The 72,089-nt window shown below is 34.0% G+C and overlaps 3 protein-coding genes, 1 long non-coding RNA gene, 1 other non-coding gene and 1 pseudogene across 9 annotated transcripts; 3 read left to right on the top strand and 3 right to left on the bottom strand.

Annotated features, from left to right (window-relative positions):
* The first annotated feature begins 2,507 nt into the window (after positions 1 to 2,507).
* LOC136230200 (sm-like protein LSM5) lies at positions 2,508 to 7,278 on the top strand. The gene is made up of 5 exons (XM_066019181.1): positions 2,508 to 2,712; positions 4,452 to 4,529; positions 4,639 to 4,762; positions 6,455 to 6,527; positions 6,926 to 7,278. The coding sequence occupies exons 2-5, from the start codon at positions 4,496 to 4,498 to the stop codon at positions 6,956 to 6,958; spliced, it is 264 nt and encodes an 87-aa protein (XP_065875253.1). The 5' UTR covers positions 2,508 to 2,712; positions 4,452 to 4,495; the 3' UTR covers positions 6,959 to 7,278.
* A 6,836-nt stretch (positions 7,279 to 14,114) lies between these two features.
* Positions 14,115 to 17,940, top strand: LOC136231248 (uncharacterized). Of its 4 annotated transcripts, none has more exons than XM_066020567.1 (5): positions 14,115 to 14,270; positions 15,416 to 15,586; positions 15,672 to 15,829; positions 15,944 to 16,010; positions 17,511 to 17,940. In XM_066020567.1, exons 2-5 carry the CDS (start codon positions 15,455 to 15,457, stop codon positions 17,607 to 17,609), a joined length of 456 nt encoding a protein of 151 aa, XP_065876639.1. In that variant the 5' UTR covers positions 14,115 to 14,270; positions 15,416 to 15,454; the 3' UTR covers positions 17,610 to 17,940. The 4 variants fall into 4 exon arrangements, with proteins under 4 accessions (XP_065876639.1, XP_065876642.1, XP_065876640.1 ...); XM_066020570.1 differs by lacking the exon at positions 17,511 to 17,940 and adding an exon at positions 16,520 to 17,464; XM_066020568.1 differs by having other exon boundaries at positions 14,127 to 14,266.
* Positions 14,563 to 14,623, top strand: LOC136231692 (small nucleolar RNA snoR101). Its single transcript, XR_010690061.1, has one exon. It is a non-coding gene; the product is annotated as a small nucleolar RNA snoR101 (small nucleolar RNA).
* On the bottom strand, positions 17,736 to 22,101 carry LOC136231247 (3-ketoacyl CoA thiolase 1, peroxisomal-like; annotated as a pseudogene).
* An 8,356-nt stretch (positions 22,102 to 30,457) lies between these two features.
* Positions 30,458 to 40,261, bottom strand: LOC136231197 (uncharacterized). Of its 2 annotated transcripts, XM_066020508.1 has the most exons (10): positions 39,972 to 40,259; positions 36,883 to 39,856; positions 36,291 to 36,793; positions 36,108 to 36,197; positions 34,455 to 34,607; positions 33,458 to 33,621; positions 33,237 to 33,384; positions 32,898 to 33,020; positions 32,736 to 32,823; positions 30,458 to 30,936 (listed from the first exon to the last, which is right to left on the bottom strand). In XM_066020508.1, the coding sequence occupies exons 2-10, from the start codon at positions 39,326 to 39,328 to the stop codon at positions 30,725 to 30,727; spliced, it is 3,927 nt and encodes a 1,308-aa protein (XP_065876580.1). In that variant the 5' UTR covers positions 39,329 to 39,856; positions 39,972 to 40,259; the 3' UTR covers positions 30,458 to 30,724. The 2 variants fall into 2 exon arrangements, 1 of the variants encoding a protein (XP_065876580.1); XR_010689724.1 differs by lacking the exons at positions 30,458 to 30,936; positions 32,736 to 32,823 and having other exon boundaries at positions 33,237 to 33,398; positions 39,972 to 40,261.
* Positions 40,262 to 45,300: 5,039 nt separating this feature from the next.
* On the bottom strand, positions 45,301 to 47,966 carry LOC136230829 (uncharacterized). The gene is made up of 4 exons (XR_010689544.1): positions 47,645 to 47,966; positions 47,485 to 47,538; positions 47,254 to 47,336; positions 45,301 to 45,781 (listed from the first exon to the last, which is right to left on the bottom strand). It is a non-coding gene; the product is annotated as an uncharacterized lncRNA (long non-coding RNA).
* Between the last annotated feature and the right edge of the window lie 24,123 nt (positions 47,967 to 72,089).

Raw genomic sequence — 72,089 nt, 5'->3', positions numbered from 1 at the left:
ATAGGTCAGCATTCAGAATCACAGGCCAATCATGTCGTCTGAATTTAGCAGGCGTCAAGCTTGCCAGTTTCGTCTTCTTGCGCCAGTTTGGTCTTCTAGCGCCAGTTTTGTCTTCTTACCAAATGCCAGGTGGTCCATGCGTCTCGAAAAGGTCTCTTGGTGTAATTCTGAGGCTTCTGAATTGGTGCAGACCTTTGTCGGATTTTGTCTTCTAGTCAACGGATCAGTGGTGCTGTCCTGACGAATACTCAGCTTGACTTTGGTTGACGTTGCCTTTGATCTTTATCTTTATCAGAGACTGAGTAACATTATACTCAGCGTCTTCGGTCAGATTCGTCTTTAAGCGTTTATTCGGAAGAAGACTTTTCTTTTATGATGCTGAGTTGTGTTCTACTCAGCTCCTGTGGCTTATGCTGACTTCGTTCTGTCTTACTTTTATGAACACTTAGTTCATGTTCTCATTAATTAATTGATAACATTGGGATATTATCCAAAGGATCAAAGGAGATATTCTCCTAGAACGGCCGCGTATTGATCACCTGATACCGAGATGTAATGGCGTATCAAGCAAGGAGATCCGACAGGCGGATCACCAAGACTTCGCCACAAGAGATCCGCAGTCATGTCTATGTGGCGATCCGCCATAACCTCTCAATCCGCCAGCGGAACAGCCATAACCTCTCAATCCGCCATAACCTCTCGATCCTCCATATACTCAACATTGAACAGACACATTAGTATAATTAAATCAAAACACTTAAATTTAATTGTCTTAATCATGGCATTAACTTAAGTAATTTTGTCAAATCAAAATCATGTGGAAAGGTGTTTCAACAATAACTTCCTTCCCTAGTTGGTGAGAAGTTGTCGAGGCTAGGACCTCCTTCAGGATGTTTACCAGAGTCTTATATAGAACCCTGGACTATTTCTCCCATCATAAGGGGCGAGGACTTTTCGCGAGGAAGGCTGCTCAATTGGTCAAGTTGAGAAAATAGGTTGAAGGTTGTCTAAGTAGTTTTCTACGCTCACTACACCAAATGTTAGGTTTGGTCTAAGAGCTCGATCGTTGACTTTGTCTTCAGAGATTGACTTGTGTTGGGGTGGGCCTCTTGGGTACACTCTTATGCCAAGATCAGTAAAATTGTTAGGAAAAATACTAAAAATGGAAAGTGAAATATGTCTTAAAGAGAGAAAATTACATTTTTATAGAGGATCCCTAGAGGTGAAATTACTTTGATACTCCTGGATAAAGCGGTGGGTGTAGGTCGGCATAAGGAGAGAAAATTTTCGGAACCATAAAAGGGTAAGCTCTCTTAAAGGTCTCAAACTCATTTGGTTTTGATTCTTTAATTTAGAGGATTTGTAACATAATATAAAAATGAATAAACTGATAATTCTTAAACATCATGTGAAAAAAGACTTAAAATTTCTCTAACTTATATTTTAAAAGTTAATTAATTCTCTAATCTGTTAAAATCATCAATTAGATCATCGATCTACATTTGAAATTCAACTAGATCTGTAGCCTTCTAAAATCTCTTATTAGATTCCTTAACATACAACAATGAATCTAAAAGGGGGTTAGGAGGCTTTAGTATCCACCGGTCACAGAAAAGTCAATGGTAGCTCTAGTATCCACTGGTCACTGAAAAGTCAATGGTAGCTGTATATAGAGCTTTAATTATTTCTACAAAAAGTCCAAAAAGTATCAATTGAACATTCATAGATCACCAAAAAAAATCCCAAACATCCTTTGTCAACGGATCATGAATCTGTCAGTGTTAACGTACATTGAAATTGTCAATTGTATCCCTCCCTCCCATGATTGAAATAAATTTTGTTTGGTTATTTTATATTTATAGTACGATTTTAATCAAATATAACATGATACTTTGGTTTTCAATAATCTATCTAATTTAAGTACAAAAATCTATTAAACCAAACTAAAATTAACATATTATACCAAATATATATATATATATATATATATATATATATATATATATATATATATATATATATATATATATATATAAAATATTTATTTCGGTAACCGATTTCTTTTACTAAAACTGGCTAATAACTCAAACTAAAAAAATATCACAGTATACTAATTAAAATCGAACCAAAAATATAAAATAACTGAACCGGTAATTAAAATGAAAATAACATAAAACATCGATCAAAATCAAATAAAAAACATATAAAAAAATTTAATCAAATTTTTATTTCAATGGAGAGGGAATCCAATAAGTTTCAATGTACATTGAGGATGTAAGCAAAAAATATATACATTGAGCATTTAATTTAAAATTTTAGAAAGTTACGGACCTAAGTAAGTTTCAAGTTATAGGGCGGAAACAGGGGGGGTTGGGGGTGGGCTCGAGCCCCGGCAACCGGCCGGTTTTTTTTTTTAATATCAAAACGACGTCGTTTTTCTCATGATCAAAACGACGTCGTTTTGTTTTTAATGAAAATAAACTGCAAAATAAAACACAGCACCTTAAATCCTTGAATTAGGTCGAGACTCGAGCATCACGCTTAAGCCTCTCGCACACAGCCGGCGCAACGCAAACGCAAGGGAATCCGCACAAGAGGGAGGTTCCGCCACTGTCTCCACCGTCGGCCGGCGACTGATATCAGTCGCTACTTGCTAGTCTCCATCGCCGGACGCCGTTCAGTCGCCGCTGCTAGTTTAACGCGAAACGCAAGGTGAGAGTTTTCGTTTTCTTTTTTTGCTGCTTGATTTTTCATTTTCGTTTTGCTGCTTGATTTTTCTTTGCTTTTGCTTTTGCTGCCTGCTGAATTGGGGATTATGAATGGTAGATTGAATTGGAGTTGATTGAATTGGGATTTTTCTTTTGCTTTTGCTTTTGCTGCCTGCTGAATTTTAGATTGAATTGGGGATTATGAATGTTAGATTGAATTGGAGTTGATTGGATTGGGATTTTTCTTTTGCTTTTGCTTTTGATGCCTGATGAATTTTAGATTGAGTTGGGGATTATGAATTTTAGATTGATTGAATTGGGATTTTTCCTTTGCTGCTTGATGAGTTGTTGCTGATGCTGCAATTACCATTTGTTTTTCAGAATGGACCAAATGAGGGTCTCTAAACAAAATGGACCTTCAAGTTTTGTATTAGGACATAGGCTTTTTCCTTCTTATATTTAGTGAATTTCGTTTTTATATTAGCATTACTTTCATATTAGCATATTGGTCTTTTCAGAATGGACAAATTCGTATTCTGCAACGTTATCAAACATTGTACAAACGTAGGATTCAGCATAGTTATTAAAGGCGCATGGCGCACTAAGGCGCAAGGGGTCCTGGAGCCATGGCGCATGGCGCATGGCGATGGCGCGCGCCAAAGTGAGACAAGGCGCACTTAAAAAAATAAAAATTATAAAAATATAAAACTAACATAAAACTAAATCATGAAAATATCTTAAGCATAAATAAATTTTAAAATGCAAAATAAACCCCATATTAGAAAACTTTAAAGTTGAATACTAATTCCTAAGTTCTACTCCTAATCAAAACTCTACAAATCCATCACTCCTCATCATCACTATCACACTCCTCATCTAAGGCATCATCAAACTATTGATCATCAAAGTTGAATTCCCTTTGGCTTCTTTGTTTCTGTTGTTTGAATCCGTTTAATGTGTTTTCTTTCTAGTAAACTTCTTCCTCTTTTAATGACTCTGTCTCTTACTCTTCAAATGACTCTGTCTCTTCCTCTTCAAAGAGTCTCTTCGTCTTCTACTTAGTTTAAAACCTATAATCTCTCTCCTTTTTAATACTTTTTGTTAATATAACATGTGTTCCATTCCAGATATATAAAGTAACTACCAAAAAACTGCCCATAACTGCCTCTAACTGCCAAGGCGCGCCTTGGTGCGCCTTTGGCAACTGCATTTGGCGCAAAATGGCGCACCAGGCGCGCGCCATGGCGATTGCGCCTCGCCATGGGGCTGCCATGGCGCCAAGGCCTGCGCCTGGTGCGCCATGCGCCATAGGCGCACCTTAGGCGCGCCTTTAATAACTATGGGATTCAGTTATCAAAAATAGACATGTAATAATAGTGACTGATGTTTTGAATTTTTTGTTGACGTTTTGAATTTTTTTTGCTGATATATTTGAGCCCCGGGTCATCCGGGGTCCTGGTTCCGCCATCAATTAAACCTAATTGATGATTTTATAAGTTTAGAGACTTAATTGAGTTTTTTTTAAGTATAAGCTAGGGATCTGCTGAGAAATAATGATGTGAGTATTATGGTATTATAGCAATTTACAGTAAATTAGTTGTGTTTACCTAAATTACCATAATAAATTTGATAAATTTATTTATCATTATTACCCTTACCTAAACTTTTTCCCAACAAAAATAAATAAATATAATCTTTATTAAAATCCGGAGATTAAAACAATCTAAGGTTTCATATTGCCAGTAAACCAGTTTCCAATAGCACTTATTGAAGAAGTTTGAATTGCCATGGCCAACAATCCCTCTCAGCTTCTTCCATCAGGTCTCTATTTTCCTTTTCCTTTATCACTCTCCCATGTTTTCATATTCTTCCCGACTTTCTCGAGAGAATGTGATTCCGTATTTACTTTCTTTGAATTTTTATCATGCAGAACTAATTGACAGGTGCATAGGGTCCAAAATATGGGTGATAATGAAAGGAGATAAGGAGCTTGTTGGTACTCTTAGGGGCTTCGATGTCTATGTCAATATGGTCCTTGAAGATGTCACCGAATAGTATGCCATACTTCCTCTCTGTTTTCTCTCTTTCAAATTAGGGTTTAAGGGAAGGCATTAGCCACTAAGAGTTTTAATTGATTTTCAATTTAAGTATGTGTTTGAACTGGAGTCTCTACTGTAAGCTTTTCGGTTATGCTAGTTGTGTTGAATTGGAGCGAAGTTCTTATAAGATTGCCGATTAGTTTGATGCATAGAGATTCAAGTATTTGCTGATTCACTTGTTGAATAATATGGTGCTGCTTTTAAAAAATTGGAGTAGAACAGTCAGTAGTTTGGAATTTTATTTCAAAAGGTCTACAAATAGAAGTGAATGGTATAGCAAACAATGTTTCGTTTTTACTTTCAAATAAATTTGTCAAGAAAATCGTTTTAAATTTGATTTCAAGTCTTCTATTTTTTATACTGATTAGGCTTTACAATGATCATGTAAATTTAAAATGATTTTCTTGACAAATTTATTGAAAGTAAAAACGAAACATTATTTGCTATACCATTCACTTTTATTTTTGATACTGATTAGGCTTTACAATGATCATGTTACTATTTGCTGGTTGCTAATGGTACGTTCCCCTCTTTTGAAAGGAAAACTTTGAAGTTCTACCTGGACGATAGGCTTGTGGCACTGAAGCAATAATAAATTTTAAAGCTATAAAATCAAGTGATTGGGACACATTTGTTTCATAAGAGTTTTAGGAACTCTACTCTCAGCCTTGGAGCTAGATAACTATACCAATTTATTTAATATATAGAATTTCTGTCTTATACTGTCCATGCATGACTAAGAAGTAGGAGTAGACATCACTAAATTGAAGCTGAGAATTAAACATCTCTATGCTTTTGAAACTTGTATTGTATGGTTCTTCCCTGTTAGACTCCGAATAATAATTGCTGAAATTCAGCAGATATTGACAAGTATATTGATTGATAAGGAGACGAGACTGGATAATTTGAGTGTAGTGGGCAACTCTAATAAATAACTCATAAGTATTGGTTAAATCTCATTTTTGGCCAATGCTACTTTTTTAAACGAGTTTTTACCTCCAGATAGTGAGAGTGTAACAGAAGATGGGGAATGCAGAATAGGCCTGGAATAAGATTTTTTTTTCCCTCAAATTCTAGGTAGCTCAAAAGACTATCAACTTGGTTTTTGAGCTTTATCTGTACCACGGGGTGATAGTTCAAAAGTGATTTTCCTAATTTACCAGACTGACTTTGGGACAATGTGTCAAGAGTCTATTGTACATAGCTAGGTAGATAGGGCCGCAATGCTATATACTAACAAAAGCTATGATAGATGTGCGAGAATTTGTTAAGATAGTGAAATGAACCTTTTTGACCAGGAATTCTTGTGGCTGGAAAAATCTTGAGGAATGAGATATTAATTTGGGTGTTGCTGTTGAGGAAATGCAAGTTATTATTTACTTGGCTGCCATATGATGAACAAGAACATAGTATAAGAAGGCATTTGCTCGTCTATGTAATAAAATACCAAAAGATTTATGAGAACTATGAACATTGAACAGGATATATATATACATACAACTTAAGAATTAACTTCAATTACTACATGGTGTTATTTTTTGTCTGATTTCATTCTCTATCTTTGCGCTCCTTGTACATGCTTTTACACATTTTCTTTTGCAGTGTTATGATAAGGTTGTGTTTTGAATTTCCTTATTGGTATTACAGTGAAATCACAGCTGAAGGACGTCGAATTACAAAGCTTGATCAGATATTATTGAATGGAAACAACATTGCCATTGTAAGTAATTCATACATTTTTCATGTTATTATAAGCCCATCTTATGATAAAGTCATGCTCATTGTTCCTATGGAAGAAATCATATTATGAACTTTTGGTTTTGGCTATAAGCTATTTAGAAAAAACTATTAAGAATATGATCTTTCGAAAGTTGTCATGAAGCTTTTATGTCTGTTCCTTGTATGCCATGATCATAATAATGAATGGGGGTTGGTAGGGAGGACAAGGGAGGGGTGGACTGTGGAAGGGACCTTAAGAAAGGATTGATTATGATAATTTCATAGATTTCAATTTTATATTATGCATTATTAAAGCCAGGCTTTGGATAACCTTTTACCATGAAGAAAAATACAGGAATACACGAGTGGAAGTAGACTGATATTAAGTTTTTAATGCAGCTGGTTCCCGGCGGATCCCCTGATCCAGAATGAAAGAGAACTGTTCTGATCCTAGTTTCCTTTTCGCATAATTAGCGATGGCCTACATTCTCAGTTTTATCGAGAAGATTGCGGATCATGAATGCGCTCTCTAACTGTATCCTCCTCTGTATTGATATTTTGAAGTATTTAAGATAATCGTGTTTGTTTTTGATGATTTGAGAGAATAGTTTATTTGCTATAGGAAATTATAGATTGCAATATCTTATTTATCATTACTTTATGTTAAACCTGATTGGTAATCCTCATCCCATCAAATATTCAATTTAAATAGTAGGATAGGCAATGCCTATATGATAACTTTAGTTTCTGTATTTAGTGTCTTTTATTAACTGAGTTTAAGCATTTTTATTTAGTGTTTTTAGTGACAAAGCTCAACCAGCAAGCGGTCTGCGTATGACATTTAGCTCGTGTACTTTGATTATTGTCGACATCATTGTGCAATCAGGTGCATTTTGAATTTCAATTACTGTCAAAATACATGGGGCTAAATGTTACTACTATCAAAGTTTAAGGATTAAATATTACAATTTTGATAAGTACAATAATAAAAAAATTTACCACCATGGTACATGGGTTAAATTATAAATGCATAGACTCAGATGGTCACTCAATGTGGTTGGTTTATGCTACAAAATGTTGAAATCATCCAACTTAACTCAATCAAATACTACGTGTCCAACATCTTTTTTTTTTCTTTTGTGGAATTAAAAGTTGAGTGAATTTCATGTGGTATAATAATTTTTGATATGTTATTTAATGTTTGAACCATGTTATTTTTTTTCCTGAGTACAAAGTGTAGTACAAGGGCTACAAAACTCAAAACCAAAACCTAGGATATCCTGCTCTAGGAGGCAATATGCATAGGGCTGTAAATATGCATAGGGCTATAATCGAGCTGAGCCGAGCCGAACTTTGACCTGCTTAGGTTCGGCTCGTTAGAAAATTGACGAGCTCAAGTTTGAGCTCAACATTTTCTTCATGAGCTGTTCACGAGTTGTTCATGAGCTTTACTCGTGAGTAGCTTGTTAATTCAGTTCATGAACTTCGTTTGCGAACAACTCATTAATTATATTGATTTGAAATTTCTTTAACACAAAACTATATAGTTTTGAAACTTACAAAACTAGATTTTACACAAAACTACGCCGTTTTATATTTCCTATTTATATAAATGTTATTATTAACATAATAATAGTTTGTTCATGGGTGTATTTATGAATATTATAATCGAGTTTACTCACGAGCTTATTCATGAACTCGTAATCGAGCCTGAACGCGAGCTTTCGAGTCCAACTTTGTTGTGCTCAAGCTCGGCTCGTTTATAAATCGAGCCGAATATGGTCAAGTTTTTATTGAGCCAAACATCAAGCCGTTCATGAACGGCTCAACTCTTCAAGTTCCTTTGGGGTTGAGCAAAGTTTCCTTGCCAAAGAGAGAGTATAGCATAATTATCACGCTAAGTGATAAGGTGTAAAAATATTTCTAAGCTCACTCCTAAAATATTATTGGTAGTTAAAAGCAATTTTATTGAATTTTTCGACAAATAATTTATCAAACTGCTTTTTCAGTCATGAACTTTGTCATTTGCGAGGGGAGAGTATCAGCGTAATTATTACGCTAAGTGATAAGGTGTAAAAATATTTCTAAGTTTACTCCTAAAATATTATTGGCAGTTAAGAGCAATGAGAAATAATTTATCAAACTGTTTTTTCAACCATGAACTTTGTCATTTCCACTGAACATGTGCGTCATTTTATCACTCATCAGTAACAAATCACAAACATATGTATACACATGGAAAGAATTTAAAGAAAATTTAAAAATTATAATTTGTTATGTATGAGTTGGATAAAAAAAAATGTCATTAAATTTAAAAATATGTTAATCTCTAATTTATTATGAAAATATATAAAAAAAAAAACAACAAATTCTTTTTTTTAGAACCAACTGATATATAACTAATGCAGAATACGGGAACAGAATATGTGTTTTTTTAATAATATCTAAAATTGACTGAACTTGTTAATGATAGAGGTAAAATTTACACACTTGAACAGTTTCTCAAAAAAAAAAAACTGCTCCCATCTTCATTTCCAATTTTCTCTTTTTCCACCATTCTTTTCTCCTTTTCTCATTTTCTATCTAAATTTCATCTTTGTTGAGTTTCAAATTGTCCTCTTTAGAAGATCTACTTTGAGTAGGAAGGAGGAAGGAAGTTTGTCTTCTTTCTTCCTACCACACCAGGTTAGATTTTATGCGTTTTACTTTATTGTTTTTTCTTTTTAGTCAGTTTCCATATATTTTATCGGATCTCTTCATCCATTTGAATTGTATCTGCTCTCTGTTATTCTTTTATTTATATCATTTTTGAATTTAGCAAGTGCGGAAACGGTTTATCTTATACGTGGATCAATATATCTGCGTGGTTGCATCAAAAGAAATGACTCAGATCCGAATGTTCGGAATGGCCTAAATGCTGAAGACTGGATTGCATCTACTTTTCTGCAGATTTCGATTTACGATAAATATATGTTTTATTGTTGTTTTGTGTTTTTTTATGCCTTTATGGTCTTTTTTGCTCTCTGTAGCCGTTTTAGTCTCTTTGTAGATCCTGTAAGAATTGATTTCTTACTGTTGTTTTCTTGTTGTACTTGTTGTGTTTTAATTTAATGAAGTTATAAGCATTTTAATTAAAAAAAAATTGATTTTGACTGTCAATGTTATGGGTAAATTGCACTATTTTAAATGATAGGGGAAACATTGCTCCTAGCTGTCAACATTATGAGTATTTTTACACCCTATCACATTAGCTAACTAATATGCACTTCTATCCCCTTCCCTATAGACATGGCTAATGAACACCTTCCATTTTAGGATAAGATAAGGAATTAGACATGAGATCTGCATAGCTTTAAAACATAATTTTCCTCAAACCCAAACTCCATATTGATTACATGGTTAAGTAGTTAAAGGGTATTATTATAAATGCTTAATACTTACTCAATATAAATACTGATATTCTTATAAGCTTCGATAGATTCAAATGAAAGGCCAACATCAAGCACCCTCACAAGTGAATCTACACATGCACTACCCATATGGAGGGTTTTTTTATGGGTCTGTCTTTATGTAATTTTTCGTTTGGTTATTACTCGTACTCTCCCTTTCATCCTTACATAGGATTTGGGTATAGACTAGAATGGGGTTTGGACCCAACATAAGACATAAGCTCAAAATAGAAATAAGACCCAAGGGAAAGTAGGGATCCGACTCATAATTAAGGCGCACTTGAGAGCGCAAAAAGGAGTAGTCAAAAGGTTTGGTTGAGAGGCGTGAATCTGGCTCAAGAATTGAGCATGGATTGGAACTTGGCCGCGAAGTAAAAAATGGAAGAAGACATCTTATTGAAAGGCGTGAGACATAATAAGTAGGGAAAAGTACAAAATTTGTGGTTTCGACTATTTTCAAACATAGTTTTGTGTTTCAAAACGTAAGAAACTGGAACTTGATCGCGAAGTAGAAAATGGAAGCAGACATATTGTCGAAAGGCATGAGACATAATAAGTAGGGAAAAGATAAAATAAATCACGTGGTTTCGGCCATTTTCAAATATATGTTGAAACATAATTTCCAAGAGCTTTTTATTCTGACAAAAATAAATTAATTAAGGAAAATTAGATCCCAAAAATATTCAAGTCAAAGAAATTAAATTAAATTTGATTAAGCTAATCATGTTTGTTCATTGTGTTAATTCATAAGCTTTAGATCAATTAAAAATGAAAAAGACATTGCAATAAACAAAGGCCCATAGACTGATCTTCTGGATCCAAAAGAAGGAAGCCGAGAAGCAATAGAAACGGACAACTGGCGTTGACTCTATCACAATCACGTTGATTCCCCAGAACTGGCAAAAAGGACAAGCTATAGCAGCCTTGTCCCCTCAACGTCTCTATAGACACACCCAAGTTGGAAATTTTGCAGACTGCATGTCTGTTGAGTTAGAAGTGCGGCTCAAGATAAAAGAGCCCATCTTTCTGTAATGGAAAACTTTTCACCAAAAGGACAGAAGTCAGAAGCTGATATTGACAGATATCGTTTCCCTCCAAACGACTAGTTTTGAATTTCAAATGGAAGCTCTGTCCAGCCTCTACTATAAATACCCAGACACATGCTTCTTGAAGAGTTGACGAAATCCTAAGCTGCTATAAGCGATCAAAACTTTCAAAGTGTTCATCGAGCAATATTTGCAATACACAATCATTGTAATATTTGTGTTCGTCCAAAAGTGATTTAGATCTTCATTTTGAGAACTGGACATAGGCTAGAGGCCGAACCAGTATAAATCTGCTGAGTAACTATTTTCTAACTCTGTCTTTATTACTTCTGATTATTTATGCTCTAACACTTACTCTCTACATATATATTGTCTCTGCTTGATTGTCATTGAAATGCTAAATCTATAACATCATTAAAAGCTCTGTCCAAACAAAAGATTATTGCAGCGCATCATTTGAGATCAGAACCACGTCTAGTAGACAATACTTGTCACTAAACTAAACCTGCTTCTGATATTAAATATTGCATTGTACTTTGCAAACAGAAACATGCCAAGTGAGTAAAATAGAAAAACGCTAAAATTAATCAATAGTTCCATTCACCCCCTTTGGAACTAATACTACATTACAAGGGATAACAACATACTCTCATGTTTCAAACGTGACAAACGGGGAGTCACAGTTCGATACTCCCGTATATCATTTGGATGTCTCATTCATGGGTTCGATCCTTTTGTTACGAAGGAGAATGAGACATTATAGTTCACAATTTTCAAATAGATGATAAAATATAAAATAAATAAAATGATACATATGATTTTCATTATCATATCGTTTATTTAACATTGTTACTTTTATCGGATAAGTACGAAGCCTGTGAGCGTGCATAGATCTGACTATAGACGCGCAGCTCTGGACATGATTTTTATCCTTATATTTCTATTTAAAATGCTTGGAATAATTTTATTCATAGATAAGGTGCAAAAGTACACATAACATCTAAAATGGTGCAATTATATCTCAAATGTTGGCAGTCAAAAGCAATTTTATTCCTAACATTGGCAAGTTGAGTCCATTTCAGACATTATTATAAAACACATATATTTTGTTCATTATTCTGCACCAATTACATATAAGTAGGTTCTAAAAAAATATTCATATTTTTTGTCATTTAATAATAGAATTGGAGATTAATATTTATAATTCGGTGAACTATTTGAATTAATTTTGTCCAACCCGTACAAAAGACAATATATTTTTTAAATTTTTTTCATGTCTAATCATTTTGTGATATATTATTAATGAATGATAAAATGACACACTTGTGAAGTGTAAATGACATGATTCATGATCAAGAAGACAGTTTGGTTTGATGAATTATTTCTTAAATTGATCCAATTTGTCAATGTTAAGAGCAAAATTACTCTTGGTTGCCAACATGAAGGGTAAAATTGTACCATTTTAGATGTAAAGGTAAAATTGCCACTGGCTATAAATATTAGAGGTATTTTTACAACTTATCTCTTTTATTTAACAAATTTCAGTAACTTTATTGAAATTATAAGGGATAAAGACCAAATTTAACCATAACGTTTTAAGAGAAATGCAGATTATAATCCAAATTTAACCTTAACATTTCCAAACAAGGTCAATTTTAGTCATACGTTATCGAAAATTAGAAAAAAAAACTGATTTGATTGATATTTAACTGTTATTAGAAAATATTATTGTTTTTTAGATGTAAGATGTGAGATTCAAAACCTACATATTTTGTTGTTCAACTATTGAGTGATACTACTAAACTATTTTATTGTTCTGTTCAATTTTTAGATGGTGGTTTATGGAATTTATACTTTCTTAAATTTATAATATTTTTTTATGTATTGATTCTTAATAGGTAAAGGTACCACGAATACCCGCGAATTAAATGAGACTGATATGAGATGCAAAAGATATACATGTTAAGGTAACGAGACATATACGGGTAATTAAAAAAACAAGTAAGGGATTGACACTATCTTTGAGTACCATACCCATTATCATTCCTAAATTCTGCATTTTGCTTGAAATGTTAGGTTAAATTTGTCCTTATTCCAAATTATAATATTAAAATTATTAATTACGATAATTATGATTTACCCATCTTTTCACATCCTTCCTTAAGAGCATCTCCAACGGATTATTAATTTGAGTCTTAAGTTAAAATTTGAAGAGAAAGAGTTAAAAATTAGTTTCATCAGCCTCTTAATGACTCTTCAAATCACTAAAGCTTCTTCATCATCTCTATTAATACAGAGTCTTTCTTCATCTCTTATTGCTTATTTAATTCATGTTTTATTAATAATTTATTATTGATGAGTCTCTTTTCTAATAATAATTAATAATTTTAATGATACGATAATAAATAAGGAGTGAGTATAAGAGTATTATTGAAGATGGTATGTCTTAGTCACTCTTAAATAACTAATAGTCAATTATTTATATTATTTTTGGAGAGTTACAAGTAGAGATGACAACGGGTAGGGTACCGCGAGTAGTGTCAATCTCAAACCTTTACCCGTTTAACTTTTAATAACCTGTACCCATACCCGTCCCATTACTTAACCGATATGGGTTAGAGATGACAACGGGTAGGGTACCGCGAGTAGTGTCAATCTCAAACCTTTACCCGTTTAACTTTTAATAACATGTACCCATACCCGTCCCATTACTTAACAGATATACCTTTTGTATCTCATTCTCATCCCATTTAATTTACGGGTACCCACGGATATCCTTATCCACTAAGAATCAATAAATAAAACAAAAAATATTACAAATTTAATAAAGTATAAATATAATAAATCATCCATCTAAAAATTGAATAAATTGAATTTTAATCAATAAGAATAAAGTAGTTTACTGGTACCACTCGTTTGAAGAACAAAAAAGTTAGGGTTCAAATATTATATCTTACATTTAAAATATAATAATATTTTTAATATATAAAAGAGTTATAACGGCTAACGGATATCGAGTATCATAGAAATATTCTCATACCTGTCTCATTATCCTAATGGATAATGGTTTTGATCCGATATTTATTTCACATCCTTTTATACATTCCATTAGAATTGGATAGCACCGGCTACTGTGAATATACAACCTTTGCCAACCCTAGCTAGAAGAGAGGCTCTAATAAGTTCCCATTCATTCCTTGGCGTCCGCTGCTACCGCTCCTTTCGTATGCGATCGCCTCTTCTAGGCAGGTAATTCCTTTTACATATCTTGTTCCCTTTTATGTTTATCTATTTCTAATTTAGTGTCTTGAATTTCTTCTACGGGCATGAACTGCGATTAGGATTTTATTTTTTATATTTAATTCCCCAGTTAGGGTTTCTCAATAGAGCATTAATCATGAAACCGAGAGCCAACTTAACTATTGATTTTGGCATCGAGGTCATTAAGATTATTTTGGGTCCTCAGAAATGCTTAGAAGGTTAGAATGTAGGTAGTAGTGTCTTTTTTGCGTATATTGGGGCAAAAGTCTGTGCATGTGATGACTTACACTTGATCTCTGAACTTCAGGTAAGTTCCTTGTTGACATTATTGTTCTGATGCACCTGCCTTTGCGCCTTCTTTTTCATTTGATTCATTTTCCTTATTATATTTGTTATTTCTATGGATAATTAGATGTGAACGGGTCAGAATGTTCTTCATTCTTAGTAGTTAGTAGCTTATTCACATAGCATCTTCGCCTTCCAAACATACTCTCCTGGTCTCTCTTGCTATTATCCGTCCTCTCTCTCCCTTCTGAACAGCTATTTCTGGAGCTGTAATATCTTACATTCATCATTTATAGAAAGTTTGTTTTCTATTCTTTCTCTCACATCCAGTCTTCAAATTATTTATCTTGCTTGTTCCGTTGCTATGTTTTTATCATCGTCTGATTTGGTAATGTACGGGAAAATGGTTTGCTGAATCGGAGTTGTGTTGTTCTGTTTAACATATTTTGGGAGATTGGGTTAGGAAAATTCTTGAAGGAGAGAGGCAACAGAGGCGTAGAAGAAGAAATCGTGATGGAAAAGAAAAAGGAAGGGGATTTACTCAATTTTATCTTTTAATTGGTTTTGTACTCTTTTATGTAATTAAATCTTACAACATGCTATTGTAAAAAAATTCTAGTATGCTGTTAACTATAAATATATAGAGTCCTATATGAGTAACTATTTTCCACAACTTGACACTCGAGGTAATTTGTTCAACTATTTATGTGTTTTGGACAAATGTTAAAGAGATTTGTATTTTTTTTAATGCTAAATTATTTTGTATTTCTAATTATGGTGGTTTAAGAATATAATGTAACATTCCTAAATAGATTGGAATTGAAAATTCAAGATTTGTTGAAAAGCAGATTTGCAATTCAAAGAGATTATAGGAAGTGAGAAAGAGGATGAGCTATTTATTAACAACACTGACAAAGAAGAAGGAAATAGATTCCATAATCAGAGATACGATCGATAAGGTCCTCGTTCTCCGCTTTGGCCGCGCCTCTGACACTGTCTGTCTTCAGCTCGACGATTTGGTATGCTGCCTCTACTTTACTGTGCCTTTTGTTTTTGTTCTCTTTTGGTTCTCTGTTAATATATCGAAATTGCTCTCAATTTCAGCTGTCGAAATCAGTTCGTGAGGTTTCTGGATTTGCAACTGTAGCCTTGGTAGATATAGACTCTCAAGATGTTCAAGTTTACGTCAATTACTTTGATATTACTTTAACACCTTCTACTGTGTTTTTCTTCAATGCCCATCATATGAAAATGGATTCTGGGTACTTTTTCTTTCATTTCTTATCCCTTCTTTGAATTGATTTTAGTTATTCTTTTTGGAGAAATATCGCATTCTGCTGTTTTATCAAATTAGGGTTCTCTAATTTTGGATTCAGGACTGCTGATCACACTAAATGGGTTGGTGCCTTTCATACAAAACAAGACTTTATTGATGTGGTGGAGGTTTGTTTCTTCACCTCTGAATTGAATGTTAATTTCCCTTTCTTTTTGCTGATTAATATCGATTGTGCCCTTGAGAAAACACGCACTTGAAGGAATAATTTGCAGTATTGATGACCAATCTTCAGAATCGAGAATGATTAGCAAACAGTAAGAAATAAGAACTGAAAGATAAAGGCACTGAGAATCTCTTGGTCCCCTTCTCTACTCAAAGAGCAGAGCCTAATATCTCTAGAAAGAGACCCAAACTAAAAATGATACAAAAAAGAGCTAGCTCTTCTTGTCCATACCCTCCCAATATATAACTACTACCCAAAAACTCACACCACGCCCCTGTTCTAACAGACTCCAACTATAAGGGCCAAATGATGTGTCCTGTGAGTACGCAGATGATTGCCAGTTTTTAGCATCTTGTTTCTAGCAATATCATCAAGCACATGGAAAATGTATACCTGAGATACTGAACTATGAATCTATGATTGATTGTCTCAATTTTTCTTTGTGAACATAAGGAGCAAGAAGAAAAACTGTTTGATACTTGATTTCTTTCAAGCAATCAGTTCCTGTGCATTAGCAATTCGAGTATCAGGCATTTTAAGAAGTTCACAGATGATTCATCTCCTAAGCTAAGACTAAATACCTGGCTTGTGACTCACTAACTTAAATGGACTGCATGAAACAGTTAAGGACAGGAAACTGATTCAAGAAGTTAGGAAGTTCTCAGCAATTTGCATTCGCATGGTTGTATCTTCAAATGTGAAGGACTATGCCTGGAGTGTTCTGAAATCTACAGTGTATTCCTCAAAGTTCTCCCACACATACTCTAGACTAGACTCATTTGCGTAAAAGTGTAGTTCAAAAGTGTTTTTTCTTTAGATGATAAAGAAAGCTATGTGTAAATAGATGTTCATGATGAAGAGAATGGAACAGCACTTCTTACCCTACAAGTTTCTTCAAATATATGATTTAGATTCGTCTTTTCTTACCCTAATTATTTGATTTTTGGATAAGATAAAAACTTTCTGGCACATGAATTCGAAATACTTTAAAAACTTTAAAATCACATATGCGTTCTACATGTGGAATAGGTCTTTCCTTTCCTAATATTTGATCAATGCATAGGATGAAACTTTCTGGCAGATGAATTCAAAATACTTAAAAAGGCTTATGAATCTCAAATGTGTTCTACGAGTTGTGCTAGAAATTGTCATCTTCTGTGTTTACTGTTTGGATCTTCAGTGATTTCAACTTGCCATCCAAATGCAACTTTTTTTTTTATTAAAAGTTGGGACAAAGCCGAGGCGCCCAGACATCCCAACTAGGTTGGCACCCCCGGGATAACCCCAGCAAACCCGAATATATAAATAAAAGAAAAGTATTATGTTTATAATTACTGCAACTTTCAGGGTGATTTCAATTTATTTTTTTGGTTGCCTAATTCTGTAGTGTTCACTGTGTTTAGGATAATAAATATGCTGAAACATTTGTTTCACATTTTTGCAGGCAATATTTAGAGGGGCCATGAAAGGTAAACTTATTGTGCATTGTCCTCTGCCCCAAGACCGGATACCAAAATATCAGTTGTTATACAAGGGCTTGTAACTTGTAAGGGCCGTTGTTGATCTTTCAGTTCCTTTTTAAATCTGGTGTAAATAGGAGTTGCATTCTTTTTTCTTATTTCAGATATAAAATGTTTCTTGTATTTGTCCTACTGATTGACCATTCATGTTTAGTCGCGAAAAGGATATGTATATTTGCATTTCTAATATTTCAGAAGTACATGAGATGAATGTCTCTTTTTCAAACTTGCAGACCATGAATGGCCATTTTATTCAACACAATTGGGCAAAATTAATCTGTCTAACGAGCATCCTTGGATAAAAAGGCTGTTTGTTTGAGCTGTTCGAGCATTGCATAAATCATCAACACAATCTCCTCTTTCAAAAACAGCTGCAGCTCCCATTCCACTTCCTGTAATGTAAAATTAGACTAAAGCATCATCAAATGAACCACAAAGCAACTAAATTATAACATCCCAATTTCACTCACCACAGTTGTTACTAACACAGAGAGCACATAAAGAAGGAACACACAGTCTGATGGAATTCCAATAGAGTGGCAGTATAAAACATTTTGCGGATTAGTTAATTGAACTTCTTAATCTGATGTTTAAAACAGCATCACTTTAATTACTGTAGTTAAACATAAAATATGCCCATGATTTCTTTGGTTTCATTAACTGTTCTATACTGTCAATGTCATGCCCTTAAAAGAGGCTATCTATGTGGGTGCACAAAGTGAGAACTAGAGATACCTATGCACATTGAGATGACTCCGAAGCGGCTATCTTTCCCGCGGCGCTTCATTTCGTGCAAAAGAGTTGCCACACAGCGGGCTCCTACACCAAGAGCAGCAGGTAACTTCAGAATCATGGCCAATTGATGATGGACATAATAGGTTTCAATTTCGAATTGGTTTTTATACAAAGAAACATTTTTGTGCTATTCCTGGAGAAAACAATACAACGAGATAGAGTACATGTTTATGTCACTGAAAATACCTGTAGCACCCAAAGGATGCCCAAAAGCAATTGCACCGCCGTTGACATTGACTTTTCCTGAATCGAGCTCTAGTTTCTTACAACAATAAACATATTGTGATGCAAATGCCTGAGACAAAGAACATGTTTTTTCAAAATCTTGAATTCTTAATAATAGTGACTAAATATTATAAGCAATCTTTTCATCCTTCCTACCTCATTTATTTCAAACAAGTCAATATCATTAAGTTGTAGTCCAGCAGATTTCACTGCAACAGGAATTGCAACAGCTGGACCAATTCCCATCACAGCAGGATCCACGCCAACAGCAGCAAAACTCCTGCAAGAAAAGCGCATAATGATAAATGTATCTACGGGGATTTCCTTCTTAACATCATTTCCCTCCATATTTTAGACTACATACACATGATTAGCTGTAACATTTTTCACTTATCTATAAGCTGATTTTATTACCGAGCTTTTTCCCTTCTTAAGTTGGAGATTTGCATCAATATTCATCTGAATTGCTCATTTAATTTTTTTCATATAATCTAGTGATGGTTCTGCTTATGTATGTCAATAATGTTGATCTCCATTATCCACAGAGTTCTACATGACATATTTCACGCATTACCTTGGAAAATTGAACCCAAAATGAAGACAAATATAGAGAAATTTGCATAGAATGTCATTCCTACAATACAAGGCATCCATATTGTAGATACATTGCTAATAATCGAGTTTTAGAAGGATTTACTACCTAGCAAGTTCGTCTCCACAATGGGTGACTCCAGATTTTTATTACACTAAACTGCTGTCTGACATTTCTGTTGGAATAAAGTAAACTACACTTTGCTTTTCCTCCATGGCATTGTTTGTGTATTGAGATCAAAAGAGTGTAATCGCAATCGTCGCTTAATTAGCTCTATCTTTTGTATTTATTGCTCAAATAAAAACACTTCAGAATGCCCAATAAGTGCTGTTGTATAATTCAATCAGGTTGCAATCGGAGAGAAGTGTGATTATGCAATGCAAAACGCAGTTCACATACACCTTTGGAAAGGACAGTATGATATTGCAAATCATCGTGATTGCAATATTTATTGTTTCTAGTCAAAGATGCTGCAATATGGAGCATAAAATAGGTACTACTTGACACTGTGCTTGAGGAAATATCCATGTGAAAGAAAAGGGAGTACCTGAACATGCCAAGAATTGGTAGCCCTTTCTGCACAGCCACACTTCTTTTGGTAAGGAGAACTGCACCGGCACCATCACTCACCTGGCTAGCATTGCCTATAATAGAATTACAATTAGATGTCAGTTCCATGATTCTTAAGAAGAAATATTGAAAGGCAAGTGTGACAATATCATATACCAGCAGTTGTGGCTCCATCCTTTTTGAAAGCAGGCTTCAGCTTAGATAGGCCTGCTAAATTTGTTTGTGGTCGAATTCCGTCATCCACAGAAATAGTAACAGGCTTTTCTTCACCAGTTTTTGGATCCACAATCTTTGAAACAACAATCATAAGGTATAAAATGTAAAGAAAATGTAGGCAAAAAAGAAAAGAAAAAAACTAACAAAACAAACTCATGAGTTCAAATTTCTTTACTTACCTTTGTAGAAACTGGGATAATTTCATCTCTGAATTTACCAGATGATGTGGCAGCAGCTGCCTTCCTATGAGATTCAACCTTTATAATGATAAAAAGTCAGCTGCTAGACTAAGTCTGCATAACATGGTTACAATGTGTTTAACATTCAATAAAACTTACAGCAGCCTGGTCTTGCTCCTGCCGTGTTACACCATACCGCTGTGCGACATTTTCGGATGTGATACCCATAGGAAGAAGACAATCTCGAGCTTGTACAAAGCTCTCTACCTGTTTAGCCTCACAAATCAGTTCAAAAATACCATTCACAAATTTCCGAGCCTTCTAAAGAAACTTAAAAGATAAAGAAGATGGGGACTACTCTCGGGTTGACTTGGGAAATCCTGCTAATGTTATCCGCTGTCATGCACTCCAGTCCAGCTCCAATGCCTGATGTTAGGGAAGGAAGAAAAAGAAACAGTTAAGCAGAATGAAGGTCATTAAGACAGGTAAAATGATACTGTATTTCCTTAGTCGCTCTTACCAATGTCATAAAATCCAGCTTTTATAGAAGCAGCAACATCAGCAACTGCCTGTAGGCCGGATGAGCATTGCCTGTTGACTGTTCTGATGGGCACAGTTTCTGGTCGATACAGATGGACCATTTAGTGAAGGAAGAAAAAAAATTCTTTGTGAAACCTGAGTACTCTATGAACAAAGCATTCCAAAAATTTACCAGGAAAACCGGCATAGAAAGCTGCCATTCTGCATTCAGTTGCCCTCTGTGAGCCAGGAGCCAGGACTGTACCGACAACTATGTCCCCCACCTCACTTGGATTCACATTTGTTTTCTCTATCAGAGCCTGCAATTAACTAGTATGTGTCAATAAGGCAGCTAGACCATAGACACCAAAATAGTCACAAAATCAAAGAAATGTGAGCGAGAACATATTCATGAGAAACCATATTCAAAAGAGCGAAATCATCAGAATCTTCTAACAAAACTATAATATCCATAAGCATTCAGTCAAAGACAACGAACCTTTAAAACTGAGCCAAGCAGATCATCAGCGTGAGTATCCTTGAAACCACCACGCTTAGCTTTGCAAATAGCAGTTCGATATGCACTGTTTACATGAAAGAAGTTTATACAAAAGAGATCAGAGAGCACCCAAAAGAAAACACTGAAATATCCAGCTTTTGATAAACATCTATATTTACATGAATCAACAAACTTACGCCACAATCACGATATCATCACCAAATGCAGCTGTCCTATGATATGCACCACTATCATCAGCAGCACAAATTGACGTCTAACAAAAACAATAGAAATAATCAAAGAGAAAATCCATCCAATTATTAAAAAATGAGGAAGAGCAATTATAACTATTATTAGAAAACCAGTGAAACATAGTTTTAACATCCCAAAAGTTGCAATTTCTTCCACAATTTACTCTTGAATTCATCCAACTCACGGCAGAAAGATAAGTCATCTAACCCTAGTCAAAGAACGAAAAGATAAATCCAACAACAAAACTCAAAAGCAAATTAATGAAACTTCTGATCTCCAACAATTAACTCAATAAATCAGCACATCTGACACCCATTAATGTGATTCAGTTCTAATTACTAAACGCAGACATGAACATCAGCAAAATATACTAAAATTGATTAAAAAGAAAACTTACAGAGAGAGAAGGTGAGTCATTGGGCTGAGAAAGAAAAGAAGAAGTGGGTTGGAAATGACCAAGCAGAACTTTCTGTCTGTTAAGTGCTATATCCATTGTTGGAATCTCAAGCGAAGAATCAGAATCGGGGAACTCTTCAAAATGTTGAAATTTGGAGGAAGAGCAGATGGGTATACTTAAATAAATATAAGTGAGGAAGTGAAAATATATATTCTGTATTATTGCAACTCCTCGGAGGTTTCTTTATAAATTCTATGCGTTTCTTCACGTTTTCCACGCTCACATTTCCATGAAAATATACACACACCTAACAAATAAATAACACAACTTTGCTTTTTTTTCAAAAAAATAAAAACAAAAACTTTGCTACTGATTTGTAGTGCTCGACCGGTTGACCTGCCACGCTAGTTGTCAAAGAAAAGGTAAAACACGAATTAGAAAATTGACTCCACCAATTTTTAATTATTAATAGAATAATTAATGAGAAAGTGCAAACAATTCAAATTTAATTTTGTTTTTAAGTAAGAGCAATTTTATTCTTATTACGTTATTGAAAATTTGAAATGATTGATTTAATTGTTATTTAACTATTACATGAACCTTCGAAATATCAATTAAGCTCATCTAATGGTAGGAAAAACAAAGTAAAGTATATTCTGTAAAAAACAAAGTAAGCATAGAATGCACCAAATATTTAATGTGTTACTAATACAGTCACACATTTTTTTTGTTAAAATGTTAATAAGTAAATCTACTATATACAAGTTAATCACAATTTTTTTTGTCAACGTGTCTAAAATGTTTACTGTATTACTAATATAATTAATAATAACCACCAAAAAAAATTATGAAACTGATTCAATTTATCGATAAAATTATTTGGAAGATCTGATGTGACAATAAAATAACAGTCAGACCAACATTTTCAAAATTTCATTGACGTTGAACTAAAGTTGATCTTACTTTAAATTTACATTATTTCATATGTTAGACCTAAATTTGCACTTCTTAAAATCGTTAGGATGCAATTTGATCTGAATCTCATAATTAATTGATACCATCTTATTAATAGTTATTTAATTATATTTATTTCCGTATTGTTAATTAGTTGGTTATCAAATTAGTGGTCATTTGGCCTTTAAAAAGGTCGAACACAATTGATAGAGTTGTTTTTGGGCAGAAAAGTACATGACTGTTACATGATTGAGAGATGGTTATTTGAGCCAATAATAACCAAGTTCATTCTCATTTTCAAGCTCCAACCAATAAATCCAAAAATCAAACCAATACTCTACAAATTGTACTTTTAATTCTGAATTTTAGCATTTTTCTTTTGTTTTTTTAAACCAGACTTCATTACGAAAAACAGGACAGAATATCCCGACTTATTACAGGTGTTAACCAAGCTGGCAATACGAGCTGAAGTCATTAGCATTGGAATTGGCTTGCCTAGCAACTAAATGAGCAGCACCATTCGCTAATCGAGAAACATAAGACACCGAAAAACTCTTTATTAGCCAAAAGAATATCCATACAGTCTTGGATTACCATATCAAACTCAGTTAAATCCTCTGATCGACCGTTTATTGCATCAACTACCAGTTTTGCATCCGACTCAAATTCGATTCTTACCATCTGTTTAGCTCGAAGCCACAACATACTTGATCTAATTGCCAAGGCTTCGATCATTTGAGGTTTAAAGTTGCCGATAATGAACCTGCTCCTGTACCATTCAAACTGGATGGAGTCATCACGAACAACTGCGCCTTCCTTTCTCACCTCCGGGTCCGAGAACTTCGCACCGTCGGTATTGCATTTAACGAACCCCTCTCTCGGCCTTCGTTATACAGGCTTAGCTATCGACAGATTCGCACGCCGCTCAAGTATAGTCATTCGAAGTTGCATCCACTCGTGTAACATCGTCATGGCCTGTCGAATGCAGATTGAAGCACATACGTCCTCACCATTCCACAGCTTATTATTTCGTTGCTGCCAAATTGCAAACAGCACTGCCACCTTCTTCCGCAACTTCTCGTCATCGCCCGTCAAGCAACCCGCCAATATCCACTCTTCCGCCGATGTGAATAGTCCAGCCTGGACATGAAGATCAGCTGTCTGCTAGTAGTTTTCTGCAAAAAAAGCAATTAAAATAAATATGCCAAGTGGTCTTCTCCTCCAACCCGCACAACACGCACTCCGTTGGGATAGGGATACGTCTTCGTGCAAGATTGGCTTGGGTAGGAAGACACCCCGAGCATAGTTTCCATAAAAAAAAGTCTTCCACTTTGGTAGAATCTATATTGTGCACAACTTTGGCCACCCATCGACGAGGTTGCAATCATGCAACTGACTATCAATCACCTTACACCCGACTTCGAAGAATATTTCCCATCTCTAGTATGATTCCACACTGACCTATCCTCAATAATTCTCACAGGTAATGTAATCGAACATATCTTCCTCGTCTCCTCTTCACAAAGACAGATGTATACCTTATCTACATCCCACTCCCTTGACCCCTCCAAAAATAAATCTGCCACCTTCATATTACTGAGCCCCTCCACGCAATAAGACTTAATTGTAAAATCCTCCAAAGCCTCAATCCACGAGTCCTTCCATACTTCTATAGATTTTCCATCCCCGACGCGCCATCTCACTCCGAGTTTTAGAAGTTCAATAGATCCTCGTATACTCCTCCAAACATAACTAGGATTAGTGCCTAGTTTGGAAGACAAAAAAGTATCAGTAGCAAAATATTTAGCCTTGAACATTCGACTGACCAGTGTATTAGGAGAATTAATCAGCTTCCACCCTTATTTTCCAAGCAGCGACAAATTGAACAAATGTAAATCACGAAACCCAAGACCACCTTGGTCTTTGCCTCGGCATAATTTGGCCCAATCAAACCAGTGCATATTTCCTCTCCCTCATTCATTCTCTCCCCACCAAAAAGAGTTTATCATCTTCTGTAATTCATTACAGATAGATCTAGGTAGCAGAAACGTGCTTATATAGAAAGTTGGTAGGGCATCTGCGATAAATTTCAGTAGCACCTCTTTCCCTGCATTTGATAAGAATCAGAATCCTCAACTACCATATCTCTTTTGTAAGCTATCACTTAGAAAAAGGAAAATGTATTGTTTTGATCTACCAATCAAAGAGGGTAATCCCAGATACCGGCCAGTATCTAAAGGCAACGAGACATTTAAAATATTGCTCACAATATCTCTCTCGGCAGCTCGCACATTTTTGCTGAAGAAAATGCCTGATTTATAGCTTGTCCCGAAGCCACTTCATATTCCTGCAGAATATCCACAATTACCTCTGCTTCAGTAGTACTGGCTCCGAAGAACATGAAGCTATCATCAACGAAAAACAAATGTGAAATTGACGGGGGCCCTCTACACACTCTACAACCCTTCAGCTTATTTTCTGTCTTAGCTCTTAAAATCATTTTATAAAGGACTTCTGTACACAAAATAAATAGATAAGGAGACAAAGGGTCCCCCTGCCTCAATCCTCTACTCAGATTAATAGGCCCCATACTTTCCTGATTCAAGGACACAATATAGATGATTGTGGTAATACAGAGCATGATCCATTGGATCCACCTGTTGTGCAAGCCCAATCGGCTCAATACTGCCTGTAAGAATTCCCAATCCACTCTATCATATGTCTTGCTGATATTAATTTTAAGAGCAACTTCCCCAAACAGTCCTCTATTATTTCTGTTCATATGATGAATAGTCTTAAAAGCAATCAGCACGTTATCAATAATGGACCGACCATGCACAAAAGTAGACTGACTCTCATGAATAATATTAGGCAAGAATTCCTTCAATTTATTTGTCAGGACCTTTGCAATCAGATTATACAACACATTGCAGAGAGAAATAGGCCTAAAATCCTTAGTTGAAGAAGGTGCATCAATTTTTGAAATAAGCACAATTGTCGTATCATTGAGATTTGCAGGGAACTCTCTCATGTCCAACCAACCTGAGCAAGCATACAAAATGTCTACCCCAACTAAATCCCAAAAATGTTGATAAAAATCCCGGACTAAGCCCGTAAGGACCCGGAGACTTGTCCGCTTGCATTGAAAAAACTGCACATTTAAATTCCTCTAGTCGAGATGGAGCTAACAGAATTCATATCATCAGTCACAACTTGGTCTAAGACGTTCACAATATCAGAATGTGAAAAAAAAGATGGAGAGAAAAGATTCTGAAAATACTGACTGATATGGGAAACAAGGGCTTCGGGTTCATCAATCAGTTGGCCATCTTCATCAAACAAACTCGACATCACCTTTTGTTTTCTCCTCGCCTTAACGCAAGAATGGAAAAACCGTGTATTCCCTACTAGCATTTTTTTGTATTTAATTTTCTTGAAATATTCAATTTACCTAAACAATTAAATTTCACTTATTGCCTTTTATATTTTATCCTTCTTACAATTGCGTGGTCTTCTTGTAATTTTCTTATTTTTCTTTAACTTAGCTTTTGATAATTCGAAACTTTAAGGCATTATTTGGTCCCTTTTATTTCTAACAATATTCTGAAAGTTAGATTACGCAAAATGCGATATTTGTGGGTACTATAAATCGTCGATACGCTTATAATTTTATTTTCGATCCAAAAGGGCCATAACAAAATTGGCACGCTCCGTGGAACACTCAATCATCATACCGCAAAGTAAGAATGATTTGAAGTCTAAAGATCATATTGTTGGCATTTCTGAGGACGAAGAACATTTGCTGCCAATAGTAAAAGTTCCTCAAATGGTGGAAGTTATAGAAGGCATGAAGAATGACAATGTAAAAGGAGAGTCTTGAATTTCAATAGAGATTTTAAATTTCCTTTACGCGGAAGAAGTTTTTCTATCGTGCAAAGAGAAATCAGTGATGTGAAACATGATATGCAAGAGATCTTTCAAAAACTTTCTAAGCTTGCATCTAAAAAGATGTTTGGACCTATAACAAATAATGCCTACATTTATGTTGAAGAGACATTATTTGTGCTTGCTGAAAAAAGTTCCATTAAAGTTCCATTATTTGAGCATTATCGATTCCATCTTCAGATCCATCTTCTGAATAGCTTCCCGGAGGTGAAGCTTCATCACGTTTTCAGAAAGCATATAAGAGTTGCTAATTTTCTCACCGGCTATGCGTATTTGTCCCCTATTGATCTTTTTATCGTTCGTGATCCCTCTATATTAGTTCGCAATCGGATTTGGGATGCCCTTCTTAGTGTTGCTTTCGTGTGGATGCTTCCTCTTAATTATTATACTTTTTTGCTTTGTTTTGTTTTGTGATTCCTAATTCTACCAAATAAAAATTCAACATGGGAGAGGATGGGTGGTTATTAATAAATCGAAAAAACGGAGAGTAGAACTCAAATAATCTAAAATAAAATTCAAAAAAAAATTGTTTGTTAAAAATGAGCAGTTTATGTGAACTCTTGGAAATATGATATTCATGAAGTCATGGTCAACCCAACCCTAAAATGCAATATAATTTGACTGATGGGTAAAACGGTCATAAGTTTACTCTTTCAGTTCGAGAAGGGCATACTTCTTATATATGTCACATAAATAATTGAAATTAATAATTTAAACTGACAGTTAAGATCCAATAATAATTTTCTTCAAAAGAAGATTCAATAATAATTTTTATTATTATCTCCGACATAGTGTTAGATATTTATTATTTGTTGTTAGCTTTTAAAAGGTTTCAAAAATTATTTTTCAATTCTAAGTAAACGTTTGTATATTATATACTATTTATTTAGAAAAAAATAACAAAAATAACTACAGAAATGAGAATCAAACGGACATCCGATCTCGGTAAATATTAAGTTTACTTATATTTTAAATTTTTTTTACTAAAATACAATTAAATATTTTTACCATTCTTTGACAAAATTTTCACATTATTATTTTGACAGAAAAATACTTAATTTCTGTCTTTTTTTTTAATGCGATTAAAAAGGAAGTATCAAATATTTTGTTATGTAAATTAAAATTGTTTTGAAATTAATGAGAAAGTAAAAGTGAATCATTTAAATATTTGAAGTGGATGGGTAGAATGGTGGTCAAGTCTCAATAAGAAAAAGAATTGAATTGGTAGGAAGTGGCCCATTCAGAGTATGATTTATAAAATTCAATATTCTAATCATCATTTCCATATATATAGAATAAATTAATTAATCTTCCATAACTTTATTTTCTACTTATACATGATTTTTCTATTTAAAAAAAGTTCCATGTTGATACATAAAGAAGGAAAAATATCATAGATATGTAAAAATGGGGAATATGCAAGATTCAGGAATGGAGGATTAACTTTTTTTAGAATCAAGAGATTGGAGAATTTTTATGTTAGTAAAATATAAAGCTGATATCCCATTGTAATATTAAGTAACTTTAAGTTTAATGTGAATATGACTAAAATTGAATAGTGCTGGATTAATTTATCAAATAAGCAAAAATCATCTATTGAGTTTTCATCCTATACAAAAATTATTAATTAAGTCCTCACAAAAAATCATTCGGTTTAACAGTCTAAGATCATCTTTTCCAAACTCATTTTGAGTTAACATAAAAATCATTACAATCCATGTAATCATAGTTTCTGATTTTAAAATAAGATAAAGACTCAATTAACGATTTTTACTTAACTCAGGATCTAATTGATAATTTTAATAGTTTAAAATCTTAATTGATTTTGAAATTTTAATTTAAGGGTCAAAAGAGGATTATCCCATTTTTATTTCACCAAACAAATATTATTTAATCATTTTGGTGGAATCTAGCATTTTATTTTAATGAAAGTCAACTCTTAAAGAATCAAATGTGATACTGAAATCTACAAGAATCTTACGTAGTTTTACTCAAAATTACAACTGTAACTATTTCTTATTTTATTAATTGAGCAATAAATAAATTATTAGCTGAAATAACACGTTATTGTGGAAGTGGACTCTCTCGAGGTTGTACGTTAGTTTCGGAACCATACCATATAACTCACCGGTATTTATGGTTAGTTGAAAGTTGTAGGAAGTTTGTGAAGAAGTCGTGGGTTGTCAGGGTTTCCCATGTTTTTCGTGAGGACAACCGACAGCCGAATGGATGGCAAGGTTCGCAGGAACTCTTTCTTTGAGACATCACGAGTGTGATGAGCCGCCTGCAGGCCTTCTTGATACTCTAAATGTTGACACGAGTGGCGTTAGTGCTACTCGTTAGGTTCGAAGTTAGTTTTTTTGTTTTTTTCTCGGGTCTAGCCCTTCTTCTGTAACCCAAAAAAAAAAAAAAATTAAAGAAAACAAACCAAAATTAAACTCCATGTCATGCAATTATTCTTTTTTTTTATGAAAATTATTTCCATTTTTTTTAAACAAGAAAAATGATCATTTAAAAATTATAGCTGAATATGTGTAGCTTATATTTTAAAAAAACAATTAGGAGGAATAAAATAAATAAAAAATTATTAGCATAGAAATCATGCTTTATCATTAGATGAATAGCTCCGATCGCTAATCGAGAGATAAAACGTACTAAAATGTCTGAATTATTTATGGGGATATCTCTACGGCCATGAAGAATACTACCATAGTTCTAAAGGTCCACATGATGGGTTTTGACACTATCAACAATACTTTTTGCATCCATTTCAAATTCCACAGTAAAAATTAAGTAGAGAAACTCACATCATACCTTACGGAGAGCCAAAGTTTCAATTATTCTAGCACCATGAATTTCGATGATAGTTGAACTACAACAAGCCTGAAAAATACCATTTGCATCTCTGAAAATTGTACGCATACCACACAACATTGCCTCCTTAAACGTAACACCATCAATATTATATTTGATAAAACTCATCTAAGGAACTTTCCAGCGCACTAGATGAGAAAAAACAACATTACTAATCCTCGAAATAGGCTTCCTACACTCTAACCAATCATGATAGAAGAGACGAGTAGAATGAATACAGTCCGCCGAAGATATAATTTTATTATTTCACGAGAAGTTATTTCTTTACTACCAAATAGAATAGAGGATTACTGCTACTTGAGACACAACCTCTAAGCTCGTATGTTGATAGAGGATAGAGGACCAGTCCACTCAAAGTCACCACTAGGCTAAAAAAGATAAGCAGCAATCCAGTAATCCTTCATGAACGAACACGAACACGCAACAAATAGATGTCAGTTTTGCTCAATATCATTCTCGCTCAAAACACAACTCAAAGGAAAACACCTAGAACAGATCTTAGACCTAAAACAGTTTGATCTCCAGTACAATTGATTGTATTCAATAAACTATTTTAAATAGAAATGTATAGGATATACAACAACAGAATAAGTTTTCAAATTTGAACTTTGAATAGCTATCTAAGATTTATTGTATTTTACAACTGATTGATATTAATTAGAGTATTTCCCAACAAAAAACAATATCTTGTAGATTTTGTATATCTGTATCACTGTCCCTAAGGATTTTGGCCCCCAGCCCAACCAGCAAACCCTTTAAAACACACAACTTTATGGCAGGCCCACCTATTAACGGTTTAATTAAAACAGACACAGAAATACAAACTAAAGATGAAAATATCAGAATGACAAAAATAAAAGAAATTGAAAGAACATTTATATATTTTTTTTAAAAAAATACCAATTCACTATTCTATGAGGTGTTATTTACATATCAACCCTGGCTGTGAGTTCTCTTAGCCAAAAATTCCTACCAATACTCTCTCTCTCTCTCTTTCTCTCATCATTTACTGATACTTGATTACAAAAAGAATAAACAAATGAAGATATTGCATTAACAAAACTCACAAAACACTATGCTATATAAATTCTAGACAAAACTGGAACTGCTTCATCTGTGACTTATGATACTTGTTTCTCCTTCATCTGTCTTGCTTGAGCAGACTGCCCCTTGGCCGGGAAGGCTGATGAAATTGTTCGAAGCCTCTTTGTTATCTCAGTAAATGATGGTCGGAATTCAGGTTCTGGTGACCAGCATTGTTCCATTAGCTTCCTCCACTCAGGATCACACCATTCCGGAATGGAAGGACGAAGTGTGTTTTTCACAATCCCGCCTTTCAAAAAAGAAACCAATAGTATAAATAACCAACAGATGAACAAAAAAGTGAAGGTACATGCATACACCCAGACATCATTAAGACACGAAGGCTCAAAGAAACAAAGTTCAAATGAAGATCAGGAAATTTAGAACTGAAATCTTACACTTTGATTAATCTAATTGATTGGTTCACATGTGGAGAACAACTTAATACAAATTTCGTTCAGGAACTCCCAGCAGTGCACTTATAAATCGTTTAAAATCAAAACTCTAGATGATAAAATCATAAAGTTCAACAAAATATTTGAATTCTATACGCAGATACTTTCAGGTTTCAAAGTTCAAATAGTTGATGTGCTATTACAAGGTTAAAATCATCCTTTTTATGTACTTGAGACTTTTTTGTCAAATTAGAGCAAAAATGTGGTTGAAAATTTTCCTCCTGCATAAAACTATCCTTCCTATTCCCTTATCAACTATCATGAAACCGTTTTAGCTAAAAGCTCAAGCTAATAGTTAAAGGTCCACTTCATATTAATAGCTGACACACCCCCACACGCGAAAGCACACTTGGGCTTGAAGCGTGACAACACAGGCCCATATTACCATGTCCTGCAAATAACTCAACAAATGGGGCTGCCAGGATTCGAACCCAGGACCACTTGGTCACACTGGCTCTGATACCATGTCATGAAACCGTTTTAACTAATAGTTAAAGATCCACTTCATATTCATATTAATAGCTGACATCAACAATTTATGCAACGGCCACTATTACCATCAAAAGTTTATCATTTATTAATACATCTGCAGCTCCCACTATCATCCAAAGTCTTAATTTCACACAACGTACCGTACTTCGGTTGTCCTCAATATATATCAAAGAACATGAACATAAATGTATAATAGTTTGGGTGTTCAGCAACATGTTTGTATTAATACATCAGAAAACTAGTTCATTCACGCATCCCAACACACAATCAAGTCTCCTGTTATAGACCCAAGAAATTGAAATAAGGTTATTATTTATTTAACTTTAATTTGTGTGCGGCGTGGATTTATTTTGGTTTGTTTTAGTTTTAAGCCCTGCTGTGTATCTATGAAGCATAGAAACTCTTCATGACATGCGTTTCCCCATTTCCGGCAGATGTGGGAAACAGAAACTCTCGGAAACTGATATGAAACGTTTCCAGGCACGTTTCCGTAATTACCCAGAATATGAAACGCGTCTCTCAATTTTTAAACGGTTTTCACTACCTATTTCGATTAAAATTCTGTAAATTCAAACTTTCTATTTTGCAATCCTTGTTCAATCTAAGACTAGGAAAATTGAAACTTCCTATTTGAAAGATAATTTCTTCCTTGTATCCTTCAATTTAAAGAACTTATCCATATTTCTTTCTCCTATAATCTTTGTCTCTTGAATCTCGATTAAGCTTGGACTTTCTTCGTCTTGTTCTTCAATCTTGTTTTTTTAATGTATTATTATATTTTTAATATTTATAAATATACCCCTATATTTTTAATATTTACACGTTTCCCTTACATTTCCGTTTCCTATGTTTTCAGAAATTACGTTTCCCAGTATCCGTTTCCGTTTCCGTTTTCGTGCAACATAGCTGTGGATTTATTCAGTTATTTGGCAGTTTCTTTTGGCAGGCAGTTGTACTTTTATTTCTTTTATCTAATGAAGTTTGAAGGGACAGAACAGAAGTTAAGTTCGTTTTCACAAAATGTATAAAATGGAAAAGAGCAATATTATTTCCACCACTGCCTGTGCTAATTTTCATTGAGAAAGTGTGTAGGCTTAAATACCTATGATTGCACCACAATGCAAATCTGCATAAGGTTCCTCCCCAGTCAAGATCTCCCAAAGTGAAATGCCAAATGAGAAAACATCAACCTGTAGAGCAAAATACCAGTTAACTGATTCTCAATTTCAGATTACAAGAAATAGAACGACAGGAGTCAACTAACCTTCTCAGAAACCCGATTGCTGCTTCCATTCAACAATTCTGGTGCCATCCATGGAAGGGTCCCTCGCACACCACCAGATACAAGAGTATTGCGTTTGATTCTGGATAGACCAAAATCTGCAACCTAGAAACAGAACGAGCACTCAATGCTTGATGTCAGAAAATCTTAAGAATTTAAGAGACTTTATGGGGAAACTGACAGAAATTCGCTTCAAATAGAATCTGCAATCTCTGGCCATTCAAAATCCTGAACATTACATTAAGTACCCCAGACTATACAAATGTGACAATGTTCATTGCTTGCATCGATGGAAATGGCAATAGGTTGCAGACTGTTTACCTTACAAATGGGTCGTTGTGGGTCTCTTAGGTTGACAAGCAAATTGTCACACTTGAGATCAAAGTGGACTATGTTTTTTGAATGCAAGTATTCCATGCCAAAAGCTGCGTCCATGGCAATTATGAGCTTTTTACGGTAATCGAGTGATCTGCATTGAAAAACCTGCTCAATCTATCACCACAGGATGCAAATATAAGGAAAACATATGACGATCAAACTACCTATCCTTCTTGACTAGGGCATGCCTAAGTGATCCATTCACCATATATTCTGTGACTGTTGCTAAGGTTCCTCCAGCTCCGTCTGGTACTATCCCATAAAATGCAAGCACATTTGGATGGTGAAGCTTTGAGAGGATCTGTGCTTCTCTCCAGAAATCTGTTGTCTGGTGCAACCAAACAAACCATTGATGTTACAATAATTAAAAGTGGAAATCCATATAGAAGACTATGCCAATGAATTTCCCCCCGTCATGTAATTGGATCCATTATATAAAAAAACAGATGTAATCAGTAGTTCTCCTTCATATACTGGGTCATCTCTGTCCATGGACTTCCCATGATAACCAGGAATTCTCTTAACTGTATGTCTATATGAAGCTATGCTCCAAAAGTTTGGGCAACTAATGGTCCCAAAAGTTTATTTGCTCCTATATGTGTATCCTCAAAATTTGAAAACAAGGATAACAAATGTTCCCGTTTCAAATTAGTATGAGTAACAGTTCCAAAACACATCTTAAAATGTCCTTCACAGCCATACCAAAAAAGATGGGCATGCTTATACTTACAAAGCAGACAAGAATTTCTTAAAAGAGGAAAAGGGGGGCAACAACATTGGCCAAAAAAATCTAGCATCCGATAATTGGAGAATGATAGGGCCTATGAAGAGGAGAGCAGTTCAAAGAGAATCAGCAGAATAACTGTTTCCTAGTCTAAGGAATAATCTAACTTTTAAAATTTACCTTGTGCAAAATCAATGTATATCTTATAAAAGACAACAGACAATGGCCACATGAATGTGGACACAGGATTTCTCCAGAATATGATGCATGTTCTTAAGAAAGTGAATTGAATTAACACTAAGTTTCTTCAGCATTCAGGCCCCCTCCAAACATGAAAATTAGTTTACCCTTTTTCACATTGTTATGGGGGAAGGGCGGCGTCTGTGAAGCTACTGATACAAAACATAATTAAAGAAAAAATTACAGGAAGAACTCACCAATCGCTCTTGCTCTGATGATTTACCCGAGAAGCAACTCTTTTTAATTCTTTTTATAGCAACATCGGATCCTCGCCATTTTCCATGGTAGACAGTTCCATAGGTACCAGATCCTAACTCTCTTAGTTCTTCAAGATCAACATTCTTTATTATCTGCGTACCAGTGCTGGATTCAGTTGTAGTCTTGTAGATAGAGAGCATTATGAAGTAAAGAAACATGAGGCGCAATATTTCTGAAGTTCTTTAATCATTGCAAATGCAGCAAAGTCGAGGAATTTAACAAAGATAAATCAGGAGGGGACTCAACCACCAAAAAGCAGAATTTAATAGTTTATTCAACACATTGCCACGTGCATCAGTAAGATAAGGCCAAAACTTTACTGCCCTAGTTGATTAAAAAGTGGTCCATAACTTTATACCAGGAGCTATGAAGGATAATCACATCCAACATTAAAAGAAATAAGAAAAAAATTATGAAACTGAAATTTCAGCTTATTAATAGATAATAGGTGCCCCATAAACCATAGTTATTAAAGGCACATGGCGGACTTAGGCGCTAGGGGTCCTGGAGCCTTGGCGCATGGCGGACGGCGATGGCGTGTGCCATAGCGACAAAAGGCGCACTTACAAAAATACAAGTTATAAAACTATAAAACTAAAATAAAAATGTAATGAATACTAGACCGTGACAATATTCTTAATTCTAAATAAATTCTAACATGCAATGAACCCCATATAATAAAGCTAAAGTTCAATTGTTCAACTAATAGTAAATCCTAAGTTGACTAAATAGCTACTCCTCATCAAAACTCTCCAAATTTAACACTCCTCATCACTATCACACTCCTCATCCAAAGCATCATCAAGCTCTTGTTCATGAAACTGATCCTCTTCATCCTCATCAACAAATACAGTTTCTTCTTCCTCCTCATCTCGAACAACTGCAGGAGATTTTCCTTCAACACTAGAAGATGATACTTTAGCCCTTTTAATATTTGTTACCCTCATATCAGATCACAATTAATTCAAACTGTGTATAATATATTTCCAACTTAAAAAAACCCTAAAGAGTGCACCTATGTCACCTGGCGTGCCTTTGGCAACTGCATCTTGGCGCACAATGGCGCCCCTGGCGTGCGCCAACGTGGCTGAGTCCGCCCGCCATTCAGGGTGTTAAGGCGCTAAGGACGGTGCCTTGTGCGCTATGCGCCTTTGGCGCGCCGTTAATAACTACACCATAAACATTCAAGAATCGCCCCTAAGGAATGCAATATCATATAGTTCACAAGCCACTAGCCAGTTGATGGGTAAAAGACCATTTTCTTACCCCTAACCTTTATGGCCACAATGCAAGGGACACCACAAAAGTTGACAAACCAATGAATGACTCAGAATGGACCAAAAAAATCTGAAAGCATTTTACATCATTCTACTTTTGAAAATGCAAGTTAGCTCAGCTAAGATGCAACTATTGTAGAATCAATAGAACAGAAAGTTCTATCTACGGAAATTAGCATCTGCAATTTGGTGAAGACAAAATATTTGAGTTTGCAGGAACTTAGAGGTATTATGTATAATACAAATCTTACTTCTGCAACAAACATATGAAAAAAATGCGTATTCACCAAACATTCATAATTAATCATAGAGAACCTGCAAGCCATATATGCAGGCTTCCATTTCAGCTATTACTGAATCACTAATGGATTTATCTTTCTTTTCATCATTGTCGTCTTTCATGTCCTGCAAACAAAGTCAAGCTGCACGTTAGAACTAAGACAAAATCCATAAGTAAATGAAAAAAAAAGAAAAGCAATTGGGCAAAAGTACTCATACCTCAAGGTCGGTATCAGCAATGATGCTATCAGATACTGATGCAGTAGGATATTGAGAATCATCGCTGAATGGATTGGCAACATAAGGGGAAACAGGTGGAATGATACTCTTTGACTCTGCTGCACTAGGAAGCATAAGGTCACTACTCGGTTGGTTAGTAACATGCGTAGAAACATGTGGCATGATGCCTCCTGCCTCCGTTGCCATAGGGCATCTAAAATCACTGCTGAGTGGATCAGCAATATGCGGGAAAACTGAAGAGGATTGAACAATATGAAATGCAACATCAGTTGCACCTTCCACAGTAATCAATGGCTCCTGCCGACTTTTATCTTCATTCTGTGTTATGGTTTGACTGAACATAACGTCCCCACCATTTGCATTCTCAAAAGAAGATCCACCAAAACCCGATTTCTCAATCTTCTGATCACAGTAAATTCCATTGTTCCTGTTGATGTGATATATGTTTCTTTCATGTGAAGCATCTTCTGTGGTATTGTTTCCTGCAAACATGGAGGTCATTTACATAATATGGACAAGAATCAGTACAAATTGGAAACATATTCTAGAGTGAATTCTATATCATCAATACCATTTGGATTTGCTATAGGTTGAGCTTGGGATGGTCCAGGAGAAATAGGGTTGCTAGATGACCCAGCAATAAGAGCAACCAAAGAATTTTCACCACGACTCAGCAGCTCGGCATGTTGATGTAAATCCACAATTTCAGGTCTACTGGTCCTTGGGATTTTGCTTTCTGGTTCACCGTTCACTCTTCTATTGATATTACCATGCTGATCATTGCCAACCCTATGGTCCACTGCTGGAATATCGCAAAGGGCTTGATAGTTTTGGGAGGGTTCCATGCAATCATTTAAAGAAGGTTTGAGATCAATAGCTGATAATGCAGGTACACTATCCTCAGCCATGTGCACAGTTTGTCCTGAAGTATCAACAGCAGAAAATCTTAGGTTGCTGTTGATACGAGGCAAATTGTTCTTGTGCTCTACTCCAGCAGAACAAGGATTTTGACCTTGATGCAAAAATGGATTTCCTTTGTCAATGTTATTCACCTTTCCGATACCCAGCAGATTTTCCTTGCAATGGTTTGATAGCTCATCAACACTGGTTGAAGCTTTCTGAATAGGGCCATTCCTTCCTTGTGATTTTGAGCATGGGGAAAGGCTCAGCAAATTCAGCTTAGTACTCAACCCAATGCAATCATTGTCCTCGTTGTGTAGAGTAGAATTTACAAAAATAAGATCTTCATTAAGTTGCAATTGCTTTTCTGGTGAAGCACTTGAGACTTCTGAAGGTATGTGTATCTTGGGAAAGCATAAGGGAGACAATGGGTTCATTCCCTCTTGTGAACAGTAAGCAGAAAAACCTCCATGCTCTTGCAGCTTGGAATCAGAAAAGGCATGTGGCATACCATGGTGAGTATTAATGGATTCCACAGATCCTGAGAATAGACCCATTGGATCTTCTGGGCCTGCGAAATGCTTCTCAGAGTGGAACGTTCTGTCCTTCTGCATAAGCGTCTCACAAAAGAAACTATCAAAATCACCTTCAGTGTTTTGAAAAATTGAAGGGCTAACAGGTTCTGCACCAAAATTATGGTTGTGGGAATGCACTCCATGCAATTGGTCTGGCTTAATTGTATCAACTTTGCAAGGATGATTACCATTCATTAATGCTGCCAGCCCTTTGGTGAGTTGTTTATCAACAGACATGCTGCCGTTCTCAGGTGGCAATCGGGCAGTAAGGAAGGAACTACTGCTGCTCTCATTGCTGAACCTATCTGCATGCAACTTTATGCAGATATTCCTAGAATCTTGGTGCTGTAGAGGAAATGGAGTAAGAGGAGGAGAATAATAAGGAGGTCTGTTCTGGAGTCCATTTAAAAACTCAACAGGATTAAAAGCATTATAGCCACCTTTATTCTCCAAAGGAAACAAGGGAGAAGGAGAATGTTTACGAAAGCTTGGATTCTGTAGTAAATTTTTTGCAGGTTGAATATCTTCATTTGATGAACCCTGCCCACGAGAGTTTTTCTTATGACTAGCATCTACGATGCCATTTACAGCAACAACATACTGATAATTGGGACTATCCTGCTGAATGTTGACTGCCTCAAAAGATGAAGTTTGTTTAGATTCATCCAAAGGAACCAAAAAGATCCGAAGCCTTTGAGAACCCTCAAGCGTTTCAAGTCCATGAGATTCCTCAATCATATTTTGTAGGTCTTCATCAGAAGACACTGATATAAGAGCATCAAGATCCTCGCCAGGAAGCTGATACTTGATGGAGTGAGGTTGATTACAGATACCTTTGGTTTTCTTCACAAGTTCTTCCCATGTAAGATTCTTACAAATCGAAAAAATCCGGGTCTCCCCCCCAACATACCTTAGCTTGCCATCACTTGGCCTTGGCAAAACTTTTCCTCCAGAGCTGCAAAGCAACTTCATTTTTCCAAGTTGAGATCTATCTGAATCATTTAGCTCACTAAAATTACTCGAACAAGCAGATTTTGGTACACTAGTAGCTGAAGCAGGACCAAGATGAGCCCCCTGATTAAAATTCAGTTCACTGAAAGCCTTCCCTGATCTAAGTACATTATCACTTTCCTCCTCTCTCAGCCTTTTTAACTTGTCAAAATATGCCCCATTTTCAGTCTCCAGTAAAGAGCCTTTTGCAGACAGGTACTCAGAATTACCATCAGTGGAGACGGAATCCATTCTCCCCATCCCAAGTATGTCGGCAAGACCTTCATATCCCTGATAACAATTTTGATCATTATTATAACTGACTTTGTTTTCGCAATTTTGTGTCATACTGGGCATAAGTATAATCCCTCTAGTATTCACACGATCCTGGAGAAACTCCATGGAAAATTCTTCACCTGTCTGCACAGAAATATTATGTACATTTTTCCGTATCTTGGGGACGAGTGATGCCAATTCCTCTTGTTGTTGAATCAATAGACAATGGGGACTAGGTGTCTCCCTGGTTATCAACTCAGACAAGTTCTCCGACATGTTTAGATGCAAAATAGCATTAACATGTCCCTTTAATCCACTAGTATCATCTCCAACCAGCAAATCAACACCATAGAGAATTAGCTCTTATTCTCCCAAAAAGGGCTCCAATCCAACTCTTAAATTACGTAAGCACTGAAATTGAACTCTGAAAATATCAAATGCACTTTACAGTACAATGTACACAATCCGAAACTTCACTACCACCAAAACAATGTAAATAATTTCCAAGAAACCTATCACCTGATCTCAATCAAATCCAGCAAATCTGTACACCAGAATTTGGGGGAGAAAATACTTCTCCTTGTTTCTCAAAATTCAATATACAATGAAGAATCCAAAATATAGAATAGAGAAAAAAAAACCACTGTACATCTAACCCGATCAGCCAACCTCTGTCTTATTTCCACCCAGGTCGGCCAAAATCGCAATATCGCAGATCCAATAGGCAAACCAAGCTTTAACAGAATTTTTAAACTCCAATTCACCAAGCAGCATAATCTTCTATTAACATTATATACATAAAACCTAAACGGATCAAAACCAAGCAACAATCAATTTCAACAACATATATAAAATATATATATGAGAAAATAAAAAAAGTGCATTTCTGTATAATATAAAAACTATAGAAAAAAATTACCAGCTAATTTCTTCCTTTCTGTCAAAAGAGTTGTGATGTAATTAAGCCCTGAGCTGCAACTGCTGGTGCATTAGACTGAATTATGCTAGGATCGAAGCACAAAGGAGAGGACATAGAATTCAATCAATTCTGAAACGGAGATAGGAAGAATGGAGGAGGAAAGAGCGTTGCTTATGCCTGGAGGATGATCAATATCGCCGGGCATGGGGATTGGGGGGAGAAGAGCGACATTGACGAGGAATCAGCGGCATCGACACGACAGATATTAAAAAGTTACTACCTTTCCAAACTGTGACGAATAATAAATTATTATTTTTTATTAGTTTCTATTGGTTATTTGCTATTTTCTTTACTACGTGGACTCCGCTTGTGGAGTTTGAAATCAATTGCGCCCCCGTCTTCAGATTTGAAAATATGAATAAAACAAGAAAATATGAATAAAACATTGAATAAAATAAATAGGGTAATTAATTTATTAGTTTCTATATTTTTACAAAACACATTGTTTAGTTCTTGTATTTTTAAAAACACATGGTAAGGTCTCTAATTTTTTTCTCAATGAACTGTTTAGTCCTTCCGCCTGTTTGTTAGATTTTTTTACCGTTTATGACTTCAGAAATGATTAAATTACCATTTACTATTTACCTTCAAACTTCAGAAGAGGAAATCCAATTTAGAAGAAGAAATTATTTGCATGGAGAACAAGAAAAAAAACAGACCCAATGCTTACGAATTTGAACGATTAAGAAGAAAATCAAGAAAAATAACACTCAAAGTTGATTTTAGATGCATTAGAAAGGAAAGGAAAATAAAGGAAACGAAAAACGCAAATTCAAATTGATTAACAGAATCTTCATGAGAGTCTAATGACAGGAACTAAACAGTTCATCGAGAAAAACATCAGGGACTAAACAGTTCACCGGGAAAAACATTAGGGACTAAACAGTTCACCGAGAAAAACGTTAGGAACTTTACTGTGTGTTTTTGAAAATAAAGAGACTAAACAGTGTGTTTTATCAAAATATAGGGACTAATAAATTAATCACCCAAATAAATATAAACAAAGGAATTAAAATGCTGGAAAATAATTTTAAAAACTCTTAAACCGCGGCGTGTGCTACGAGATAGGTGCAGTTCCACACTCCACATAGACAAACACGTCATAATCCAAGGCTAATAACAGAGCAATTTATTATATAAAAAATAGAGCAATTTACTTTTTTTTTTTAAACAAAAATAAATTTATCGATCTAAAGTCTTAAATTACAGCGGTGTTTACCCTAATAACCAAATTAGATGTAATTTTTTTTTTTTAAGAAATTAGATGTAAACTTAAACTTATTATTTTGTCAAAAAAAAAAAAAAAAAAAAGAAGGTTAATTATAAATTTGGATTTTTTTTTAAAACTCATTTGCATATTAAGTCTAGTTCCCCCGCTTATTACAAATCTAGACACTCACTTCATTTAGATAAGGCTTAATACATTATTTGCCTTCTATACTTGTCCAAAATGATTGATTTGTCCCCTGAAATTTTAAAATGTCTCGATAGCATCTTGAACTTGCATAAAATGTTCAATTAGCCCCCTGAACTTGCATAAAATGTATCAATTAATCACTGAATTGTAAAAAAAGTAGACATAATGCTCATCCAGCCCCTTAACTTGTCCAAATTGGTCATTTTACCCCTTTAATTAATCAAATATCCTATTTACCCCCTTAACTTCATAAAAATAGTATTTTTCACCCCCTTAACTTGTTCAAATTGGTCATTTTACCCATCCCCAACTCATTGAATGTCCTATTTACCCACTTAACTCCATAACAGTAGTATTTCTTACCCCTTTATAGTGCAAAATTAATAGGACTTATTCAAATGAGTTTGAAAATATATTTTTTTAATATCAACTTTTTTTATTTTGTTTTAATTTGATAATTATATTGATCTTTCATGTGTTTATTAAATTATTACAATAATTAGATTATCAAAATTTAACTAGCGAAAAAAATTGAAAAGAGAATGAATGAATAAAAGATACAAATAACAAGAACATTACTATAAACAAGCTAAAGACATTATATGTAAGGATAGGGTACCAAAATAGGCCTACGGTTTTTGAGAAAGTACCAATTTAGGTTCTACATATAAAATAGCATCAATATAGGTTTAACATTTAAAAAATATATCAATTTAGGGCCCGATAACGGATTGCAAGGGGTGAGAAATACCACTTTTGTGGAGTTAAAGGGGTAAATAAGACATTCTATCAGTTGGGGGGTAAATGGACAAGTTGAGGGGGTGAGAAATACCACTTTTATGGAGTTAATGGGGTAAATAGGACATTTGATGAGTTGGAGGGGTAAAATGACCAATTTGGACAAGTTAAAAGGGCTCGAGGAACATTAGGCCAAAAAAGTAAGTTAAATACGGAAGATATGTTGCACGCATCTTAAAAAAATAAAACGATCAAGGACGGAGTATGCGATTATAATATTAGAGAATAAAATATTTTATAATTGAATAAGTAAGAAATTCTTTTTTAACATGTTTTAATCTATTTTGTGAAGTATGTAATAACATTCTAAGGCATGACATATCTTCCGTATTTGACTTACTTTTTTACAACCGAATGATTAATTGATTATATTTTACGCAAGTTCATGGGGCTAACTGAACATTTTATGCAAGTTCAGGGGGCTACTAAGACACTTTGAAAGTTCAGAAAGCCAATCAATCATTTTGGACAAGTTCAGGAGGCAAATGATATATTAAGCCTTTAGATAAAAATACTCTCATCTTCCTCATTTTTCTTTTCCCCTCTAGACACATCGAAGCAACAACTCCTTTCCTTTTTCCCTTCGATTTTCTCTTTTCATTTTTTACGACAATCAAGTGAATAATACAATCAAAGAGCTAAAGCTTTGTTCATCCAACAATCCAATCAAAATTCATTGAAGTCTTGTGTTAGGTTTTACCTACATTTCAATCTCAATTTCAATACAATATCAGATGTGTAAGATGATATATATAACATGTATATGTCAAATTCAAATGAAAATAGCTTAGTTTTATGCATTTCGAAACCATACAACTCATTAAAACTCTGGATTTTGTTGAAAACCTCGTAATACAACACTTTTCTGCAATTTTCGACAGTTGTCGCATTTTCAAAAAATGCGACAGATAACAGAAACTATATTTTATCGCATCTGTCCCACTTTCAAAAAACGCGACAGATAACAGAAGCTATACTTTGCCGCGTCTGTCACATTTTCAACAAATGCGACAGAGTTCATATGATGTGACAGACGCGACAAAGTATAGTTTATGTTCTTTGTCGTGTTTTTGAAAGTGCGATAGATGCGACAAAGTATAGTTTCTGTTATCTGTCACGTTTTTTGAAAATGCGACAGATGCGGCGAATGTCGAAAATTGCAGAAAAGTGTTGTATTACAAGATTTTCAACAAAATCCAGAGTTTCAATGAGTTGTGTAGATACCCATTTTTTGTTCGGGCCAATTTTTAACTTTTTAATAAATTTCACTTAAAATTTGAACGATTCGTAAATTATTCAAAATATACAGTATTATCTCGAAAATAATTTGTTAGGAAAAATTGTATTATTAAGGCTAATTTGTCACATTTCGGTATATGTTGGTAAAAATATCGAATTATATTCAAAACGTGACTTAATAAAATTAAGGTACAATTTTAACATATTATGAATTTTATTATGTTGCTCGTATTTTAAATAAAATTGAATTTGCTTAAATTTGAGTTATGAGTTATTAATTTAAGTCCAAGTGTCAATCAATCGGGTCGAGTCGACAATTTATGCTAATTCGGCATGACTTGTAAGTTGTGAATCGCAATGCGATGTTTTGTCGAAAATAGCCTAATTGAGATTTATATTATACATATGACTATTTTCTAATATAATAATAGCTACAATGTGTATTTATCAACATTTATCTTGAGTTCGTGCATATTAACATTGTTGCTCCTGAATTTTCAAAGATAAAATACCCCCAATTAATCTCATATTGAGCAATTCCTTAAATAGCGGTTATCGTCGTGGTCCAAAATGTTTTCCTAATAAATGGTTGTAGATTGTTATTTTTTTTAGATTCAAGTTATTTTGTTACAAAATTCGACGTCTTTAATTTGGAAAAATATAAATTAAGGTTATAATTGGACTCGTTAGTGTTCATGGTAGTTAAGTCGCAATGTTGCTCGGATTAATTTAATTGAGGGTTATCAAAGAGACAATAGTGGAAAAATGTATATAAATCTTTATTAATAAATGTATGACCAAGATCGGTGAATATACAAATAATTACACTTTTCTTCTTTTACAGGAAATATGAAAAAAAAACAAATATAGTAGACCTAGAGCCCCACGCTTCAATGTCGGGGTTGTGTACCCCACTTTAGATTTTGAGGCAATTCCAAGGTCCTTGAAAAGTAAGGTCAAAGCCCACATTCGATCTGAGGACGTTTGTTCATTTTTTTTAGAATTACATCTGAGGCAACCGAGCTTCATCTGAGGCAACAAAATTTAACCGGAGCTATTAAATTTAACCACGTTAAATTAAAATTCGACCGAAGTGGCAAAGGTCGACCGAGACAAAGTTCAACTAAAATAGGTGTTTCAATTCGGGACTAAATCTGTCAAATTCTAACCAAATCCAACGACTCGGGTCTAATAAATGTCCATTCTACAAAGCAATTTAATTCCAATGACCAAATAAACAATTTTGGTGAATTAAACAAGAGGAGAAGCATCACTGAGAAGAAAAGGTCAATCAATGTTTCAATCCAACGACTCAGGCCTAATAAATGTCCATTCAACAAAGCAATTTAATTCCCACTACAAGAAAAAAGCTAGTTAGCTATCGCACTTTTGGTAGCTAATTCAGTAGCTAACGTGGTTTATCGACTGAACTTAGTGGTTTACGACCAAATACATTCAGTCGGTAAATGCCTAGTCGCTGGACAAACACCGACTATTTTTTTACGATAGTCGTAGACTATACCGACCGTTTGCTTTAGTCGTTGAGTAGTCGTAATTTTACCGACCATATTTTGCGATTACAAGTAGTCGCTAATGGGCTAGATGGACACATAAGTTGGTCGATTTACCGACAGAATTCAGACAAAAATTATGTCGGTAATTTTTGCTTCCGATTTACAGTCTACTGGACAATTTATTTATTTAATTGTAATTATAAATTATATATATAATTATAATTGTAATTACAATTATAATCACAAAAAATTAATCAAAGTAAACAATATTTATGAAAAGTAAAAATATAGTTAAAAATAATTAATATTTTTTTTTTACGACCCCGAATTTATTAAGGAAAACAAAGAATAAGAAATATAATAAGTTCAGCCCGAACAGGCAAAAAATGCGTAACTACACAAACCTATAATTACAAACACCATTAATATCATCATTGATCAAAATATTGCAAAAGTTGGGAACTATATGCGCCCGAACGGGCAAAAAATGCCTAACTACACAACACATATTGCGACTATGTTGTATGAAGACCATAATTAGCAAGTTCGTCAGCAACTATATGCGTTGAGTCTACCTCAGCCACAGTTTATGCCATCCAAAACTCCAAGCCTTATTGACCGCATACATAGCACTTCAGCCATATGGAATCCTCGAGAGTTCCAAAAAAGGCTGCATGTGGCAATAGCTCCCGGGGCACTGATGGCTGCTCTATCCGTGTTTGCCTTGACGAAGCCAACTTAGGGAGGTGTCCATCAATACTTGTAGTCATGAAAATCAATACCTGATGTCACATGAAAAACGAAAAAAGTAAAAAGAAGAAAACCAAAATAAAAGGCAGGTCAAACCCCAAGGAACAAGCTGACTGAAATTCAATGGGGGAAAAAAGAGTACAAGCGTAAAATTTAGGAGGAAAAGACAATATGATATGTGCAACACTAAGTTCATAATAAATTTGCTCATTTTAAACAATGAAAGCATCATAAATTTCATTATTAGAAAAGCAAAGCCTGAAAGATCATCTCAACATCATTATTTAACAAAAATCTACATCAGTTAACAGAAATTGAAACTAGTTCATCCTTTACTTGTTTCAATTGCAAGTGAAAGAAAGATGAACTAAAAAAGTGATTCAACATAATCAATTGAGCCGATTCAACATAAAAAACTGTTTCAATTATTAAGTGGCACTTCTGTTGATACAACAAATTTATAGATCTTCAATGTAACAAGATTTCTAGAAAATCAACTCGGCATAAAATAGATCTTCAATGTGCTAACAATGAACAAACAAGAAAAAAATTGAACACAAATACGAATTTCAATCAAAAAAATAAGTATATCATTTCACTTCATCTCAATTAATCTACTTTCACCATGCCAAATTACATAGACAAACAAATCTCATCTCGTCTCAATTAATCTACTTTCACCATGCAAAATTACATAGACAAACAAACCATATGCTCAAACAATTTTGACATTGGAAAATACAGAGCAAACATGAGTTTTTTTACTAGGTAATGAACTAAATGAAACTTAAAGCATTTATTTAGATGACTCGCCATGATTGACAAACAAAGAAGTGTTGACACTCACTTGTTTTTCCGAAGGCTTATTTGCTCTAATGGGAGATGTTAGACACTCTAAAGATTGCTTCACATAGGAATGGGAAACATATTTTGGAAATAAAGCGTATTAATAGGAAATTGTAGTAGGGAGTATAAAAACTGGGTTGTAAGAATAAATTTTGAATTTAAGTAGTACAAATCAATGAAAAACAGCAATAAACACATATATAAGCTCTTGTCATGTAATTAGCTCAAAAAAAAAAAAAAGATGTTAGTAAGACTAAATAATGAAACTAAAACTACAGTTGACCTCCTCAGATAGCTGCACATTATTCAAACCAAAATTCTAGTCAATAACTTAGCTATAAAGGACCAACTAAAGATCAGGCGACACTAGTTAATTGAAACCTAGTGAATTAACCTCAGATAGCTGCACATTATTCAAACAAAAATTGTATTGTAGTCAGTAACTTAACTCTAAAAGACCAACTAAAATCAGTAACTTAATTTTAAAAGACCAACTAAAGACCACTTAACTTCAGACAAGAATCCACATATTAAGATACAATTGAAACCTATAGTAGTTTTGCATCCACATCAACCAATCATCAGCATAATAAAGATCTATAGAATTTTTGGATCCACATCAACCAAATACAAATAACACTGGCATTCTTAAATTTACCTATGCCCATCTTCTGTCTAAGAAATATTGATCTGGCCTAGAATTTCAACTTGAACGCCAGCCCTTTAGTTTCAAGTACAAACCTATAAATGAATACAAAGCTACATATTTATCAAAAAAAAAATATGTAACATTAACTCTATTTAGTAAATACAAAGCTCAATAACGTTTATATAACAATGGTGATATGCTTTTTAAGAACCATAAAGAACAAAATAAGAACTAACATACCCTAATTTCTGTTGTTATTTCCTCTTTTTGCTCTCCTTATGCATAACCACAAAACTGAAAACAAATTGAAAAATAAGAGTTAATAGGAGAAACAGTAGGATTAAATCACATAACATATTTACCAAGAAATTCCAACAAACACAAAAAATGTTCCACCTACTCCAAGATGCTCCATTAGAGTCAGAAAAATAGGAGGCCGTATAAAAAGCATGGAATCATGTTGGAGGTCTGAAAAGAGAGGGATTAGATCGGAGAAGAAGAGATCAGATGGGCTTAGGTCAAGTTCGGAAAGTAGAGAAGAGATGAGAGGGGGCTTATGTGGAGATCGGAAAGCAGAGAGGAGAGGAGAGGCGGCTAGGTCGAGCAGAGAATAGAGAAGATAAAGGCTTTTGTGGAGATCAGAAAGCAGAGAAAGAGAGGAGTGGCGGCTAGGTCGAGTAGAGAAGAGAGACGAGAGGAGGCTTTAGGTCGATTGATTTAGGTTTTTCCCTTTTTCTCAACTTCCTTTTATATTTATTTTTCTTTTTTCTTTTTAATTTCATTTCATTTGAAATTTCTTTTTTCTTTTTTTTTTTCATTCTGTAAGATGCGTGCTAGTATTTCCCCTAACGTTTGCGACCGAGTAAACAACCAACGACCAAACCAGTAGCTATTTAGCGACCGAACTTTATCCGGTCGCTCAAGTCGGTCGATAACTAGCTGTTTTCTTGTAGTTTCCAATGACCAAATAAACAGTTTTGGTGAATTGAACAAGAGGAAAAGAATCATAGAGAAGAAAAGGTCAACCAATGTTTCAAATTCGGCCCATTCAGCCCAAAGAGAGGCTGTGGAAGACTTCAGAAGGTTTTCTACAGTAAGAAAGTAGCCAAATATCCATCACACTCCTCAAAGGGTAGAGGATGTAATAAAAAAAGGGTACTGCTAAATATCGCAACCAAAATCCTTATCACCGCACCCATTGGACAATTTTGCCCTTGGCATAAAAAAAATTTCGAAATTGGGAAAAAAAAATTTTGAGAGAAAATTCAAAATTTAGCCTAAACGGATGCGGCATACAGTTCGACCCATGGTGGGAATAGATGCCGCATCCGTTCCCGCCATGGGTCGAACGGTATGCCACATCCGTTCCCACCATAGGTCGAGCAGTACGCCGCATCCGTTCCCGCCATAGGTCGAACGGTATGCCGCATCCGTTCCCACCATGGGTCGAACAGTATGCCGCATCCGTTTAGGCCAAATTTTAAAATTTACAAAATCGTAAAATTTTTAGTGACGAAAAATACTAAATCATTCAATTTTTTATGACGAAAAATGAAAAATTCTCCTATTTTTTGTGACGAAAAATATAAAATCGTCATGAAAAATATGTATTATTTTCATGAGTTCTTTGATAAAAAGATGTAAATCTTAATGTTTCCGACTCGTAATCATCCATTCTCGGGGTTCGGATTGTCACACATAAATTATTTTCATTATTTCAATTATTGTTGTTCAGGTTTATGATTTTGGAGAGAGAATTTTCAGTTTTTTATCAAAATTATGAGAAGGGCAAAAAAGTCCAAACGAGGCGGTGATAAGGAATTTGGTTGCGGTATTTAGCAGTTGACTAAAAAAATACCAAAAAACAGACCGTAAACTCGATCACTTTTAATATAAATAGGGGAGAGGTCCCACAGGTAAAAAGAGGGTTTTTGAGAAAGCAAAGACATTTTCTCTTTATTACTGCATCCAGTAATTTTAAGGAGAAAATAACGTAAAAGCTTGAAGTTGTAATAGGAATTCAGAGATATAAATCAAGGTACACTACAAGAAAAGGGTAATTGGCAACCAAAAATCGGTCTCTAACACTGTTTACCAATCAGATTTGCATATTTAGCAACCAAATTGGATCGGTTGGTAATTGCAAGGTTGCTAATCTTTTGATACCATATGTAGCTTCTCGGTTGCAATGTTTGCAACCAGCATTTTGGTTGCTATTGTGGTGGCAAAGTTAGAGACTGAATATTTGCAACCATTTGTTGGTTACAAATCTTTGGACAATTGGGCAGGTCTAATAAGGTTAGAGACTAACTATTGGTCGCAAATAATCCGGTTGCTAAAGTACCTTACAGATTTTGGATTATACTTTGACAGATCAATACCAAAAATTTATGGGCAAATTTGTGCATACATATTTCTTAAATTATTATTACTATAATTTACTAAATTCCAATATTATATAATCATTTAAGAACGAGCTCTATGGATTGTATGCCACAATAATAAAACTTATTTATACGTAACAATTAAAGTTATACATTCCTTAAAAAAATCCATACAAGGAAAATAATTAAAGTTATGGTAAATTCTATGGTTACTATGTTGGAAAAAAAAAGTAATTATACTTTGTTTTAGTATTCAATAGTAATTGTACATGTGTTAATAAAAATAAGATTAATTAAAATTAATAAAAAAGGTAACCTGCTATAGCAGGTAATATTTAATTATGGAAATTTTAAAGATTATTAATTACAAGATAAATAATATATGAGTCCCTATATTTTAATCTAATCAATATTTAGTCATTATATGTTAATAATGCATTATTCAGTCCTTAATTTTAGCTCAATTCAACAATTTAGTCCCTTGTAGAGGGATTAATCTGTTCAATAATTTAAAAAATTTAACTCACAAAACTGTTGATAAAAATAAAAAATAAAAAGTAAACAATATATTATTAAAATACAAAAACTAAACAATATGTTAGATATTTAATATAGGGACTGATAAAATAAAAAATTTACGTAAAACTCTATTTTCACAAGTTTTGTGAATTTGTTTCTCCTAAAATAAAAAAATTACGTAAATTTAGTCAACTATACGTAAATTATATCTAAAAATAAAATATTTACATAAAGTTCAAAAGATTTATGTAAAACTCTAATTTTCACAAGTTTTGTGGATTTTTCTCCTAAAATAACAAGGTTACGTAAATTTAGTCAAACCTTACGTAAATTATGTCTAAAAATAAAAGATTTACGTAAAATTCATAGGTTTTACGTAAAACTCCATTTTCAAAAGGTTTTTGAATTTTTTTCTCCTAAAATAAAAATGTTACGTAAATTTAGTCAAACTATACGTAAATTATATCTAAAAATAAAATATTTACGTAAAGTTCAAAAGTTTTACGTAAAACTCTAATTTTCACAAGGTTTGTGGATTTTTCTCCTAAAATAACAATGTTACATAAATTTAGTCAAACCTTACGTAAATTATGTCTAAAAATAAAAGATTTACGTAAAATTCATAAGTTTTACGTAAAACTTTATTTTCACAAGGTTTGTGGATTTTTTCATCTAAAATAAAAATTTACGTAAATTTAGTCAAACTATATGTAAATTACATCTAAAAATAAAATATTTACGTAAAGTTCACAAGTTTTACGTAAAACTCTAATTTTCACAAGGTTTATGGATTTTTTCTCCTAAAATGATACTGTTACGTAAATTTAGTCAAACCTTACATAAATTATGTCTAAAAATAAAAGATTTACGTAAAATTCATAGGTTCTACGTAAAACTCTATTTTCAAAAGGTTTGTGAATTTTTTTTCTCCTAAAATAAAAAGGTTACCTAAATTTAGTCAAACTATACGTAAATTATATCTAAAAATAAAATATTTACGTAAAGTTCAAAGGTTTTACGTAAAACTCTAATTTTCAAAAGGTTTTTGGATTTTTCTCCTAAAATAATAAGGTTATGTAAATTTAGTCAAACCTTACGTAAATTATGTCTAAAAATAAAAGATTTACGTAAAATTCATAGGTTTTACGTAAAACTCTATTTTCAAAAGGTTTGTGAATTTTTTTCTCCTAAAATAAAAAGGTTAAGTAAATTTAGTCAAACTATACGTAAATTATATCTAAATATAAAATATTTACGTAAAGTTCAAAGGTTTTACGTAAAACTCTAATTTTCACAAGGTTTGTGGATTTTTCTCCTAAAATAATAAGGTTACGTAAATTTAGTCAAACCTTACGTAAATTATGTCTAAAAATAAAAGATTTACGTAAAATTCATAGGTTTTACGTAAAACTCTATTTTCAAAAGGTTTGTGAATTTTTTTCTCCTAAAATAAAAAGGTTACGTAAATTTAGTCAAACTATACGTAAATTATATCTAAAAAGAAAATATTTACGTAAAGTTCAAAGGTTTTATGTAAAACTCTAATTTTCACATGGTTTGTAGATTTTTTCTCCTAAAATGACACGATTACTTAAATTTAGTCAAACCTTACCCAAATTATGTCTAAAAATAAATACGTAAAATTCATAGGTTTTACGTAAAACTCTGTTTTCAAAAGGTTTATTAAAATTTTTTTTCCCAAAATAAAAAGGTTACATAAATTTAGTCAAACTATACGTAAATTATATCTAAAAATAAAATATTTACGTAAAGATAAAGGTTTTACGTAAAACTCTAATTTTCACAAGGTTTGTGGATTTTTCTCCTAAAATAATAAGGTTATGTAAATTTAGTCAAATCTTACGTAAATTATGTCTAAAAATAAAAAGATTTACGTAAAATTCATAGGTTTTACATAAAACTCTATTTTCAAAAGGTTTGTAAATTTTTTTCTCCTAAAATAAAAAGGTTACGTAAATTTAGTCAAACTATACGTAAATTATATCTAAAAATAAAATATTTACGTAAAGTTCAAAGGTTTTACGTAAAACTCTAATTTTCAAAAGGTTTGTGGTTTTTTCTCTTAAAATAATAAGGTTACGTAAATTTAGTCAAACCTTACGTAAATTATGTCTAAAAATAAAAGATTTACGTAAAATCGTAGGTTTTACGTAAAACTCTATTTTCAAAAGGTTTGTGAATTTTTTTCTCCTAAAATAAAAAGGTTAAGTAAATTTAGTCAAACTATACGTAAATTATATCTAAAAATAAAATATTTACGTAAAGTTCAAAGGTTTTACGTAATACTCTAATTTTCACAAGGTTTGTGGATATTTCTCCTAAAATAATAAGGTTACGTAAATTTAGTCAAACCTTACGTAAATTATGTCTAAAAATAAAAGATTTACGTAAAATTCATAGGTTTTACGTAAAACTCTATTTTCAAAAGGTTTGTGAATTTTTTTCTCCTAAAATAAAAAGGTTACGTAAATTTAGTCAAACTATACGTAAATTATATCTAAAAATAAAATATTTACGTAAAGTTCAAAGGTTTTACGTAAAACTCTAATTTTCACAAGGTTTGTGGATTTTTCTCCTAAAATAATAAGGTTACGTAAATTTAGTCAAACCTTACGTAAATTATGTCTAAAAATAAAAGATTTACGTAAAATTCATAGGTTTTACGTAAAACTCTATTTTCAAAAGGTTTGTGAATTTTTTTCTCCTAAAATAAAAAGGTTACGTAAATTTAGTCAAACTATACGTAAATTATATCTAAAAAGAAAATATTTACGTAAAGTTCAAAGGTTTTACGTAAAACTCTAATTTTCACAAAGGTTTGTAGATTTTTTCTCCTAAAATGACACGGTTATATAAATTTAGTCAAACCTTACGTAAATTATGTCTAAAAATAAATACGTAAAATTCATAGGTTTTACGTAAAACTCTATTTTCAAAAGGTTTGTTAATTTTTTTCTCCTAAAATAAAAAGGTTACATAAATTTAGTCAAACTATACGTAAATTATATCTAAAAATAAAATATTTACATAAAATTCAAAGGTTTTACGTGAAACTCTAATTTTCATAAGGATTGTGGATTTTTTCTCCTAAAATAACAAGTTTACGTAAATTTAGTCAAACATTACGTAAATTATGTCTAGAAATAAAAGATTTACGTAAAGTTCAAAGGTTTTACGTAAAACTTTAGTTTTCACAAAGTTTGTGAATTTTTTTCTCCTAAAATAAAAAGGTTACGTAAATTTAGTCAAACTATACGTAAATTATATCTAAAAAGAGAATATTTACGTAAAGTTTAAAGGTCTTACGTAAAACTCTAATTTTCACAAGGTTTGTGGATTTTTCTCCTAAAATAATAAGGTTACGTAAATTTAGTCAAACCTTACGTAAATTATGTCTAAAAATAAATACGTAAAATTCATAGGTTTTACGTAAAACTCTATTTTCAAAAGGTTTGTGAATTTTTTTCTCCTAAAATGAAAAGGTTACGTAAATTTAGTCAAACTATACGTAAATTATATCTAAAAAGAAAATATTTACGTAAAGCTCAAAGGTTTTACGTAAAACTCTAATTTTCACAAGGTTTGTGGATTTTTTCTCCTAAAATGACACGGTTACGTAAATTTAGTCAAACCTTACGTAAATTATGTCTAAAAATAAATACGTAAAATTCATAGGTTTTACGTAAAACTTTGTTTTCAAAAGGTTTGTGAACTTTTTCTCCTAAAATAAAAAGGTTACATAAATTTAGTCAAACTATACGTAAATTATATCTAAAAATAAAATATTTATGTAAAGTTCAAAGGTTTTACATAAAACTCTAATTTTCATAAGGGTTGTGGATTTTTTCTTCTAAAATAACAAGTTTACGTAAATTTAATCAAACCTTACGTAAATTATGTCTAGAAATAAAAGATTTACGTAAAGTTCAAAGGTTTTACGTAAAACTTTAGTTTTCACAAGGTTTGTGGATTTTTCTCCTAAAATAACAAGATTACGTAAATTTCGTCCAAATTTACATAAATTATGTCTGAAAATAAAATATTTAGGTAACATTTAGGTAACGTTAAAAGGTTTTACTTATGGCAACATCTGTGAATTAAAACCGTTGCCAATGTCATCGGCTTTATTGGCAACGATTTAGAAAAAAACTGCTGCCAAATGTCAATGCTCTCCGGAACTATAGTATTATTATTGTTATTGTTATTATTATTATTATTGGATTGAAGGAAGCTACATTATAATCATTAGCATAAAAAACAAAAAGAACAAAAAATAAATAATATTTTATAAGCAAAAAATCTTCTGCAAACGATCACCATCACCATATGAAAAGTGTGCATGACATCCAAATAATGATAATGGAATTAATAAAAAAAAAGTTGCAAATAATACAAATTCAGCATCTCAGCATTTACAAAACAATAGCTCAACTAACTTACCAAGCAATGGCATCTATCTAATAGGTCTCATAGCTTGATTTCACAGCAAAAGAACCCAGTCGACAGCTACTTCATATCATGTTGAAAACTTTCATAACATTCCAGTAGACCAAACCACTACATTCCCAAGGACTAACAAGGATATGTCTAGTGCTTAGAGCAAAAGCTAAAGCAGAACCTTGTAAATCACATAAGTGCTGAAACAGCAGCACATTGATTAGAGTAAAAGCTAAAGCAGAATATGCAAATCGCAAGTATATTAGGCGGGACCGGAGAACATAACATCAGTATGCTGTAAAGGTAGAACTGTAAGCAGAAAAGAGAAGAACCGCAAGCAATGAGATGGACAAATTTATGGAGTTTCCATCTGATGTGCCATCTGTTTCTGTTGATGGTACAGTTTTAGATCCAGTACCTACACCGGCAATAAAAAAACGAGTTAGATCAGGAGAAAAGCATAAAGTTTCAGTGCAGACCTATGAATTGATGCACATGATTAGAAAGCTGTTTTATGTACCTGAAGTACTTGAAGTTGGATCTTCTGGTGTTCCTGCCTGAGATGCAGCTGGAGAAGCAGCTGTCCACATTCACGTAATACAAAGTCAATATTTTCATATTGTTATTGTTTCAACATTTTAGATAAAGTAATCACCTTTAGATTATTGGCATTCGAATTCGGTTTTATATGAGGCTACGTGAAAAGAAATATGTCTTACCATTGCAGCTGCTGAGTGGTGGAGTTTGAACATTGCAAGCACCAGGGAGGGAAAGAGCCCGAGTCTGGTTGATGTTTAGCCCAAGTGATGAAGAACCACCACGTTTAGAACCCGACACAAGCACTGTGGCGATGATCGAACAACACTAGCGAGTTGTATGGCAACACTGTGAACAAGGCTTTTATAGGAATTAAATTAAGGGGTGATGAGGGAGAGAGAAACTTGTGTGGGTGACCAACCCTTCCTATTTATTAACGGTCCTAGTAAACAAATAAGATCTAAAGGTGTTCAACCCTGGAGATTTGGAAAGTTGGTAACTTGTTTTTATGGGTGACCAACTTCTTGCATTTGTATATTTCTCAAATGAATCTCAAACCTGATTTGCAGATGCTAATGCACCTCTAAGCTCCTTTGGAGTAATTTCAGCAATATATACAGGTACCTAGTACAAATAGAATTACAGATTTTGGATCATCTGGAAATATGTTAACTTCTTTCATTGCACATAATGCTCCAGTTTCACTGTTGAAAATGAAAGACTTCCGTAAGCATTATTATAAAGAGACTAGATAGAAAAGAAATACAGAGGGAATACCTATTGCTGACAACATAAACACTGCCAAATGTACCACGTCCAATAAGCTTCCCTTTCTACCAGTGACTTTTCAAGTATATAGCATCTGGTTTTGCAATAACTTGAGAAATGGGGAGTTGATTGTGAAGGTGAAGGTGAAGGTTTATCTCTAGATGCTCCACTATCTTCCTCGTGTCTCTGTCAATTCATGCATTGTAACATCAAAGAAAATAGAAAAAAAATCCAATGTAAAGCCTGTTAAAGGTTATAATTGCACATATTAGTTGGAGGATTCTTACAAGGAACTAATAAATGATTATGCAATGCCTATTTTGCCTTCATACCATTTATATGGTAAATAGACATATCATTCGTAACTCGAATATGGTCTCTTAAATAAAAAAAATTTAAAATCCTAAAATTGCAGAACTTAAAATAATATTGTCTAGCATATTTCCCATGAAACTGCAACCAAGCTCATAAAAAGGAACCAGAACTGGGATTCTATTTAATGTCAAGAAGAGCAAAGATATAGGTGAATGAGTAAAAACAAACAAAACAAAGGCTCAACGTGTAAAATCAAAGACAGATCTACAACACTTAAAGTGAGTCGTTGAAGAATAAATCTAGGACTAAAAAACTCAAAATCAAAATCTAAAAACAGGTTACCCAAGTTTAAGACACCATAAACATTCCAGCAATGAACTAAACAAAAAAGAAGCACAAATCTAATAAATAGAAAAGAAAAGAAAAGGCAAATCAATTTATATATATAGAATTCTAACTTATCTAGAATTCTACTTATCTAACAGTTAATCAATTTATATTATGTCTATTTAGAGTAAAAGCTAAAACAGCACCACATGCATCACTTAAAACATTAATGGAAAATCAATTTGTATATCTTAAGTAAACTAACCAACTACAGGAAGTTAATCACCAAAAATTCAATATTAAATCTGAAAGAATCATATGAATTTTCCTATACCAAGATTTCCAATCCTTCAACCAATTGCCCTGAAAAAGCAATTATGTTGAACAATCATATGAATTCATTTTCTTTTACCCACACAAAATGTCAATTTTTTTTAACAATCATAAGCTATTCAGAACAATAACAAGATCAATTACCAACTGCAGCCATTTGCAGGCTCTGAATTTAGCAAAAATGCAAAATATACCTTTTGAAATGCATCATTAAAACGAAGTGCCTATCGTGATCAGTCGTGCAACCCAAGATCCGGTGCTTCCTCTCAGAACTCCTTCAAAATGGCCAACTTCTTCCATTTTCCGACCATCACACCAGGCTTCTTATAGTCAAGTCAATTAGAGGCTCCCAGAGCTTCTAGGAGAAGAGTATTAATTCGTAGTTGGAGGGCAGAGCTTACCTGAAAGAGGGCTTAGCTTCAATTCAATTTGCGCTACACGACCATATGATGCGGAAGAAAAACTTACAGGATACTCGATTTGATGAGGGTATTGGGAAGAAATCGCCAAATTCAAATACGGGGACAAGTCTGCTGAAAAACACGGAAGAAATACTTGAAGGCTGCAACTCCATTTGGATGAGAGGATTGGGAAGAATGCCAAATTCAAAATTGGCAAACAAAATAAAAATGAAGGGGGATACGAAGAAAGATGGGAGACGAAGAAAGAGAATTTAGTCGAGAGACGCATGAATCCTTTAGAGCAGAGTTGTGTAGAAGGGGAAGGGAATGAGAGACAGGTAGAAAAGGTAACAAGTTAAAATGTGTGAATTAACGCTGAAACGAATTGAATGGATAGGATTAACATTAATTATAAAGAAGGGTAGATTAAGCAAAGTAAACATTACTTTGTTTTTCAACAAAGTAACTGTAGCCTGTACCTTAAAGTTATACATAAACTAAACTAAACTAAATATAAAACTAACATAAATAATTGTTGTTGCTTGTATCCATACAAGGTAAGTGTTGAGAAATCGATCTCATGGTTAAGGCACTAAGGATGCACATTCATCATGCATGATGTGGGAAGCGTAAAGGTTGACCACCTGAACCAAAACCAAATGAACAAAAAAAAAACCCAGGATAAATCAATCTAAAACATAATCAGAATTACATTCAATTTTCTTTGATCACGAGGGTCCGTAGTGTGTTTTATATAACTTATAATGCTAACACTTATAAGTCTAAAATGGCGCCCTCAAAAATTTTGGGAAGTGCAAAGGCTGCACTTCCATTACACGATTACTCAATGCACTTAGGTAATTAGAGAAAATATATGCATCTTAAAATTCGATATGCCTACAACCAATCCAGTAATTAGATATATAGTTTTCCCAACTTCCAATTTTTTAAAAATGCTCATAAGTGCACTCTGTTTTTTATGCAGAGAATTTAAGTATTATATGAAAAAAATTCTCAATACTTACATCATAAAGTGTATCAACAAATTTCAGTGGACCGATAAAATTAGAGGACCTGAATTGGACAAAACGATGGCCTGCAAAACAATAGAATAAGTAACATTAGGAACATTTTTTTTAGGGGTTAGCAATTGAAGTATCAGTCGCTAAGTAGCTTGAATGGTAAAGATTGACAACTGTTTTTAATTGTTTTGATCAAATTGTGTTTGTTTCCCTTAAAGAGAATCCTTATTGAATTTTATGCAGTGTTGAAGTATAAAAACTTATAGTTCAAGAGGCCAGCCGGTTTCAACTTAACTTGATGATAACTGAATAAGCTTCAAGCGGTTGTGTTTCATTAATCTTAACAATATTGATCTAATGCTAGGCTGGCAATATTATAAATGGCAATCTCTCCTAAATAGCCAGTCAAAATCCTTTTTGGACATTAAGTAAAATAGAAACATATCATTGTTTCTGAATTTAAAAACTATAAAAGCCCTCTGCAACTTGTTTAGTATAATATCGTTTTGTTAAATATACTCAAGTTTAGCCATTCATGTGAATTTAAGTATCTTCACTTGCTCCACTTTTAAATAGCAAAAGGTATTGTTAAGAAAATCATTCCAAACATGTGACCATCTTATAGAGCTAATCCTAGATATGAAAATCAATGGCTGCCTCAAAGGCATTGATCAGGAGTAAGCGATCCTACATAGAGTTACTTCAAGCAGAAATCCTACTCATGTTCAAGAACTGCAATACAATACAGCTAGATGAAATTACATACATGAATACATGAAGTGATGATTTTACAATAATGGAAAATTATCACTTAACCAGTAACATTGCATATCATAGCATGAATTGTCTCAAATAACTATTTCTAAAAATATGGCATAAATTATACTTTACTCCTCAAAGTTCTATGAATAGATGCTAGGTAAATTTCTATACCATCCTTAAATATTACACTTAAAGCACAGGACATGACATGGCCTTTTAACCCCAAAAGCAGAACCAGTTATCTACTAAACCCAGAATAAGAAACAATTATCTATTAACCCCAAAAAGCATAACTAATTATCAAAAGAATCTAAATCTGGACATGAATTAAAAGAAAAAATTGAATAGCTGATGATAACCAAAAAGACAATTGAAATTATCAGTTAACACTATAATAACAAAACCCTTTTTAACCTTATCAATTTCAATAGAAAAAATGAAAATGTTACCAATTTCCAGTTGTTGTGTCCAACCACGATGGACTACTAGGTTCTTTTATTTAAGTAGCACTGGTTGTACATCTCCTTGTAATTTCTATAGAGCTCATTGCCATTGAGGGGAGTTAGGTTTTAGAAATAGAGGGGCAAATAAACAAATTAAAAAAAGCCAAAGAAGTGTAAATTTACCTTTCCATGTGGAGCACAACCCCAAGAACAGCTTAGGGTTTGAGATACCAAAAAATGGACTCGTCGGAGGTTGACCAGATGGTCATTAAAAAGTTACCGGCGTTTCAAAAGGGGATAAATGGGAGCCATCACGGACGACTTGAAGAATCACCATTGTTGAAGGGGTACAAATCATAATTGCAGGCAGGGAGAAGAAGAGTCAGCATCCAAAGTTAAGGTTTCAGATTTGGAAGGAGGAAGAAGTCGATCTGGTAAAAAGAAAAAGAGAGCGGCGGAAATAAGTGAGGGGGGAGAAGAAGTTAGGTTTTTATATTAGATGACTTAGCTTTCAATTTTAAACTGTTTGATCAGATCAATGGCCAAGATTTAACCATCGTAATGAAAGATGATTTTTCCCCACTTGTTAATATATAAAATTACAAATATGTTATCACTCCTTTACATTTTTTTTTTGCCCCTCTTGTTAATATATAAAATTAGAAATATGTTATCACTTTTTTACTTCTTTTTTCCCGTTAAATAATTTATTAGTCCCTACATTATTAATTAATACATTGTGTAGCTTTCGTATATTTAATAATACATTACAATATCCTTAATTTTTATTCTATTCGGTATTTTAGCCCTTCAATTCATTTAAATTACTATTTTTCCTTTACTTATTAGAGGTAAATTACATTATGATACCTGAAATTTAACATTTTTTAACTTTGATACCTGAAAGTTTGTTTGTTTTACTTAAAAACTATTATTTTAAATATTAGAATACATTTTTATATTTTTCTTTTGTTTAAAAATATGTCCCCGACATCTATTTCTCTCTTCTTTCTTTCCTATCTAATTTTAGCAAAAATATAATTCAAATATCTTAGTATACATTTAATATAAAAATATCTTACTATATGAAATATATAAAAGTCCCTAAATGGCCATAAAAAATTTGCAACCACAAAGTACACTTTGAGACTGATGGTTGCAATGTTCGCAACCATTAGAACCTTTGAAACCGTGTTTAAGTCTCAAATGTATTTAACAAATGAAATTCTTAACTTTGCAACTAGAGGATGCGATTTACAACCAACTCGGTTGCAACTTTGCAACCGATTAAAATTTTGTTGCAAATATCGGTCTCTAATTACTGTTTTTCTTGTAGTGTAGCCAAACTACCACCTTTATATATATTTGTCTGCTTTAAAGTTTCTTCTTTTTGTTATTTCTCATTTCACAAACCATCTTAATTATATAGTATCTCTCATCTTGTGCTTATGTTTATCTGTAACTTGAGGTTGAACTAAATGTGGGCTCAGAAATAAGTAAACAATAAACAGAAAACTGGTTTTCACCAAAATGAAATTATCAAATTCATCTTTTTTTAGACAAAATGCCTTCATGAGATCTAAAAAAATGAAATGGTTGCAGTTTTTTGTCCAAGAAAAAAAAGGATAACATTTCACTTGTAAAAGGAACCGAAAAAAACTCATTTTCAGAAAAAAAAAAAGTTAGTTTCATCATGACCCTTTCTTATTTCATCTCTAAAATCCAAAGAACACAAAGGAAACAAATTTCTGTTTCAAAAGATAGATCATAATGTATAAGTAAACTTATTTGGGCAGAGAAATCACACATATAAAAAGGCAGGGTCTTTAAAAAAGACGACCCATTTAACCTGATAACAAGTCTCCAGTTTGAATAGGTGACCTACATTTGAGTTCCAGGAACTCAATGGACCAAAAAAACAACATCAATACAACAAAAACCAGAACCAGTAGAAAAGGATTATTCCTTCAATGAATCAAAGGAAGAAACTTTCGAACAAAATAACATCTAGCATACAATTCAAAGCAGACAACAAGTTTGAGGGTCTCAAATGACCCTCTCCAAGAAAATCAATTACAGCAAAATAAAATGAAACAGAGTAAGTGAATAGAAGTGCCCATAGAATCCCTTGCATTTTAGGAGTTTCGGGAACTCGTAGGAACCCAAAAGAGAGAGACCGAAGTCGGAGAAAAGTGTAAAAAAAGAGGAAAGAGCAAACCTTATACCCACCTTGCATGTCGAAATAGGACCGACCGAGCCTCCTTAGGCGTTTAGAGTATATCATCGGAGGCGGAATAACCGCCGCCGTTAGAAATAGTCTGACAGAACCTCTTAGAGGTCCGTATAAGAATAAGAAGCCATAGAAGACGATTATAAAGGCCAAAAAGAGGATAAGCAAGAGCAGAATCGGAGTGAGGAGTGAGGAGCTCAGAATCCATGGGGGTTCAAGAAGGAGATGAACCGATAGAGAGAGAAAGAGGTCTGAATTGGGGAAGAGTGAAGCCTGTAGTTTAGTCGGCTAAATGAATAAATGTAGGGGGGTTGTTCAGTTTTTAGTCCAAATGTATGTATATATATATATATATATGTCATAATAGGTTTTAATTTAATCAAATGGCCATGGTTAATCTACCCCTATCAAAGGCTTTTATGAGTTTTTATTATATTTTCAGGTTTGGCCCATGTGAATATTAATTAGTAAATTTAGCCTATTTTATACTAATATGATGTTAATTAAAAAATTTCATTCTAATCCATATATCAATTCATAGGCATATGTTTACGTGAATATATATTTTTAATTGTTAATCCAAAACAATCAAGTAACCCCTTTTATACGTCTAAATTGTCAATTAGCTTATATTGTTGATTAATTACGACATACAAACGTTCCGTTAATTATTCGGGTGCATCGACTCCTAGTTATTCACACTCGTAAATCTCTCTTTCATTTACTTATTGCTATTAAGCTAAATAATGTGTATATGCTGATTAAATAACAAAAATACAACACCGTCGTAATAATCGCATCTTATACAGTCTATTATGAATAAATAAATACAATTAACCAAAACGGTGCAAATTAATACGAAAACATTATTTAGGCTTATAGTAAAAATAAAATATTCTTTACGTGTATGTAATATATGTGAAATAAAATTGATTTTAATTCGACGAAATACAAATACATGTATGTTATACACTTATTTCCAAATAAAAAATAACCAATTTGAGATGTTATCTCGAACCTACAAAATCAACCAAATTAGCTCAAAATGATGTGAAAACGTCCTTCGAACTAAATAATATATTTAAAATACTCCTAATTAAAATTCATGTTTTATTTATCGTATATGTGATATATGTAAACTAAAACGAGATTTTAACTTAATAAATATAATTGCGTGTATGTTATACACGTAATTTCAAATTAAGACAAATCTAAATCCTAATAACTCCAAACACACAAGTACCTGGTTTATATCGACAATTCAAAGAAAAACAAATAGCCAACATGTAATATCATGATAGTACCGATACATCGGGAGGGGTAAGGTGAGATCATGTCTCTTCCCAACATGTAATCGGAAAACGTACCTAAATCTCTCTGAAGACCGTTCTTTGTCAAAACTATACCATACAACGTCAATTCAAACAGATAGGGTGACCAATCACGCCCGTACACACATATTTCCAAGTGATGATTGGTGGCGAATCGAAACCTAAAAAAATGAAAAGGCAGATCGAGCCGGTCGCGCACCCCGACCTGAAATCCAAAAGCCAGGGTGCGATAAGTTGTATGGTTTCGAAATGCATGAAACTAAACTATTTTCATTTGAATTTGACATATACATTTTATACACATCATCTTATACATCTGATATTGTATTACAAGTGAGATTGAAATGTAGGTAAAACTCAATACAAGACTTCTATGAATTTGGATTGAATTGTTTGATGAACAAAGTTTTAACTTTTGGATTGTATTGTTCACTTGATTATTGTCTGAATAAAATGAGGGGTGAGTTGCTGCTTTGATGTGTCTGAGGGGAAAAGGTGAATGAGGAAGATGATATTTTTCTCTAAATGAAGTGAAAGTGTCTAGATTTGTAAGAAGTGTGAGAACTAAACTTAATATGTAAATGAGCTTTTAAAAAGGTTGATGTTTATAATTAACCCAAAAAAAATATAAACTTATTGGAATATAACAAATAACTAAATTTATTTGGTCATTATGGTCAATATAACTCCGCCTGTGAGGGTCACTTGGTGGCCTTTACAGCCGGTCCCAAGCCCGGACAAATGAGGAGGGTTGCGGTAGGTTTGTGGCGGCCAGCGTAAAACTTAGCCACATCTTATGACATGAACCATAATATAAATACCGTTGGGGCGTTCCCTACTCAGCGACGCGCTGCACTTCCTAGACCCGGGTGTAGTGATAAATGTGCAAGGGTTGCTAGGTCGTCGCCCCGAAGCGGCGCGCCACCCCAGGACCCGGGGGTGGTGTCAAATATGCAAGGGTTGCGGGTAAATAAGCTAGTCCACGGTAATGGTAGGGGTAGGGGTAAGGGTAGTAGGTTACGCTTTGGGACATGGAACATAGGTTCTTTGACAGGAAGATTAGCTGAAATTGTAGATGTTATGAAGAGGAGGAGAATAAATATATTATGCCTACAAGAAACCAAGTGGGTTGGAGCCAAGGCTAGAGAGATAGCTCCTTGGGGTTATAAGCTTTGGTACTCAGGAAAGGATAAGGGTAGAAATGGAGTAGGTATTCTTATTGATAGGGAGTATATTGATGAGGTAGTAGCGGTGTCTAGGAAGAGCGATAGAATTATGAGTGTTAAGCTAGTGATAGGGGATGAGGTTGTGAATGTCATTAGTGCATATGCGCCACAAATAGGATTAGATGTGTCTATAAGACAAGCTTTTTGGGATGACTTAGAGGAAGTGGTGCAACAGGTTCCTAGGGATGAAAAAATGGTACTAGGGGGTGATCTCAATGGACACGTGGATTCTAGGCGAGATGGGTTTGAGAGTGTTCATGGAGGGTATGGCTTTGGAGATAAGAATGAAGCAGGAAATGATATTTTGGAATTCGCATCAGCCTATGACTTGAGTATCATGAACACATGGTTTATGAAGAGAACATCCCACTTAGTGACTTATCGGAGTGGCGGTAATGCGAGCCAAATTGACTTCTTCTTAGTAAAGAGTGCTTGGAGAAAGAGTTATATTGATTATAAGGTGATCCCTGGTGAGAGTACGACAACCCAACATAGAGTAGTGGTGCTAGATTTTCGAAGTAGGAAATGTATAAGAAAACAAACACCTCAAGTAGAGACTAAGATTAAGTGGTGGAAATTGCAAGGGGAGAATCAACAAAAATTTGTGGATGAGATGACCAAAAAAGATATTTGGACTTGCAATATGGATTCAGATATAGATTTGATATGGAATAAGATGGAGCATAGTATAAGGGAAGTAGCGAAGGAAGTTCTAGGGGAATCTAAAGGTAGCATGCCATCGGGTAAGGACACATCTTGGTGGACAGAAGAAGTATGACAAGCAGTAAAGAGTAAGAGAGAATCCTATAAACTATTGGGGAAATGTAGGAGTGACGAGAACTACGAAAAATACAAAGAGGCTAAAAGGGAAGTAAAGAAGGTCATACGAGATGCTAGAGCAAAGGTGAATCGGGATCTGTATACAAGATTGGATACGAAAGAAGGGGAAAGAGACATATATAGAACTGCTCGGATGAGTAATAGGAAGACGCGAGATCTCGGAAAAGTTAAATATGTGAAGGATGTGGACCAGAAAGTCCTAGTTGGAGATAAGGATATCAAAGAACGATGGAGGTCCTATTTTGATGACTTATTTAATGGAGATCGCCAACAAGATGTTGGAGATATAAGTATCCATCACGATATGATAAATCATGAATGCCTGCGGAGAATTCAAAAGGGTGAAGTCAAAATGACATTAAGTAAGATGAAGTTGAAGAAAGCAGTAGGACCTGATGGCATCCCTATTGAGATTTGGAGATGTTTGGGAGAAAGAGGAATCGAATGGTTGACGACGTTCTTCAACAAAATTTGGAGAAACAATAAGATGCCATCAGAATGGAGGAAAAGTACCTTAATCCCTTTGTATAAGAACAAAGGCGATGTCCAAGATTGTGCCAACTATCGGGGAATCAAATTAATGAGTCACACTATGAAACTTTGGGAGCGAGTGATTGAACAAAGGCTAAGGAGGACGGTGAAGATCTCGGAAAACCAGTTTAGCTTTATGCCGGGAAGATCAACTATGGAAGCCATCCATCTAATGAGACAATTAATGGAGCACTATCGAAATAAGAAGAAAGACTTGCATATGGTTTTCATTGACTTGGAGAAAGCATATGATAAGGTACCAAGGGAAGTACTTTGGTGGGCCTTGACAAGGAAAGGCATTTCGCGGAAATATATTGACATCATAAAGGACATGTATAAGGGAGTATGCACGAGTGTACGTACTAGTGTTGGGAAGACTGAAGAGTTTCCTATTACGATTGGAGTGCATCAAGGTTCCGCACTAAGCCCATTTCTTTTTGCCATCGTTATGGATGAACTAACAAGTTCACTTCAAGATGGTATACCATGGTGCATGCTGTTTGCAGATGATATTGTGTTGGTTGATGAGACGAAAGAAGGAGTGGAGATGAAGTTGGAACTATGGAGGCAAACTCTAGAATCTAGAGGCTTTAAGTTGAGTCGAAGTAAGACAGAATATTTGGAGTGTAAGTTTAGCGGCCGTAGGAGTAGGGAGGCAGGGACAATCACCCTAGATGGGAGAGTTGTTCAGGCCTCGGATTGCTTCCGGTATTTAGGATCTATTATCCAAACGGATGGAGAAGTAGATGGAGATGTTGCTCATAGGATTAAAGCTGGTTGGTCGAAGTGGAAGAGTGCTACGGGTTTCCTTTGTGATCCCGGCATGCCTAATAGATTGAAGGGAAAATTCTACCGGACGGCAATTAGACCAGCATTGTTATATGGTACGGAGTGTTGGGCAGTGAAACACTGCCACATCCATAAGATGTCGGTGGCGGAGATGCGTATGTTGAGATGGATGTGTGGTCACACGAGAAAGGACCGGGTGCGTAATGAAATAATTAGGACAAAAGTAGGGGTCACATCTATTGAGAATAAAATGAGAGAAAACCGACTAAGGTGGTTTGGCCATGTGAGACGTAGAGCGCTTGATGCGCCGGTTAGGAGAACCGAAGAGTGGCAAAGGGATGTAGTGGTGAGGGGTAGGGGAAGACCTAAGCAAACTTGGAGGAGGGTGATCGAGAGTGATATGAGTTTATTGGGAATTGAGGAAAATATGGTAGTGGATAGGACGGAGTGGAGGGAGCGAATCTGTGTCGCTGACACGACTTGATTTTCACGGTTTTATATGATGGTTCATGTTAGCCGACCCCGAATCATTTCGGGACTAAGGCTTTGTTGTTGTTGTTGTTGTTATGGTCAATATAAACAATACCACTTAAACTATTATAATGAAAAATTGGCTAACAACTTTACTCATTTTTAATTGAGGAAATTACATAAAATATTAGATTTTATTTTTTTTTATTTACATTTATCAAAATCCTTTACGTATTTTATTATCATATGCTTTTAAATCTTGAAATATAAAAAATTCATAACTTTGATTTTGTCCTTGTCAAATGTCCAATTAGTTACTTATAGGGAAAAAATAGTTTTTAAAAAACCCCATCAAATTTGACATTTAAATAAATTTATTTAAGAATAGAAGACACTTATAAACAAGTTATCAATCCTGACCATTGTATAATTTACCCTTTTTAATTAATGATATGGTTACCAAATCAAAATATCACTCAATTTTCCACTTTGACCACCAAATTTTAATAAACGCTTCAAAATGACTATTGACGATCTTAAAATAAAAATTTCAAGAATTGATTATATTTTAAGCAATTTTAATTCTTTATGATTAAAAAAACTTCAATTCATTAAATTTTTTGTTTTGAGATAATTTAGGTGTTTTTTGGTAGGAGATAGTGAATTTTTGGAGGGAGAAAACTCTAGAAATTGTGATTTTAGAAAATAAAAAATATCGTTCCATGGTAAATATTGTTCTAAACAACTTTAATTCTTAAACATGTTTATTTTGAAGTCGTTAACCATCATTTTGAGATTTTAATTAAAGTTTAGTGACATAATGTTCAAAAATGTAAAGTTGAATGACTTTTATGTTACGTTTTGAAGTTTAGTGGTCATACCGTTAAAATAAGTAAAGTTCATCAGTGTAATTTACCCAAATTTTTTTTGTAGGAGGGACAAAACTCCATTCTCCTAGATTAAATATAAAATCAATCGTTTTTGTTAAAACATGAGCAACTTGATTCATAAACCGCTTAACAAAATTAAAATAATAGTTTCCTAATTTTTAATAAAGAACTTAAAATTCTTAATAAGCAACCAAACATTGAATCTGAAACTTCTTGACTATGAAAAGTTGAACAAGCAATTGTGAGTCTAATTCAATAGAATTTATCTTTCAACCTCTTCTCCTTCTTCAACCAGTTAAGCACTCCCTTAAGCTCATAACCTCCGCAGTTATGGATCATAAGTACATGACAACAATCCATTTTTAACAGCAACAAGTTCACTGTTTGATATGTGAATAACGACCCCAAACTTAATTGCTTGAGAATTAGGAAAGAGAGACGCATCCACGTTACACTTAAAGTGATTGATATTAAGAGGAATCTAATTTTTCGACATTGAAGCATGACCAGAATAAGCAGAAACCAACAACTCTTGTCCAGCTTCCTGTCAGCACGACAAGAAGGCAGTAATACCGGTGAAAATAACACTAGCACAATTACCTACTTTATTTCAAATCCAATAGTTCCTATTATTTCAAATTGCCCAACATAATATGATATTGTCGCAACATCAATATATGGTTTGCTATTGTTTAACAAGAAATTCTAGAAATCAACAAAAAAAATTATAAATATAAAATCAACATAATACTTATATAAAGAGTTTGGATTTTGGATTGATGTATGGAGATGATATTCTCAATGAATACTACTATTGTTTGAAGCTTAGATTCCCAATAAAAAAAGAAAGGAAATATCTAAGTTGTTATATATATAAATGAAATAGTTTAAATATGTAATTTATTTTGTAGTAGGTTTAAATGTAAATGAGCATCCAATTTTGTAATTTTCTCATTTTGAATGCTTAAATTTGTTTTCCAAGCAGCCAAAAGCCAAAGTAGAGTACGCTGTCCTATTTAGATGCTCTAACAACATGTAATCCAGGGAGTGTTGGTCCTGTGTGATTAGTTCCAAGGGGGGGGGTTAGGAACTAATATAACTTTTTCAATTTTAATTAAGCTGACTTAATATATTTTCTTAAGTTTGTCAACTCAGCTTTGGTCAGCACAGCCGATTGTAATGTAAGATAGCTTTAGTCAGATATTGACTAGAACTATTTTACATATGAGTTGGGAATTAACACTTTTGTGGTCAGCTTCCAACTCAGCACTCTTATTTACTCAATATCAATTTAGACAATTTATATGCTGAGTAAATATAACAAGCAACACATACAGAGATATATATATTGAGAGAGTTAGAGATTACTCAGCACGACTTATCCTGGTTCGGCCTCTCCGCCTACGTCCAGTCCCCAGAGTCCCTCCGGGCTTTTGAAATCCAATACTGAGCTCTTTAAAGGTAGAGCACAAACCGTTTACAAGGCAGTTGAATATGCAAGAGTACCTTCCTCTATTCGTCTACTCAACTCCTACTAAGTGCTATAACCGAACACTTAGGTTTCTCTACCACTGAGTATTTACAACCAGACACTCAGCACAACTCTCAATTTGCAATTGATACAAATTGTTCTTTTCGAATGAAGAACACTTTAGATGATTACAAAAATCACTCTAGCTTTTACACAAGAATAGAAAATTGGTGTAAGACCTCTTTTTTTGTTTTGATGTGCTTTTTGCTTGTATTTTTCTCTCTTGTATTTTCTGTAATTCGGCAATGATCCAAGAGGTATACTTGTCCCTTTATAGTTGCAATCTGAAGATCAAATCATTTGAATTTGATTTGCCCGTTGAATCCAAAACGGCTCTTTTGGGGACAATGTTCTGGTCAGCTTCAGATATGCAGGCCAATCCTGTCGTCTGAATTCTACAGTCATCAGGTTTGTCTTCTTCTAGTAGGTTTCGTCTTTTTGTGCCAGTTTGTCTTTTAGCAACGGAACATTTGACCCATGCATCTCGAAATTGGCTTTTGTGTAATTCCAAGGTTTCTGTTATTGGTGCAGACAGTTGTCGGACTTGTCTTTTAGCTAACGGATCATTCATGCTGTCCTGAAGATCACTCAGCTTGACTTTGATAGCTGTTGTCTTTTATTGTTCCCAATTCAGATATTGAGTTCTCTTTTACTCAGCTTACATGGTCAGCTTCGTTTTGCAAGACATAGTTTTGAAGAAGACTTTTCTATTTTTGATACTGAGTTCCGTTCCACTCAGCTTCTTTATCTTTAAGCTTCTGTTCTGAAGATGACTTATCTTCTGTCATGCTGAGTTCCACTCTACTCAGCTTGTGATGTGATCTCATGCTGACTTCATCCTGTCTTTCTTTTTATTTCTATTTGTATTTATATTTATACTCAACATTGAACAAACATATTAGTACAATTAAATCAAAGCACTTAAATTTAATTGTCCCTTAATCATGGATTAACTTAAATGATTTTGTCAAATCAAAATCATGTGGAAAGGTGTTTCAACAAACTCCCCCATTTTGATGTTGGCAAAATATTTAATTGATGGAACTCAACATTGAGATTCCCCATGATTGAAATTCTTTTTATTACTTCTGAAATTACTCCCCCGTAAGGGTTGCATCTATTGACTTAACTTAACTCTAAACCTTCTAAGATTCAATTGAGTAAAATTAAGGCATGCTTATACTGACTTAGTTCAATTCTAAACCTTCCAAGATCTAATTCAGATGAGTCTAGGTCAGCTTTTCAGAAGAGGTCAATGTGTTTTAACTCAGTTTTGATACATGGTTAGTTTGATAACAGAGTTATGGGAAAACTTTTTCAGAGCAAATGTATCAAGTCTAATGTGTACTGAGTTTATTCCTTTTTCTTTTGTTTGTTTGTTCAATTAAGACAGATCAGCATAAAATACAATACTTAAGTAAGCATCACATACGATTAATCAATTTGGAATAAAAGATGCATAATTTATAGATAGTCAGCAAGACAAAATACGCATAAAAATACAAGTCAAGAATAAAAGCTAGCAACCTAGCCAAACTATTTCTTCCTATTGACTTGGACATGGGCAATATTGATTTTGCCTTTTCCTTTTTGTTGCTGCTGACTACCAGATGCTTCTCCTGCATGCTGAGTTCTATCAGCTTGTTCTTTCTCCCCCGTTTTGCCACCATCGGGCAGAGGAGGAACGAAGGTGTCATTGATAGCAGCACGAGTTAACATGACTAAATACGCATTGAGCCTTTTCGTGCTTTCCCTTAATCCATTAAAAATTGGAATGCCATCATCCAATGTATCACGGGGAATTCAGATAGAGGCACTGAACATACTGAGTATATACTCCTGGGATTTCCCAATCCATGTGATTGTGTCAGTCAGCTGGGCATAAGCTTGATAGTACATTTTAAGCAGACCCGAATCATAAAACTAACGTTGAGCGTTTATGTGGCGCATATGTTTGTAAGTGGCCCGAGAGTATTGCAGCAGTTCGTTTGTTTTGAGTTGGCCAGTTTCCATTTCCTCCTTACTCAAGTTGAGTAGATGGACAGCTTCGCTAATTTGTTCGACCGAACATTGAGAAGTTGAGGATATTAGCTCGCGAATGCCGGTCAGCTCAGAGTTCAACTTGGTAAAATATTGATTCAACTCAGCAGAGGTAGCATAGCCCGTGTTGACTGCAGAAAGAGCATTAATTTGGCCTTGAAGGGAATCCATACGATTCACCATCATTAACTGCAGTTCGGCCAGCTTGACGATGGATTCTTGCTTGGGTTGTTGTGTTTGGACTGTTGTCATTACACTTACTAAATCTTTGAGACCCTTGATCTCATTGAGGAGCTGAGTGATAGACGAGATTTGTGGGGACTCAACATTTGCAGACCCAGCAGCATCGGCATGAGAAGTGTTCAAATCCTGGAGAATAGTTTGAGCGGAGTCAATAATGCGACGTCCGGACTCAGTAGCATGAAGATAAGTATATGTTGCCTCAAGAATGTTCTCAGTTGCCGGAATTCTGGTGGAATTCGAAGGGCCAGCTTGATTAACAGCTGGGCTTTTGTTTGAAGTAGCAGCGGAAACAGGCTGCTCAACATTCTACGAAATTGGATGAGAATGAGGTGGATCAGCAGAAGTATTGGCCTGCTCAATGTTGGTTTGAGTTGGTGCAGGAGGAGTCAACTCAGTTTGAGCAGGATTTTCCTTAGCATGCTTTTCATGTTGAGCTGCTTGGACTTCGAGCTCT

This window comes from Euphorbia lathyris, chromosome 5, assembly GCF_963576675.1.
Source record: "Euphorbia lathyris chromosome 5, ddEupLath1.1, whole genome shotgun sequence".
Taxonomy (NCBI): domain Eukaryota; kingdom Viridiplantae; phylum Streptophyta; class Magnoliopsida; order Malpighiales; family Euphorbiaceae; genus Euphorbia; species Euphorbia lathyris.
This window is presented reverse-complemented; position numbering and strand designations above follow the sequence as displayed.

Bases quoted from the DNA above. Each gene is read 5' to 3' on its own strand.
- LOC136230200 (XM_066019181.1), top strand. From the start codon at position 4,496: ATGGCCAACAATCCCTCTCAGCTTCTTCCATCAG. The intron at 4,763-6,454 runs GTATGCCATACT...TTGGTATTACAG, and splicing joins CTTGAAGATGTCACCGAATA to TGAAATCACAGCTGAAGGAC. The intron at 6,528-6,925 runs GTAAGTAATTCA...TTTTTAATGCAG, and splicing joins ATGGAAACAACATTGCCATT to CTGGTTCCCGGCGGATCCCC.
- LOC136231248 (XM_066020567.1), top strand. From the start codon at position 15,455: ATGAGCTATTTATTAACAACACTGACAAAGAAGAAGGAAATAGATTCC. The intron at 15,587-15,671 runs GTATGCTGCCTC...TCTCAATTTCAG, and splicing joins GTCTTCAGCTCGACGATTTG to CTGTCGAAATCAGTTCGTGA. The intron at 15,830-15,943 runs GTACTTTTTCTT...TTTTGGATTCAG, and splicing joins CATATGAAAATGGATTCTGG to GACTGCTGATCACACTAAAT.
- LOC136231197 (XM_066020508.1), bottom strand. From the start codon at position 39,328: ATGTCGGAGAACTTGTCTGAGTTGATAACCAGGGAGACACCTAGTCCC. The intron at 36,198-36,290 runs GTATGAGTACTT...CTTTGTTTGCAG, and splicing joins TTGCTGATACCGACCTTGAG to GACATGAAAGACGACAATGA. The intron at 30,937-32,735 runs GTATTTAAGCCT...CTTTTTTGAAAG, and splicing joins GCATTGTGGTGCAATCATAG to GCGGGATTGTGAAAAACACA.